This window comes from Rosa chinensis, chromosome 3 (genome assembly GCF_002994745.2).
Source record: "Rosa chinensis cultivar Old Blush chromosome 3, RchiOBHm-V2, whole genome shotgun sequence".
NCBI lineage: Eukaryota > Viridiplantae > Streptophyta > Magnoliopsida > Rosales > Rosaceae > Rosa > Rosa chinensis.
The window spans coordinates 18034274-18106362 of record NC_037090.1 but is presented as its reverse complement, the minus strand read 5'-3'; the positions used below and the strand labels follow the sequence as shown (position 1 = coordinate 18106362).

At 42.4% G+C, this 72089-nt stretch overlaps 1 protein-coding gene across 1 annotated transcript; it reads left to right on the top strand.

Moving 5' to 3' along the window:
• The first annotated feature begins 37446 nt into the window (after nucleotides 1-37446).
• On the top strand, nucleotides 37447-45712 carry LOC112194217 (tryptophan N-monooxygenase CYP79A68). The gene is made up of 3 exons (XM_024334461.1): nucleotides 37447-37810; nucleotides 37914-38503; nucleotides 45080-45712. The coding sequence occupies exons 1-3, from the start codon at nucleotides 37447-37449 to the stop codon at nucleotides 45710-45712; spliced, it is 1587 nt and encodes a 528-aa protein (XP_024190229.1).
• Nucleotides 45713-72089: the final 26377 nt, after the last annotated feature.

Below are 72089 nucleotides of genomic sequence, written 5' to 3'. Positions count from 1 at the left end.
ACTACAATTCAGAAGCACTTCGTATCAAGTCTATGATGGAATTCTGTGGGCAGAACATCACTGATACGATGTTGATCGAGAAGACTCTCTCCACCTTGCCCGTCTCTGCATTGATGATAGCCAAAAACTATCGGATTGATGTCAATGCTAGACGCATCACAAGATTTCATGAGCTAATTGGCGCCATGAACGTAGCTGAAAAGTACGACAACATACTTGTGAAGAACTATAACTCTAGACCCGTGGGAACCAAGTCAATTCCGGAGTCTAATTATAGTCGCGCCCCCAAGGGAGGACGCAAGGAGCGAAACCCTAAGAGTAGGGATAATTCTGGACGTTTTGGTCCATATTCTCGCCCTAAAGAGGAAGGAAATCGCCAAGATAGGCGTACACGGAACCGTGGAGGTAAACGTGTAAAGAGAGAGAGAGGCCAAGCCTCCGGTTATGGTGGTAACGCCACCAAAGGCAATAACCGTCTACAAAAAGCCCCCAGAGCGCCTCGATCAAGGGAATCTGACCATAATGATGCTTGTCTCAGATGTGGATTAAGTGGACATTGGGCAAAGAAGTGTACTGCATCCCAGAATGTTGCAAACGCATACAAGATGTATCGTGAAGCAAGGGAGGCACATTACATGGAACAAGAAGATCAAGATGGAGATCTCGATCTAAGGGTGGAAGACTACAAGGATCAAGACCCAGAAACTGGCGATTTTGATTAAGTCTTTCTATTTCCAAGAGATGTAGGCAATTGCCATATTATTTTTGTAGTAGATGCCAATGCTATTAGTCTTTCTTCAAAGTAGGCGCATGCAATGTGAGTGTGATGTCTAGGAAGGTTTTGAGATCAGTGGTACTTAAGTGAGCCTCGCTCCACCGACATCTCTCTACTCACCTGGTCACATTTACATTGGAATTACCGAAAGGGGTTAGACGACTACCATTGTTTTGCATTAACTAGTTTATTGGATTAGATTTCCTTTGGTTAAAGAAACGATGATGTAATTCCGTTTGGCTTATTAATAAAAGTTGAGTTCTTTTCTTTATGACTCCTTTTTTAATTACGAACTTTTCTTGTAGGAATGGATGAACTTCAATGTCTTACAGATAGTGCGACTACGCACACCATTCTACGACATAGGCAATTATTCTTGGAGATGTTGCCTACATATTCATATGTGACTACGATGGCTGGGCCATCAAGTTTAGTTCAAGGACATGGAATGACCCAATTCCTTTTGCCCAATGGCACCTTGATTAAAGTCACTGAAGCTCTCTACGCTCCTAAGGCGAATCGAACCTTATTGAGCTTTAAAGATATTAGAGCCAACGGATTCCATGCTGAAACGCATAGTGAGAACGGAATAGAATTCCTTTGCATTGCCTCTAATGATTGCAGAAGAAAGCGCATCTTAGAGAAACTTATGTGTCAATCTAGTGGACTTTATGTCACTACAATTCGACCTATTGAATCCAATAATGTCATAAGAGAAGATCTCTTGGGTTCAGACACATATTGGCTTTGGCATGACCGACTAGGACATCCTGGTCGTGATATGATGCTTCGTATACTAAAGACTTCACACGGACATCCATTCTTTAGAGTGAGAAGAAGCAAGAATTGAAAATTGATTCCAGGACTTAGCAAGACCGCAACAATTGCAGCATCTGGAGCTGCAGCCGTCTTGGGGCGCCATAGGGCCGCCCAAGTCCTATGTGGTGACGCCATTAATGGCACCAACCATGAGCATAACGCCATGGTTGTTCCTCCTAGTGGCCATGACACCACACACACCAATTTCCATGGCTCTAACGCCATAATGGGAGATGTAGTCACACACTTTGCTTCTAATAGCGCTACAGAAGCTCAGGCCCAACCAAAATCCTCATTGGTTGCTTCTAAGGCCCCTCGCTCTTTCTGCAAAGCCTGTTCCTTTGGGAAATTAGGACCAAGACCGTCTTACGCAAAGGATCCCAAAATACTCATTCCGTTCTTACAGAGGATCCAAGGGGATATCTGTGGACCAATTCAACCACCATGCGGACCTTTTAAATACTTTATGGTATTGGTTGATGCATCGACACGCTGGTCACATGTCGCGCTACTGTCCACTCGAAATGCTGCTTATGCTAAACTCCTCGCCCAAATTATCCGTCTACGGGCTCACTACCCTGACCATCCTATTAAGTCAATTCGACTTGATAATGCTGGGGAGTTTACATCGAAAACATTCGATGACTATTGCATGTCACTGGGGATTGATGTAGAGCATCCAGTTCCCCATGTTCATACCCAAAATGGTCTCGCAGAAGCCGCTATCAAACGACTACAGATGATAGCACGGACATTGGTTATGCGCACCAATCTCCCTGTTTCTGCTTAGGGATATGCAATATTGCATGCAACGACGCTAATTCGTCTACGACCCACTGCCACCCAATCTTACTCTGCGTTACAGCTAGTGACTGGATACGAGCCTGATATCTCGCACTTACGCATCTTTGGGTGTGCCATTTATGTGCCTATTACGCCGCCACAGTGTACTAAGATGGGTCCACAACGACGAATGGGCATTTATGTTGGATATGAATCTCCAGCGATAGTCCGCTACATTGCTTGACAGGCGATCTCTTTACCGCTAGATTTGCGGATTGTCACTTTGATGAGACAGTCTTCCCATCGTTAGGGGGAGATAAGAACACATATGTTCAACAGGAACGACAGGAATTGTCGTGGTCTGTCCCCACTATGTCTCATCTCGATCCCCGTACCGTATAGTCTGAACTTGAAGTGCGAAGAATAATCGAGCTCCAGAACGTAGCAGACACTCTGCCTGATGCGTTTTCTGATGTTGCCAAAGTGACGAGATCACACATACCTGCTGCAAACATGCCTGCAAGAATCGATGTCCCAAATACTGGACATCACGCCTCTCCTGTGACACCAGGAGATGGCGCCATTGCCCAACATGGCAATGATGTGGCATCTATGGCCGCAGGTCCCGCAAGAAAGCGCGGTAGACCGATTGGTTCGAAGGATACTCGCCCTAGAAAGAGAGCGAACGAGGCACAAACAAATCCTTTGATCATCGATACTCAAAATCCGTCCCATGACAATGTTCCGGATTATGGTTATGTCCAAGAGACATCATTGGGGGACGCCTCATTGTCAGAACCTATCCCTGAGAACGTTGAGATCTCTGTTAATTACACTAGTGTACATGGGACGTGGGAAAGAAACTCCATCATCATTGATGATGTATTCGCGTATTCAGTGGCGCGTGAGATTATTGAGACTGATGACATCGAACCACACTCCGTTGATGAATGTCAACGTAGAGACGATTGGCCAAAGTGGAAAAATGCGATCCAGGCATAACTTGATTCTCTAACGAAAAGAAAGGTATTCGGACCAGTTGTGCCAATACCGCCCAACACCAAACCAGTTGGTCACAAATGGGTATTCGTTAGAAAGCGTAATGAGAAAAACGAGATTGTAAGGTACAAAGCTCGCCTTGTGGCGCAAGGTTTCTCACAACGCCCTGGAATCGACTATGAGGAGACCTATTCTCCCGTAATGGACGTCATAACGTTCTGCTACCTTGTCAGTTTGGTGGTTTCCGAAAAACTGAACATGCAGCTTATGGATGTGGTTACTGCGTATCTATATGGGGATCTAGATACAGAGATATACATGAAGATTCCAGACGGAATTCAGTTACCCAAATCAAGTGGCTCTAAACCACGGAGCGCGTTTGCAATTAGATTGAAACGCTCACTATATGGATTGAAACAATCCGGACGGATGTGGTATAACCGTCTAAGTGACTACTTGATTGGAAAGGGATATGTCAACAATGAACTATGCCCATGTGTGTTCATAAAAGGGACAAGTTCCGGATTTGCAATAGTAGCGGTTTATGTCGATGACATGAACATAATTGGCACCCTTAAAGAGTTAAGGGAAACCGCTGAACACTTGAAATCCGAGTTTGAGATGAAAGATCTTGGGAAAACACGGTTTTGCCTCGGTTTAGAACTTGAGCACCGTAGAGATGGTATCCTGATTCATCAATCAGCTTATACCCAAAAGATGCTTAGGCGTTTCAACACTGATAAGATTAAGCCTTCAAGCACCCCAATGGTCGTCCGTAGTCTTGATCCAAAGAAAGATCAATTTCGTCCAAAAGATGACAATGAAGAAGTGCTAGAGGCAGAAGTGCCCTACCTAAGTGCAATAGGCGCATTATTGTACTTAGCACAATGCACAAGATCAGATATCTCATTCGCTGTGAACTTGCTAGCTAGATATAGCTCTACGCCTACACGACGCCATTGGACTGGTGTTAAAGATATCTTTCGATACCTAAATGGTACGATCGATATGGGCTTGTTCTATCCCTACAGAGAGAAGATGGATTCGGACCCATCAAGTGCCAGGGACGCCACACATGGTGGACTGTGTTCCCTCTCCCCATCCCAAAACGTTATAAGTGTTTTGGAAGGTTTTGCTGATGCTGGGTACTTCTCTGACCCACACAAAGGTCGCTCCCAAACTGGTTATGTTTTCACCATGGGAAAAACTGCGATATCTTGGAGGTCTACAAAGCAGACCTTAGTCGCCACCTCTTCGAATCATGCAGAGATTATTGCTCTTCACGAAGCAGTTCGTGAATGTATATGGCTTCGATCCATAGTTACGCATATTCGTAGTAATTGTGGTTTGAATTCTACCACAGATGAGCCAACGAGCATTTATGAGGATAACGCTGCTTGCATTGAACAAATGAAGCAAGGCTGCATCAAAGGCGACAACACCAAGCATATATCGCCTAAATTCTTCTACAATCAGCAACAACAGAAGCTCCTTAAGATCAAAGTAAACCAGGTTCGATCTGAGGACAATGAGGCAGACTTGTTTACTAAGTCATTGCCCAAATCCACGTTCGAGAAACATGTGGCAAGAATTGGCTTGCAGAAATTATCTGAACTCCCATGATGGTAGTCTTCAGGGGGAGGCGCAGACATCAGGGGGAGATGTCTACATGTTCAGCTCGAAACGTGAAGGGTGTGTTGTGCTCTTTTTCCCCTTCGACCGAGGTTATTTTTGTCCCACTGGGTTTTTGTTACTCGACAAGGTTTTTAACGAGGCAACGAGAGAAGCACCACGTTTGGACAACACAAGGGGGAGTGTTTAAGGATATCTCTATTTGTGTTTGGCCCAAACTCTAGGTTACTTGACCTAGTGGTAATAGGGTTAAATTAGAAGGATCTAGATTCATATTCAATGTACGATTACTTTCCTTGTACGATTGAGATTCTATGTATTGTAATCCTCTATATAAAGAGGCCCCTATTATCAATGAGAATACACAGCAAATTCCTCTCAAATTCAGTTTCTCTAAAACAGAGTGTGAATTTTTTTTTAATTTTTAATTTACGTGTATATAAATGAAGTCTAAAAAAATTAGGGCATCTATGATCAGAGTTCCTAGGCAATAGCTAGCTAAGCCTATAGCCAGGGCAAACCTTAGTTCAGTTAGAACTTAGTATTGTCAAGGAATTGAGTATTCTTTTAGTTAAGGACTTAGAGCAACTCCAACAGCTTCCCCATATTTTGATTTTTCTCTTCTTTAAAGAAAAATGAGTCTCTTTTACTCCAACAGATTCCTTATAACTATCCCTATTTTAGGGAAAGTGAGGAAAGAGAAAACCAAATTCCCTATATTTACAGCAATCTTTAAAAATTTAAGGAAAAATATGGAGATTTTAGATATTGCTGTAAAATAGGGAATCTATTGGAGTTAGAGAAAAAAAAGATGCTAAAAGTTTGAATTTTATTTCCCTATTATACAAAAATTATAGGAAAATTTTTGGAGTTGCTTTTAATGAGTCTATTCATGCCTTGGGTTGATTCTTGAACACTAAAATTCTTTTTCTTGTTCAAAAATCAACCTAAGGCACGAGCAGACGCATTAACTACAAAAAAAAAAAGAGACCCAATTTCTTGAACACTAAAATTCATTGTCAAATATCCCAAAGAAAAAGAGTCAACCAAAAAATCTAAAACCTAGAATGCACCGCACACGCTTGGTTCCTGTGCGTTGTCGGAGGATGGGCTCGTTTCTTCTAGCTTGCTTGTCGACATCGATGGGCAAGTGCGGTGGCTTGATCTGGAGTACATTGGTCTAGGTATGATGGCAAGGGTGTGCACAGAGATTGAAAAGAGATGGAGAAATGTGGGAGGGAGGGTCAGATGGATTGAGCCAGTGGGACTCGCAGTGGTGGGTGGTGGTCGGACCGTGTGGATACTTCGTCTATGGGATTGGCTGCAGCCCGAGCCGCTCTTGGTTTGGTTGTACTGATTTGGTAGAGGAAGGGACAAAATGAGTAGCTTCCAATTATTGGCGGGTGGCTGATGGTGGCTTCAGACTTCAAGATTTGCCTTGCGTATGGATTGTTGGCTGAGAAAAGATGTTCATGGGAGTTTTGGGGATGTATATGTGATTTATACTCGATCTAGCCATGAGCTTATGTAAGTACAATTCTTGTACGTGTCATATTGGCATTCCCATACAAAGTTTAAAGACTCTTTACTAATCTCGGAGAATCAAGTAAATGCATTCGCATAAGCATGGGATTGCAACATGTGTTGCAATCCTCGAGTCTACAGTCAGTTTCATGTGGAGTCTGATTTTGGAAAGTAGGTTTTTAGTTTTATGTATTTACGTTTTTTAACGAGTCTTCTGATTGTGAAAATCTTACTATTGATGTCCTAGGTTTTTAGGACATGTCTATTCCTAATTGATTTCCCTTAAGATTTGTTGGAGTTCATATATGGAAATTTTCTTTCCAATTTAATTGGGAATTAGGGTAGAATCTTTGATTCATTGAGTAGTGGCTGCAAGTCTATTATATTAGCTGAAAACATATCATTCGGTCTGTGGTACACATTCAGAAACGCAAGAATTTGTGATAGGGTCTTGCATGTTTGTTTGAGTTTGTGTCTTCACAAAGAGTCAAAACACTTGGTCCATGTATAAGTGTTTGTGATCATAGTTTCATATGCATAATACTGTCTCGAGATCAGTAGAGAGACTGTGAAGAAAGAAGAACAAGATTTGAAGATCATTCAAGTGAAGGAGTTCTAGAAGGAAGACAAACTTAGAGTTAGCTTTTGTCTAAATCTTATAGCCGAGCAAGTGCTATACAAGTTTGTACAAGAACATATCATTTTGAATAAGATGATTATTATTTTGGGTTCTCAAGAGTAAGAGCCCCGCAGTGTTTTTAATCTCATATTTGAGGTTTTCACTGCTTAACTAAAATCTGGTGTCTAGTTTGTTATTTTGGTTTCTGCTGCCCAGTAAGGATTGATCAGTGCACTGCAATCCCCATTTTCCAGAAAAGCGTATTCTGTCCTTATATTTTCATTTGGCATCAGAGCATGTTCTAAAGCTTTTTAGTTGATCCATGGTCAAGGATGGAACGTGAATATAACAGAGCCTCCAGTTCGATAAATTGCCCTCCTTTGTTTGATGGTGAAGATTACTCACAATGGAAGATCATGATGAGGGCTTTTCTCTACTCTCAAGATGAAAACATGTGGAATATAGTTGAGAGTGGATGGGAACACCCAACTAAGGCAGAAGAATCAAAGAAAGTAGAAGGGTCCTCTGCAAGGGTTCTCAAACCTAGGAAGGAATGGACAGAAGAGGAAGTCCTTGATAGGACTTGTGACTTTAAGGCAAGGAATTCACTATTCACAGCTTTGTCCAAGAATGAGAGGATGAGAATTAGCCACTGTGATACAGCCAAACAAGCTTGGGATCTACTTCAGGTTACTTATGAAGGAAACAAGAAGGTTAGAGGTCAGAAGCTTCAAAGACTCGTATTGGAATTTGAGAACATGACCATGAGGGAAGATGAATCAATTGATGATTTTCACGCTCGACTTCTCAATGTGACAAACCAATGCTGTAGCCTTGATGATCCGTTTGAGGAGCACCGAATAGTCAAGAAATTTCTCAGGGCTCTTCCTTCAAAATTTCAAGCCAAGCAAATTGCCATAGAGGAGACTCAAGACCTGGACACCTATTCTCTTGACGAACTGATAGGTAATCTCAAAACCTTTGAGATGAGGATCAAGCCAGAGAAAAAGGTAAAAAATATTGCTTTCTCTTCTGTTAAAAAGAAAGATGATGTTGATGATGATTATGTGGATTTATCATTGTTGACAAAAGAGTTCAAAAATTTTCTGAAAAACAAAAACTCCTTTGAAAACTCTTCAAAAAAATTTCCTAACAAACCTACATGCTTTGAGTGTGGTGGAATTGGACATCTTGCTGTCGATTGTGGCAACAAGAAGTATAATTCACGTGGTAATAAGGCTTTAAAGACCACATGGAGTGATAGTGATGAAGAGGTAAATCTTGCTCTTACTTCCTCTTTTAATTATAAGTTTTCTGATGTTTCTGATTTAGAATATGACACTTTTGATGAAGAAACAAATGAAAAATGCAAGCAATTGTATAATGTCTCAAGAATTGTTCTTAAGAAAAATAATAAACTTGAAGAGGAAATTGAATTCTTAAGGGGTGAGAAAGACAAGATTGAGAAAAGATTTGAAATATCTTTGAAAGAATGGGAAGATGAGCGTACTGATCTTGTTGCTAAGATAAATGTTTTGCAGGGTAAGGTCAAGTCTCAAAATTGGGACAAAGAGCATGATGAGATTACTAACAAAATCAAAGTTTTGCAGGTTGAAATTAAGGCTCAATCTTCCTTAAATATGTCTCTAACCCTTGAGAATGAGAAATTGCAGGAAGAATTATTGAGGGTCAAGGAAAGCTTTAACAAATTCTCCATTGGATCTGAAAAAGTCTCTAAGATGATGGGAATTGGCAAAGCTCATGACAATAAAGAAGGATTAGGATATAATGGTGAATCCTGCAAACCATTGGCTTTTGTAAAAAGTAAGGGAGGTGAGAGTTCTTCAAGTCAGTCACAAAGTTCTTGTGAAAATGGGTCTGGTTCGAAGTTGCTTGCAAAATCAGAACCACGTGTGGCTCACCAAACACTTCAGAAAAGCTCCTTGGTAAGTCTTGACAAACTTTGTCAGCCTAGGTATATTCACAACCCCAAAAACTTCATTCCTACTTGTCATTATTGTGGAAAATTAGGACACATACGTCCTAGGTGCAATATGCTTCGCAGGGTTACTCAAAATCAGAGGAAAACGTTGAGAATTAACTCACCTGCCTCGTTGCAAGCTGAGTTGAAAGAGGGTCTGAATCTGATCGCCAGGATTGCAAAGTTGGCTTCAATCCCCGTGGATTTGGAAACAAAAACAAAGCAAAAGCAAATCTGGATTAAAAAATGTCCAAATAATCATTTTTCTGCTCATACAGATAATCTTGATAATAAGCTTGAGCTTGCTTTCGTTCCTACTGAACATAAATTGGCTAATTCTTTTTCTAAGCCGTTAGACAGAACTCAATTTGAATCACTTAGAAGCACTATTGGTGGATGCTCTAAGTATTGATACTCTCACTTCATTTGATCCATTTTGCTTGCATTCATGGTGTATGTCTTCATGATAGTATAAGTGCATTTTCTTTACGTTTCTGCATTGTTAGGTTCAGTTTCTGGAAATTCAGGATTGAAAAATAGTGGTTTGTATCCCTGAGTATCTGACAGATTATTTTGAACTTAGATTGACGAGGGCCATACTCTTTTCCTTAAATCTGTGTGCAATGAGGTGCCTAACATGTTTTGAATTTGCTCATGCATCACTCTGTAATTGTGAGCTTGAGCAACATATTCTCTATCACTTTGAATCCTCACATGCACACATACTCTAAGTGGTGGTAAGTCATATTTGTTGGTTGGCTTGTTCTCAATTCTCATGTTCGAAATTATTCCTTATTTTTGCTGCTCCTTTAAAAAAAAAAAAAAGGAGAATGATTTATGGAGCATGGCCAGGCTATTCCCAAAGCAAACAGGCCTCGGTCGTGACGAATGATATGAGGATTGGGAAGAAATGGGAATGGTTTGGTCACCCCGGTGGATTGTGAAACTATTGACTCGAGTAGATGTGCTCTTTGGGATGTCCTTGTTACATCTAGTACCCTAAAGTCATCTGACTTGGGAGTTGCTAGCATAATACTTGTTACATGGGTCGTAGTCTTCTTGAGCAAAAATGTTACTTTGTGTAGGGGCTCCGTGCCGCCCGGTCACTTATGCTTGATGATTTCATGCTTATAACTCCCCAACCAAGAAGCTCCTCTTGCTTGCAGACTTCGGGGACTTGTAGATACCTACTAGCATGACTAGTTTGCTATCTCACCAAGCATAAGTAACACCCTCTTTGGGACACCCACAAGCCATGATGAAGCCCAACCGCTACTTGCATCTTGTAGCCCTATGGTCAAACTACGCTACGGTATCCGGAAGTGGCAAAACCGTCGCCGGGAAGCCACCTTCCCGACCTTGCCAACATGCCCTCACAAATAGGCTTTCTAGAATAGAAATAGTTGTTGCTTGTCCCACATCGAAAACCATGTAAAGGAAAGGGCTTCCTTCACCTATAAAAGGAATGCCTCCTCCCACTCAAACACGATCCCATTACATCTTTTGTAATCCCCTTGGGCCGCAAGGCTCAACACACTAGTGTAACATTCAAGTGGATGTAGTTTCCCGCTAAGGCGGGAGACGAACCACTATACATCTCGTGTCACTCTCTCTTTCTCTCTCTAAAGCTAACTAGAGACCCCCTCGGTCACTAACGTTAACACTTTGTGTGAAAGGCCAAAAGAAAAATTCAAAATCATGCTCACACGGTGTTATAAGGGGGAATAAAGTTTATGTGCTTAAATGTGTTTCGTATGTGAGCCTTGCTTTTCAGGATTCCACAAATATTACACACCCCATCTTGAGATATGTTCACCCTTCACACTAAGAGGTATAGAATACTCGATCACCCTCTATCTTACCTTGTGATTGTTGGAATAAATTCACTCGTGTGAACTTTTTTTGTTGCACTCTTGTTTATGGTTAAGTGGTATTGATCTTGTTGGAAAAGCTATGTGAATTAAATCTGTTCGTAGCATTTGGATACAAACCCACTCATTGTGTGTTTACATTTCATTCTTGCATCTTTCATAACATAATCACACTTAGGGGGAGTATTAATACTTGGACTATCTTTCTCTGATTGATTCAACTTGAGCTAGTGTCCACTGTTCACCATCTATTTGTGATCCTCCTTCTACATCGCTTCCGCTACGTAAGTTACCTTTGTCATTCCTATTCAAAAAGGGGGAGAAATTAGATGGGAAGTGTGACTGAGATAACATTATTCTATCTTATGTATTCTTTACCAATGTGTGATAAAGTGTTTCAGGAATGAATGGATGAAGAGTTGTGATGCTCCTCCTGTACGTGTTGAGGGGGAGAGTTTGTCCTAATTTATGTTTTGTATAGGAATGCCAAAGGGGGAGATTGTAAGTACAATTCTTGTATGTGTCGTATTGGCATTCCCATACAAAGTTCAAAGACTCTTTATTGATCTCGGAGAATCAGGTAAATGCATTCGCATAAGCATGGAATTGCAACATGTGTTGCAATCCTCGAGTCTGCAGTCAGTTTCATGTGGAGTCCGATTTTGGAAAGTAGGTTTTTAGTTTTATGTATTTACGTTTTTTAACGAGTCTTCTGATTGTGAAAATCGTACTATTGATGTCCTAGGGTTTTTAGGACATGTCTATTCCTAATTGATTTCCCTTAAGATTTGTTGGAGTTCATATATGGGAAGTTTCTTTCCAATTTAATTGGGAATTAGGGTAGAATCTTTGATTCATTGAGTAGTGGCTGCAGGTCTATTATATTAGCTGAAAATATATCATTCGGTCTGTGGTACACATTCAGAAACGCAAGAATTTATGATAGGGTCTTGCATGTTTGTTTGAGTTTGTGTCTTCACAAAGACTCAAAACACTTGGTCCATGTATAAGTGTTTGTGATCATAGTTTCATATGCATAATACTCTCTCGAGATCAGTAGAGAGACTGTGAAGAAAGAAGAACAAGATTTGAAGATCATTCAAGTGAAGGAGTTCTAGAAGGAAGACAAACTTAGAGTTAGCTTTTGTCTAAATTTTATAGCCGGGCAAGTGCTATACAAGTTTGTATAAGAACATATCCTTTGAATAAGATGATTATTATTTTGGGTTCTCAAGAGTAAGAGCCCCGCAGTGTTTTTAATCTCATATTTGAGGTTTTCACTGCGTAACCAAAATCTGGTGTCTAGTTTGTTATTTTGGTTTCTGCTGCCCAGTAAGGATTGATCAGTGCACTGCAATCCCCATTTTCCAGAAAAGTGTATTCTGTCCTTATATTTTCAACTTAATTGGATGGTGGCTGTTTGGAGGTGGTGATGCAGCGATGGTGGCGTTGGCGGCAAGACAGTGATGTGATGCAAGGGATGGGTTGGGCTGTGCTAGTGGGCTGGTGCAACAAATTGTTGCCATGGATGGATTTTGGGCCTGAGCTTCGTTACTAAGCTTATTCCATGCTTTGAATTTGGCAGTTTTCAGTTTGAATTTGTTTCTTGCTTTCGATAATTACTTACCATATTTTGGTTAGGTCTATGTGGTCTTGTGCCGGTTTGTGTACTTCTTGTGCCTTGTTTGTCCTAGTGAGATGGCGAGGCTTCATCAAGTGAAAACAACCTCCAAGTGGTAGGATGAAATTAAATGTCGTCAGATTAATATTTGGTCGTCAGCATACTGCGAAAGGTGAATTAACTGTTTTATGGCATTGCATTAGCTTTATGATATGTCACCGTTATTTTCAAGCAAATAGAGTTGTTGATGTTGCACTTTTGCTAGTTAGTGCATGTTTGAATATATAGTTGTAACCAAGGCTTCTGCCATTGTTTAGGAGCGCTCTTGACACTGATTGTAATTTGGAGTTTCAACACTATGCCCCCTCCATGTATTTGACAATTTCATTAATCAAGAGTTGAGGACAAGCGCAACGGCCCTTATTTTAAAATGGTTGTCAAATGGTAGGTAAATTCATTGAATAATCATACCTTACTAGAGCAATGCCAATGCAATACATACACTAGAGTCTTAGCTTACAAACTAAAAATAGAAACAGCTGTTTAAGCAGTATTTGGTCTAACCAGAAGAAATCTCTAGTAAGTAAAACTTATTGAAGTGTACTTGGATTGCACATACACTTTATTTAATTGAATGAAATTTAAAACTTCAAACTAAAAGTCTGATTCCATATCGAGAACATTAACTAAGCACTCAATGTGGTATGCTATTCACAAATAAATAAATAAAATAATAATAATAATTCAAGCTTAACTATCTTTTATCATCAAATCTTCAAGACAAAGAAAGAGAGGACATCACCACCAAGACGTGAGTTAGGGGACCATCTGACACACCACTAAACCAACTCTATCATTTTTCCTCTAGATTATATTTTGATGTTTAATTTGATTATGATGAGTACTAAGTAGTACTTTGTTGGGTCTAGGGTTGAAAGACCCAGCCAAAGTTGTATGAATTGATGTTTTAATTTACATTTGATGCTATTTGTGATTATTATCTTCATATGCTAATTCAAGAAGTGAATGCTTATACTTAAGCCTAACTGACTTTAGTATAATGAGCCTTTGATAGAAGCCCATTACCTTACACCAATAACTCTTTAAACAGACACAGTACATAGCCAGCTGCATTCTTATTGATAGTGTAATTCTTTACTTCTGTGCAGCAGTACTACAGTGTTACTCTGAAGGAGAGCAACATGAATGCAATGGTTGCTCTCCTTTAGCTAGATATAAGGGCATTCCTAGTTACAAGTAATTGAGAGGAGAAAATCATCATATTTCAAATATATTGAAGTGTCAAATCGAGAACAATGTCAGCTTGGTTTATAATTTGGCAAATATTCCTACTTGGTAGTAGTTTTGCAAGTCGATCAGTTTATTTAGGGTTTATGCCCTCTGGCTTATGAAAACATTAATTTAGCTATGTACTTTTCAAAAGTTTAATTTGTATATTGGGTTTTTCTCACTTCTTTTCTTTTGTTACCAAGAAGATGCCAAGCTTACATATGTAGAAACAGAAACACAATGGCGTCTTTTGTGTGTGTGAGAGCAAGACCGTGGCTATCATGGGTTGCAGTGGGTTATAGCTCAACCTAAATTTTGGAAAAAGATTAATTTAAAGTTGTTCAAGTAAATCCAGAATATGTGTCTGGCCCAAACTCTAGGTTACTTGCTCTAGTTGTAATAAAGTTTATGTTAGAGATATTCTCGAAGATATTTGTAGATATTCAATCATTGTACGATTATGTTTCCATGTACAACTCTATCTCTATACTTGTAATCTTTTATATAAAGAGATTCTTATTATCAATGAAAACACAACAAATTCTCTCCCAAATATCGATTCACTAAAACACGTTATCAGTACGAAGCCCTAACCCTGAAACCCTAATTTCGTAGCCCTAAAATCCGATCAACCCCCGCCACACATCTTGAAGCCCCTAATCCCAGGAGCCCAGACATGTGATGGAGTCATCAGAACCGGCTGGAAAAGTACCAAACCGGCTCTCAGAAGAGAAAACGCATTCTTTCCCCGTTCACAGCTTTCCAAATAGCCATTTGTCATCAAATTTGATCACAAACGGCGCCCTAAATCTAGAATCCAGGAATCGGAAAAATAATGCCCAAAATCGGCTGGAAAGTTGCAGGACCGGCTTGCAGAAGCGCTGCATGTCCTTGAACTGCCGGGACCCCCAGATCACTGCACGTCTTCAGTTCCAGCCCAGCCTACCCCCACACTAGTCTAGCCCAGCACAAGGAGAAAGAAAAAAGAAGGAGACGCGGCCCGACCAATTGCCAGAAAAGAAAAGAAGAAAAAAAAGAAAAGGAAGGAGCAGCCCAAAGAAAAAAAATAGCCCTGCTGCCCACGCATCTTCAGTCAAACCCAGAAGGAGAAAAGAAGGCAAAAGGGGCTGAAGCGGCCCAAGTCAGAAGAAAAGAAAAGAAAGGAAAAAGAAGAAGGTCTGCGGCCCACACCCTCAGTTAGGGGTGGGCATAAATGATCGAAAGACAGAAATACCCGAAGGAACCAATCCGGACCGACCAGTTCGGGTCAGGTTTTAGACTGAAATAGATGATTTCAGGCCGGTTCAGTCCTTGTGCTAAGTGATGCCGGTCCAGTCCCGGTTCTTGACTAGTGGTGAATGCGTGGACCGGAAGACCTGACCTTGTGTACGTGTCTTCCATTTATAGGTTATTTTTCTTAGTCGATTGTGTTACTATGGACCTGACCACATGCGATTGGTAAGTAAACCTAAAATCCCAAATCGATATTCCATCTCAGCTCTTCGCCTCTATCTCTCTGTTCTCACTTCTCAGCTCTCACTCTCTCTGTTCGAGAGTTCTAGAGAGGCGGAGACCAGAAATCCAGTCTTCCGGCCACATGCCCATATCCTATATGGCAAATCCAGTCTTCTCAGTTCTCAGCTTCTCATCAGCTCTTAGTAGGCCACAATCCGAAATCCTATATCGCAAATCGATCCCAAATTCAGCCATCCAGGTACTCACCGTACTCTTCCGTCCAGGTCTCATAGTCTCACCGTACTATTCCAAGTTCCGGCCGTAGTCTCGCTCTTGCATAGGTACCCACCACAGTCTGACTCTCTCTATTTTGAGCTTCAAGCTTGAATGCTTGGTTAGTTGATTTCAGTCATTCACTTGATTGATTTTTGATTTTTTCTATATTTCGATTATGTTTTGTTGAAGCTTTTAAATTGGAAACAGCTCAAGAATCAAGATCAGTGTATATTGAGGCTTATTAGATCAATGGATCCTGCTGCCATGGTGAGTTATGAGTGTTTGTTGTGCTTTGCAGAATTACCTAAACAGATGCAGGTCAAGCAGTAAAATGCCAAAATGCACTAGTAGTGCTGCAAAGATTTACAGGACCGGAAAACCGACAAAACCGGCCCGTTTTGGACCGATCCGGTTTAGCCCGGTCCCTGTTATCTGAAACTGCAAGCCCTGCCAAAATTTATACTGTCGGTCCCGGTCCCTGGAAAATCACTGTCGGTCTGGGACCGTGCCCAGCCCTACCCTCAGTCAAAGACAGAAGAAGAAAAAAAAAAAAAAAAAGAGAGAGGAAGGCTCACACTTTTGCTCAAAGTCAAAGAGAGAGAAACAAAAAAAAGGGTATTTTTTCTTTTATTCAACTCTTTTGCTTTCGTAATTTTAATTTCTTTTCTTTTTCTCGGGGATTTGCAACCTCCCTTCTTCTACCCCCTTTCTTCTTCTTCATAGAGGAGACCAATAGCCGAACTGTAAGAGTTCGTGCTCACTCCAAGCTTGGAGCTTGTAGAGTCCTGCAAGCTTAGAGTTTGTTGAAAAGTTATGATCGACCACAAACACATCATTGTTTCGATCTAATTTAATACCTCTTGGAATCATATTTTTTGGAAGCGACTATGCTCAGAAATCCTTAATTTCTTAGAAGCGACTACGCTCAGAAATTTTATTGTTTTCGTGGTAGCCTTTTCGCTCTGAAGCTAACCCTAAATTTTTTTCTTTTCTTTTCAGAATGAGTAACTTGAAGAAATTGAACTTTGCTCCACTAGAGACAACAGGCACAGGATACCACAAATAGGTCCATGATGTGTACCAGCATCTTAAGGCTGAAGGGATCCTGGATACGATCTAAGAGCCAAGTCAGAACGTGCTTACTTGTCAACAAGCTGCAGCTTTGGAAACGAACAGAGCTACTTTTGAGGCAAACCAAGCTAAAGCCATCATTCTCATGACAAGGCACATCAATGACGCGCTCCAGAATGAGTACGTCAATGAAGAGGACCCTAGAAAGCTATGGGCAGAACTCGAGCAGCGATTTGCCAACGTTCGTGACTCCCTGCTTCCTGATTTGGAAGTGGGATGGCATAGCCTCCGCTTCTGTGATTTTAAGTCTATACTTGACTACAACTTGGAAGCCCTTTGTATCAAGTCTTTGATGGAGTTCTGTAGCAAGAACATCACTGATACGATGTTGATCGAGAAGACTCTCTCTACCTTTCCCGTCTCTGCACTGATGATTTCCAAGAATTATCGGATTGATGTAAATGCAGGACGTATCACAAGGTTTCATGAGCTTATTGGTGCCAGGAACGTAGCTGAAAAGCACGACAATATCCTTGTGAAGAACTATAACTCTAGACCTGTGAGAACCAAGTCTATTTCGGAGTCTAACTATAGTCGCGCCCCCAAGGGAGGACGCAAGGAGCGAAACCCTAAAGCTAGGGATGATTCTGGACGTTCTGGTCCATATTCTCGCCCCAAAGAGGAAGGTAACCGCTAAGATAGGCGTGCACGGAACCGGGGAGGTCAACCTGTAAAGAGAGAGAGAGGAAAAGCCTTCGGCTATGGTGGTGGCGTCACCAAGGAGAATAGTCGTCCCCAATGCGCCACTAAAGAACCACGATCGAGGGAGCCTGACCATAATGATGCTTGTCTTTGGTGTGGAGCGTCCGGACATTAGGCCAAAGCATGCAAAGCATCCTAGAATGTTGCAAATGCGTACAAGATGTATCGTGAAGCAAGGGAAGCAAATTACATGGAGCAAGAAGATCAAGAGGACTATCTCGCTCTAAGGATGGAAGACTTCAAAGGCCAAGAGACTAGCAATTTTGATTAAGTCTTTTTATTTTCCAAGAGATGTAGGCAATTGCCATATTATTTTTGTAGTAAATGCCAATAGTTTAGTGTACATACCTCCAACAATATGGAGTATTTACTACATCACCAAGCATAAGTAACACCCTCTTTGGGACACCCACAAGCCATGGTGAGGCCCAACCGAGACATGCATCTTGTAGCCTTATGTTCAAGCTACGCTACGGTATCCGGAAGTCGCAAATCTGTCGCCGGGAACCCACCTTCCCGGCCTTGTCAACATGCCCTCACAAATAGGCTTTCTAGACTAGAAATAGTTGTTGCTTGTCCCACATTGAAAGCCATGTAAAGGAGATGGCTTCCTTCACCTATAAAAGGAATGCCTCCTCCCACTTAAACACAATTCCAATCCAACTCCATTACACACTTTGTAATGCACTTGAGCCGCAAGGCTCAACACACTAGTATAAGCTTTCAAGTGGACGTAGTTTCCCGCTAAGGCGGGAAACGAACCACTATACATCTCGTATCAATCTCTCTCTCTCTCTCTCATTCTTTACGTTAATTAGATCCCCAACGGATCCAGGCATTAACATTGGCGCCGTCTGTGGGAAGCCAACACAAAGGCTTCGTCACTTACCATTGAGTTAAGTCATCTTAACCGAGCTCAAAATAATTTCTTTCCTTGAGTCATATAATTGATATTCTTAGCGGCAACTTGTGCCATCTACCAAGTCAACCCTTGGTCAACGCCGGAGATGGTTGGTCAACGCTGGCAAAGTGTTGGTCACACTTGGTCAACGCTGGAAATGAAAAAGTCAACGCTGAACTATTCAAAAAAAAAAAAAAAAAAAACTTGGCGGCAAATCTTCTCTGGACACCCAGAAAAACTTCTCTGGGCACCCAGGCTTCTTCTCTCGATCGATAGCCAACACCAACGGCCAGCGCCTCCGCTGAGCTCCAAACACCAAGCTTCCTCCTCCAGCGAGCCCTTCCGCTGGACAACCCACTAGCTCCATCAACGAGCTCCGCCGAACTTCTCCTCCGCTGAGCAGTTCCGCCGTTCATGCTCCGTTGATGATCCAAAGCTCCATCATCACCGCTCCACCGCTAGGACATCACCACCTAACTGCCTCCGCTAGCAGAATACCGCCAGCAACAGCTACTCCATCGGACAACCCATTAACCGGCTCCGCTGAGCTCCGAGTCTTCCGCCGAACTTCGATCCGCCCCTGAGCTAGCATCGAATCTCCGTCGAGCTACAGGTGAGCATAGAGCTCCGCTCCGCCACACTTCTTCAGCGGGTACAACTCCGCTAGGCACCGCCAAAGCTTTACTGGCAAGTCCAGCAAGTTTCACCGCCGGCCACAAAACAAACTAAAATTGACCCACGATCAACAATCATCCTCTTCGTCAAGCACCAGCACCACCGGCAAAATAGCTCCGCTCCGCTGAAGAGTGCTCCGCTAACCAATCCTGCCTCCGCCAGCCAGGCCTCGCCGCCAACCACAACCAGCGGCTAAATCACCGCTAAACACCACCGGCGGCTCTGCAGGCCTAACGACCATTCTCCGCCAGCCTAGCTCCGGCTATGACTTCCGCCAGCTACCTGCCACCGGCGGCACTGTTAGCTCCCATCACCAGCAAAGGAAACCTCCGCCGAAAAATCTTCCGCCACACTGTACACCGCCACTTTCAACCGCTAGCATAGCTCCGCTCCGCCGAGCTTCATCTCCGCTGAACAGTTCTGCCAAATCCTCTAGACGCACCAGGGAGTCCAGCGGCGACGTGGACCGCTAGCAATACCCAGCGGTTGTCTTCCACCAGCGACCCCTAGCATTCAAAATGCCGACAACTAAGTTCCGCCAGAGCTCCACCAGCGGGCAGCTTCTTCCGCTGAGCAGCAGACTCCGCCGAACTCAAACTCCGCTGAAAGTGTCCATCAACGAGATCGGCTCCGCCAGCCAGCATCACCGCTGGGACACCTCCGCCACCATCGGCCAGGGCTCTGCTGCCCAAACCTCCGCTACTCACAATAAGCGCAAACAGATGCGGATGCAGGTCCCAGAAACCAGCTAAGGCAAAGCTTGACGGGAAAAGCTCCCTCGTTAACTTGTCGAAGCTGGACGTTTCACTCTTGACAGTCCACTACCTTTCAACTGATTCAAATCCATGAAAACGCACCAACCAGCCAGATAAGTCTATTTCTTTAATCATTATCTTTGGTTGTACCGACAGCGACGTGTGCATGTTTCCTTTATGACCAACTTGTGCCTCTGTCGGCCACATGCCTTTCATCCTTAAATGCATGTTGATAATTATGCTATATACATGTGTCACGTGTTGAATTCAAGACCATGCATGCTTGTCTATGTATGAACATGCTGGTGCTTAATTAAGGTCCTTGTCTCCATGCCTATTTACATCTTTTTGCACATAGCATCATCGATAGACAACATCAGTTTGCCTATATGTCCAAGTGAAAATTATATTGAGTTTGCATGCTCCATCTTCACATTATTTCATGAGACCATGACAGGTGCACATCCAACAAAGCCACTGTGCTGCACATGTGCTACGCACCACCACATCACTATTCATTTAGTTTTTGGTAGTTAAAAAGCCAACAAAAGGGTGATGTTTCGGACATATGGTTTGTGGATAAGAACATGTACACGTACACATGGGATATTTATATCAAATTCATTATCTCACTACTGCCACATGACTAGTGCATTTACACATAATTGATGCTGTCATTAATATGTTCCGATTATCATGGCACCGAATGCGTTCGGTTAAACACAAATTTGACATTCAAAATGGATATGTATGCAGGTTATTTGTCATCAATTATGAATTTGTGTATACACTTTACTTACAACTTTATCAAAGTACATACACAAATTATCTATATTGATTTTACAAATCCACATATTAATCATCTATTTTGGCTTAAGGAAATTCAATTATTTCTATCAAGCATTCGACTGCAACTACGAGTTGACGGACATTATCGGAGTACTTTATCCACCACAAGCAATGAACCTCAAATCGACATAAGATAAGTGCCTTCCTCTTATCTTTTACGCTCCTTCAAATTGAGCTAGTGCCATGCACATGCCATGCTTTTACTACTTTTAAGCATGACTACAGAATATCACACTTGATATATCTTTACATGCTTCCATAACTTTTAAGCATGCCTACAACATCTCGTAGATTTGGCAACACTTTCTAGATCTCACATACTAGATATGCCATGCTTCACATACCGATCTTAATGATCCTTTAACATATCTACAAAAAATGCAAAAAATGATATTAGCATCCACATTACAAGTACATGCTATACACATATTCCATGCTTCTATTTTTTAATTGCAACTCAATTAAATAAACATGGGACACTCGAACAAAATATTATTACTTGCTCTATGTGTTTATCATTTTTCATTCAACCGCCAAGCGGTAAGGCAACGCCTCATAATGACAATGACCGCTACGCGGCATTGCAGTCAAGCTTTTCTCCTTCGAGAAAACAGCTACGGACTAGTTAACACAGCCCACGGCAGCCATTGATCCGGCAGTTAACCTCGACGCTTGGGTACCTAAGATTGGGCTCGCTACCCAACACCCTCTGCTCCGCGCAGCTCCCCTCATCAAACAATTTTCCGACCATCCGAAGGTCTATAGTCAGGAGTGGGGGACTCCTCGCAGGGCCTAGCAGGGGCCCACCCGAAAGGGCAAAAGCGTTCGCTCCAACCAATTCTAGATGGACGACGCACTCGCACTAATTATGCTTGATATACGGCACAAAGCTACGCTTTGGTATCAACCCGCGAGCACACCCTCCTTGACTGGGGACTTCGGGGACTTGTACATACAGCCCAGCATAATTAGCAACGGTCACGCTCATGCCTCAGGGCATCACCTTCGAGCTACCCGTTAAAGCCTCAGCGGCATCCTCGAGCTCTCACGCTCGTGCCTCAGCGGCACCCCCGAGCTTCCGCTCATGAGTTTCCCGCTCATGCCTTCTCGGCACCCCGAGCTTCCGTTCATGCCTTCCCTGTAACCCACGAGCTTCCGCTCATGCCTTCCCGGCACCCACGAGCTTCCGTTCACGAGCTTCCCGCTCATGCCTTCCCTGCACCCCGAGCTTTCCGCTCATGCCTTCCCGGCACCCTGAGCTTCCGCTCATGCCTTCCCGGCACCCCGAGCTTTCAACTCATGCCTTCCCGGCACCCCGAGCTTCCGCTCATGCCTTCCCGGCACCCACGAGCTTCCGCTCACGAGCTTCCCGCTCATGCCTTCCCGGCACCCCGAGCTTTCCGCTCATGCCTTCCCGGCACCCCGAGCTTTCCGCTCATGCCTTCCCGGCACCCCGAGCTTCCGCTCATGCCTTCCCGGCACCCACGAGCTTCCGCTCACGAGCTGCCCGCTCATGCCTTCCCGGCACCCCGAGCTTCTGCTCATGCCTTCCCGGCACCCCGAGCTTTCGCTCATGCCTTCCCGGCACCCACGAGCTTCCGCTCATGAGCTGCCCACTCATGCCTTCCCGGCACCCCGAGCTTCCGCTCATGCCTCCCCGGCAACCCACGAGCTTCCGCTCATGCCTTCCTGGCACCCACGAGCTTCCGCTCACGAGCTTCCCGCTCATGCCTTCCCGGCACCCCGAGCTTCCGCTCATGCCTTCCCGGCACCCCGAGCTTCCGCTCATGCCTTCCCGGCACCCACGAGCTTCCGCTCACGAGCTGCCCGCTCATGCCTTCCCGGCACCCCGAGCTTCCGCTCATGCCTTCTCGGCACCCACGAGCTTCCGCTCACGAGCTGCCCGCTCATGCCTTCCCGACACCCACTAGCTTCGGCTCACGAGCTGCCCGCTCATGCCTTCCCGGCACCCCGAGCTTCCGCTCATGCCTCCCCGGCAACCCACGAGCTTCCGCTCATGCCTTCCCGGCAATCCTCGAGCTTTACGCTCATGTCTACTCGACACACCACACGTTAATGGAACATTGAATCCTTCTACCATTTGTCACTTACGACAAATTGAATTCTTTTCGCGTTCCATTAATACGAGCGACAACCAAGCAAACACAAGCGTTCATGTATTCATCATTCACGAATTACAAACGCTTACCTTCGCAGCGCTCATACAACTTACATTTATCATATGCAATCCATATGCTCACACGACCATACGCGCTCTCGAGTTTGTACGTCATAAGCGATCGTACTCGGCGCCATTCGCATGTATACATCGACATGTATCATGCACCCCATACGTTCATATATGCCAACGCATATCATTGCAACTCACATTTGTTGCCCAATGCAACGAGCATTCTACATATGCCTGTTTTTTGTCTTTGTTGTGCAGGTTAACGAGTCCCTTCTTGCTTACGGAGTTCGGGGACTTGTAGGGGCTCCGTGCCGCCCGGTTACTTATGCTTGATGACTTCGTGGTTATAACTCCCCAACCAAGAAGCTCCTCTTACTTGGGGACTTCGGGGACTTGTACATACCTCCAACAATATGGAGTATTTACTACATCACCAAGCATAAGTAACACCCTCTTTGGGACACCCACAAGCCATGGTGAGGCCCAACCGAGACATGCATCTTGTAGCCTTATGTTCAAGCTACGCTACGGTATCCAGAAGTCGCAAATCTGTCGCCGGGAACCCACCTTCCCGGCCTTGTCAACATGCCCTCACAAATAGGCTTTCTAGACTAGAAATAGTTGTTGCTTGTCCCACATTGAAAGCCATGTAAAGGAGATGGCTTCCTTCACCTATAAAAGGAATGCCTCCTCCCACTTAAACACAATTCCAATCCAACTCCATTACACACTTTGTAATGCACTTGAGCCGCAAGGCTCAACACACTAGTATAAGCTTTCAAGTGGACGTAGTTTCCCGCTAAGGCGGGAAACGAACCACTATACATCTCGTGTCAATCTCTCTCTCTCTCTCATTCTTTACGTTAATTAGATCCCCAACGGATCCAGGCATTAACATTTAGTCTTTCTTCAAACTAGGCTCATCTAAAATAAGTGTGATGTTTAGGAAGGTTTTGAGATTAATGGTACTTAAGCGAGTCTTGCTCCACCGATATCTCTCTACTCACCTGGTCACATTTGCTTTGGAGTTACCGAAAGAAGTTAGACGATTGCCATTGTTTTGCATTAGCTAATTCATTGGATTAGATTTTCTTTGGTTAAAGAAACAATTATGTAATTTCGTTTGACTTATTAATAAAAATTGAGTTCCTTTAATTATGACTCATTTTTAATTACGAATGAATAATTTCATTGGACATGAAACAAAGAATAACATAAAAATAAATCCTCATTTTTAAAAAAAAATGACTGGGGGCCACTGCCCCCAGCAGTCCCAACGTGGGTCCACTAGTGGCTAAGCCCATCATCGTCATTTATCAAAATAAAAAACTATTGGGATAACATCACCGTTTATATGTACTTACATAGGCATTTGCAAACATAATTAGCTATAATGAGCCACGCTGATGCTACCCCCCAGCGGTACCGACTCCCTCCAAAAGAGTGACCTACGTGAACACAGCCAAGTAGGCTATTGCCTGAGCCCCGGCTTGCCCCCAGATCACCGCTGACTCGCCGCCACTCGCCACGCTAAGATAACACCAGAAGCTCCAGAAGCTGGGACTGAAACATATCAGTCCCACATCGAAAACATGGAGAAGATCAGCTCTCTCCTCACCTATAAAAGGTTCTCTCCTCTCTCCTCATTAATTACACATTTAATACTTACCTACTGTTACTTTGTCAATACAAATACATTGACTAACTTAGACATCGGAGAAGAGAAGACCGCCCAGCGCGATTTCCCTTTGACGCCCTCTGTATTTCACTTGACAGGTAGCGGGAGCTCTAAGAGTATCATAGGCAGTGGTCCGTCCATCGGACCAGCGTTAGTAAAGGTTTAGCTACCGCTGAACTTTAAATATTAACATTGGCGCCGTCTGTGGGAACCCTTGAACAAAAGGCCATCCCACCACATCCATCATGACTAATGGTAGCAGGGGAAACGCGGAGGAGCAGGCGGATCAATCCACCAACCTCCATCCCACCAACCCAACGATCAACGTCAATCTAGCGGTTAACGTTAACCGAGCACTATTCAACACACTGGTCAACCCCAGCGGGGAACCCCAGGCTACTTGCCAGATCCTGCCAACCCAAACTACAGCGGAGGCTCAGCCGAACGGCAGCCGCCCACCGGTGCAGGACCTTGCCACTATGTATGGGCTCGCACTAGCAGACCTTCATAAAGCAAATCGAGAGCTCGAGCAGGAGCGCAGAGAAAAGGCCGAGGCCTAAATGCAGGTGGCCACGCTGATGTCAAGATTTGATGAGCTGAAGAAGGCGCTGGAAGCAAACGCCAACCCAGTGCAAAGCGAGCAATTGTGGAGCACCAGGAGCAGTCAGCCCAACACCGGCGGGGTTGATGCCAGGACCAATCATACAAATGTAGGTACCGTTGAATCCACTGGAGCTACGAGGAATGCGACCACCACCTCCACCCCGTCTAATGTTGGAGCAGGAGGCGGAGTCACAACCGCACACCAGCTGTTCGACAATCAAGGCTAGAACCGAGGGTAATATACCTACCCCCAGGCGAGAGCTGGTGTAGCAGAGCACCCAGGCAGGACCCGATGGAGACACAACAGCCTTATTCTGGAGTGGATACAACAACTAGAGCAAAGGCTAATCCGAGCCGAGGTAGGCGCCCCAGTGCCAATACCAAATCCACTCTTTGCGTCTAGACCAGGACCGTTCACCGCCAGGATCCTGCATGTCGTCTGCCCGGCGCACTCAAAGACACTAAAGATGTCACAGTACAGTGGCATGACTGACCCCTTTGTCCATATGGACACCTTCAAAAAAGTCACCAATAACAAGGGGTTCGATGACGCCACCCTCTGCCACTTGTTCAGCGAAACGCTGGATAGTGAGGCAATGAGTTGGATTTTTTAGTGTCCACCAGGGTCCATTGACTCATTCCATGCACTATCAAATGCTTTCATCTCTCGGTTCATCCTGTTGGCGGCCGGACACCACAGTACAACTCAGCTATTCAACCTCAAGCAGGGGGCGGAGGAAACATTGAAGGCGGTCGTCACCAGGTGGCGAGCAGCAACGTCCCAATGCAGCGATCTTGATAAGACAATGGTGCTGGCAGCTTTCAAACAGGGACTCCTCAAGGGGCCATTTCTCTATCACCTCAATTACAATAATCCAAACGCCGCTTACGACCATGTCACGAGTAAGGCTGTCATCTATGCACAGGTAGAATTCATCACATATGGAGAAACCCCCCACCACCACCAACGCCTGTAAAGTCCACCCAACCCTCCTCCATCCATTAGGAAACAGTTAGCAAAACCTCAGCTACACCGTCAACTGATAAAAAGAGAGAATGGCAACATGGTAACCACCAGAGCAAGCGGCAGAAGGACCAACATTACAATAAGGGCAGTCGCTCATCTCATGGGGATAACCGTGATAAACAGACGGAGTCATCCCAGCGGTACGCAGTGTTTACAGTCCTCACGGCCTCATGCGAGGAAATATACAACCAGTGCAAGGACCAGATCCTGCCACCACCCCCAAGAAAATACCCAAGGGTAGGAAAGCCCAGAAACACTGGCAAGTGGTGCAAATATCACAAGGACAGTGGCCACAACACCAACAATTGCAACGCCCTCAAAACAGCCATTGAGACCTTATACCGAGACGGTAAGATTGAACAATTCAAGGTACACCAACCACCACCCGTGATAGCCAACATTGAGCCATTGGGCCGCATCAACACCATCGACGGTGGGGCTCCAATCACCAACATGTCTCACAGAGCAAAAAAGCGCTATGCGCGCGCTAACCACCCTAAGGAGGTGTGCAATATCCGCTATGAGAGGTCCGCTAAACTCCCAAAATCTAGTTGGGAGCCCATTACCTTATCAGAGGAGGAGGAGCGCCGAGTACATCTGCCTCACGACGATCCATTCTTGATCGACGCCATACTTGATAATTGGTCAGTGGGGAGGATCCTTGTCGACACCGGGTCCACTGTAAATGTCATCTTCAACAGGTGCTACGACAAACTTCAGCGGAACAAAAAGCTACTGCAGGATCATGAGCCATTGCTTAGCTTCTCCAGTGACGTCACACAACCATTGGGTTTTGACTACATGTGACTAGTTATTGGCGCCATCCCACGAACGGCTGAAATCCATACAGAGTTCATCATTGTGGACTGCTTCAGTTCATATAATGCCATCATTGGTCGACCGGCACTTAACAAACTCATCTGCATCATCGCCAGGTACATGCTCCTCATGAAGTTCCCTACTCCCAACGGAACAGGCTGTGTGAAGGGAAGTCAACAACTGGCATGAGAGTGCTATTCCACAACCGTGGCACGATCAGCGCGCTGCCATGAAATCCTAACAGTGGGAAATCATGCAGCGGCACCAGATATCTTTGAGGACCCTAGGGATGACTAGAAGAAGTATGTCAAAAAAGAGCCCGGCCGTCAACCCAGAAACATCCTTAAGGGTTATCAGCATTTCCAACGAGCACCCTAAGCGGACAGTCAGCATCGGCGCTCAGCTAGACCCAGAGGTAGCGGCTGAGCTCACTCAGTTTCTACGTGACAACGCCACTGTCTTTGTATGGTCCTACGCTGACATGCCAGACATCTCCACTGAGATCATCATACACAAATTGAGTATCAAGCCATCCGCCTACCTGTCAAGCAGCGGCGAAGGGCGTTTGATGAGGAGAGATACCGTGCAATAGGGGAAGAGGTCGCCAAGCTCCAGAGCATTGGGTTCCTCTGCCAAGTAAATTACCCTCAGTGGATTTCCAACCTGGCCATGGTCAAAAAACCAAGCGGAAAGTGGCGAATGTGTGTCGATTTCAAGGGCCTCAACAAGGCATGCCCCAAGGACAGTTTCCCGCTACATTGTATAGACCACCTGGTCAATGCAACCGTTGGCCACGAGCTACTCAGCATGATGGATGCCTTATTTGGCTACAATCAGATCAAGATGCACCCTGGTGACCAAGAGTGCACCTCCTTCACCACCGACAAGGGCCTATACTGGTACAATGTTATGCCTTTCGGTTTGAAGAACACCGGTGCAACTTACCAGCGGCTGATGAATGCTGATGAATTCTATGTTCGTTGAGCATCTGGGAAAATTCATCGAAGTCTACGCGGAAGATATGTTGGTAAAGAGCATAAAGGCCAGCGGACATGTGGCAAACCTCAGAATCATATTCACCATTCTCTTGACCTACGGTAGCGCCTTAACCCAGAAAAATGCTTCTTCAGCGTCACCGCCAGCAAATTCCTAGGTTACATAGTCAATGAGCGGGGCATAGAGGCCAACCCCGACAAGGTACAAGCCATCCTCAACATGAAGGCTCCATAATGGAAGAAGCACGTTTAGAGCCTCCAGGGAAAACTAACCGCCCTTTCTCAGTTTATATCCAGACTCACTGACAGATGTCTCCCATTTTTCAAAGTCCTGAAGACAACCCATAAGAAGGTTATCGATTGGAACCCAGACTGTGAGGCAGCGTTCCAAAGCTTGAAGGAGTACTTGGGGGCAGTTCCGCTCCTCTTTATCCCTGTGCAGGGAGAGACATTGTACATATACCTAGCGGTATCACAGTCAGCGGTCAGCTGCGCCATTGTCCTGCGGAACGGCCAGGATGTGCTCCCCGTTTTCTACGCCGGCAGAGGCATGAACGGGGTTGAAATAAGATATCCCCCCTTGGAGCATCTTGCTCTCGCACTCATCGTCACCGCTAGACGCCTCCGCCAGTATTTTCAGGCCCACACAATTCATGTCTTAACAAATCAACCGCTGAGGCAGGTAATGCAGAACCCTGAGCACTCAGGATGCCTCAGTAAGTGGCCCATCGAGCTCAGCGAGTTTGACATTGATTACAAACCAAGAACCGCCATGAAAGGCCAGGCGGTGGTAAACTTCATTGCTGAGCTCACCGAGCAACAGGCTGAACCCAGCACGGAAATGGTAACCGCTGAGGAACCAGCTCCCCAACAGTCAGACTGGAACCTACACCTGGACGGCTCCGCTTGCGCCAAGGCCAGCGGCGCATGAGTCATCTTAACGGGGCCAGGGGGATTAAACGTGGAATACGCATTAAAATTCAACTTCAAAGCCTCAAACAACATGGCGGAGTACGAAGCGCTCATCGTTGGCCTACTCCTCGCCATCGACTTAGTGGCCGACAGTGTCAACATATTTAGTGACTCCCAGTTAGTCGTCAACTAGGTCAACGACAGTTTCTAGGCCAAGGATCAACAGTTGGCGGCATACTTGGGTTACGTCAAGATGCTCCTCAAAAAATTCAAATTCCACACCATCACGCAGATCCCCATGGAAAAGAAAGCCAAAGTTGATTCACTGGCTAGACTAGCAACCGCTCAGCCACACCAAAGTCCAGCAGACACAAGGGTGGAGTGTCTTGACAAGCCAAGCATCACAAAAACCCTAGTGGAGATCTTCAACATTGAGGTCAATCCCAGTTGGATGGATGAGATCATCGAATACAAGCGCAATGGGACATTGCCAGAGGACAAGGTTGGAGCACGGCAGCTCAAGAGAAGAGCAACCAGTTACAACATCCAGAATGGCAAGCTCTACCACTAGGGGTTCACCCACCCCAACCTCCGGTGTCTAACCCCAGAGGAGGGGAAGGTCGTCCTGGCAGCGATACACGGCAGGGAATGTGGAAACCACTCGGGCGCCCGATCTTTGGCCAATCGCACAATGCGACAAGGCTACTTTTGGCCTACGCTCGGCGACCACGCTAGGTGGATATCAAGATCTTGCCACAAATGTCAACAATATGCTGATCTCCCACACGTCCCGGTAGAACCACTGTCGATCATCATGGGTCCATGGATTCACTCCACGTGGGGCCTGGACTTGTTGGGAAAATTCCAAACAGCCAAAGGCCAGTTCAAGTACATCATTGTCGCCATCGACTACAACAGCAAGTGGATAGAAGCAGAGCCACTGAGAGCAATAACTACCGCCAAGGTAACTCACTTCCACTGGAAGAACATTTATTGCCGCTATGGTGTCCCCCACACAATCATCACAGACAACGGCACACAGTTCAACAATAAGGAACTCATTTCTTTCACCGCTAACCTAGGCACCAAGATGAGTTTTGCATCTGTCGCTCACCCCCAAACCAACGGCCAGGTCGAAGCAGCAAAGAAGATAATCAAGAAGCTGCTAAAAAAGAAACTCGACGACTCCAAGGGTTTGTGGGCGGAGAAGCTTCTGGAAGTTCTGTGGGCCATCAGGACTACTCCAACTTCCTCCACTGGTGAAACGCCATTTTGTATGATGTTCGGAACTGAAGCCGTTCTACCTATTGAGATAACTCAACCTACCGCTAGGATCGAAGGCTACGGCCCCAAGACCAACGGCGAAGGCTTCAACCTCAACAGGGACCTCCTAGAGGAAAAACGACACAGGGCCCATCTGCACAATTTGCAAAATAAGCAGCGGGTATCGCGTTTCTACAACGCCAGGGTCAAAGCCTGGAACCTCCAACTGGGGGAATGGGTAATGAAGGAAGTCATTCCACCACTAACGACACTCTGCCCAACTTGGGAAGGTCCATAAAAAATTGTGGAAGTTGCTAGCCCCGACACCTTCTACTTAATGGACAAGGATGGCATCACAACGACACACCCTTGGAATACCGAACACCTTCGGTATTACTACAAATAGTCATACCACTACCCAAGAGCATCTTGACTTAGCTAAATTTTTGTTCAATATTTAGCTAAGGGAAGCTACCCAACGGGTACAACCCTGCTTTGTAAAATGCTAATCTGATAGCTATCAATGAAACGAGGAATTATTCAAACCATTGTTGTCCAGTCCAAGCACAAGAATTAACTGGCAACGCCAACAATATTCGGTGGACTACGTCTGCTACATCGTGCACTTGGGAACAATTTAATTCCTTTAATGTTTCATTGATTAACAGAAGCACAAGTCAAAACTAGCGGTATAGCAACATGCAAACAACACAGAATCCAACACTTAGAAAGTTAGAAAAAAAGGGACATTGCATATATTAAGGGTCGGGACCACCTGCCCAAAAACAGTCAATTACAAAAAAAAAAAAGAGTACATATGCAGGCTTCGGCAGCAATACAATACAAAGGTATCGACGGCAGCGTCTTCAACGATTTTCAGTACCGCCCTGCTCATCCTCGACTGGCGGTTGCTCCTCACCCTCGGCAAGGGGCTGCCGGGCGCCCATAAGACTTGTTTGGTCGGAGCCATGCGCAGTCGGGCTAGGGGTCATGATGGTCCATTCCGGCCGGGTTCGATCCGCCACAACATTGGCCCTGGAGACCTCGGACTAGGTGGGACCGGAGTCTGCTGGAGGCTTCCCCGGGTCATCATCACTCTCCCCACTGCCGGAACGCAACCCAGGCTGAACCGCCAAGGGCCCGCCCCCTGGGCCTGACAGCTTGCTAGGTCCCGGACGCCTTCGCCCAATCAATGGCGCCCTTCTTATTCAGAAGCTCAACGTTGGCAACGGCATCGGCCTTCGCCGCATCCATCAAAGCTTTCTTGTACGCCGCAGACTACTTAAAGGCGTCCACAGCGGTGACCTCAGCACCGCTCCTCTCCTTCTCCAGCTGGGCAGCCACACCCTCTAATCTTTTTACTTCGGCTGATTTGGCGGCAGAATCTTTATGCAGAATGTCAATCCTCTTAACCTTGGTCGCCATCTGCTCTTTCAGCTGAACTATGTCCTGCTGAAGCCGGTTGATGTGATCATTCCGCTCAAGGTTTTGCTCGATGGCAATCTTCAGCTTGCCGCGAGCATCCGAGGCATCGAATTCCGCCTTGGCCAGCTGCCACTCCTTAGGCCTGAGAATCCGCCAGTTCCCCCTGCAGGACTTCGAGCTCCTCCCACAACTGCCGCTCGACCTGGGGCTGCTTCGAGGTCGCCAGGAAGAATTCATGCAACCCGATGGACAAGTGGCCAAAGGCCAAGCTAAACGGTGACTGCTGCAGCACTGTTGGACGGACGGTCCCATCCAGTCAGCCGAATCTCAACCTCTCGCAGAGGTGGAACAAAAACTCCTGCTCCGGTGCAGCCAGGAATTCGGCGTATGCGGCGAACGAGTGCAGGTCACTCGCCTGCACCTCCTCACTGGCGGGCGCGGTCACCTTGGGTGGAGCCTGTCTGGCCCTCTTCTACTGATGGGCACCGATGGTCTCAAAGTCGTCTCCTTCCTCTTCTTCATCAGTGTCATTTTGGCGACGGTTCCTCTGTAGAACTGCCCGTGTGGATCCAACGGCGGCGGTCATCGACCTCTTCTGTGGCCCCAAACCCGCAATGGTCACTGCTTCAACCGGCGACACCACTTTAGCCTTCTACGGCCCACGCCAGCTAGCAGGCATTCTCTCTTTTTGCTGCACAGTTACAGGGTTCTCGCCAGCTGCCCCACTACCCACGTCAGTGCCCGCATGAACAACGGGCGAACCATCGGCACCAAGGTGAGAGTGATGCGGCATTGGTAGCACCGCTGAAGCCTTAGATTGACACAGTGCCAGTGTCTCGGGAACAACAACGGTCTTCTGGGTCGCCAACCCAGAGACGTACATACTCTCCAAGAAATTGTTGATCTCAGCGCGGTCCATGGCTTTCTCAAACGCCTCACGGCTCGCTCTGTTTCCCAGTGGAGAATCTATACAAAAGAAAGAGTTAGCCTGACAACAACGAACTAAAACACTCATCTGCGGATGATACTTATCAAGGGCTCGTGTCAGTTGTTGATCGACCAACAACTCTCACTCGGTGAGTAGGCGAAGATCTAGCAGGTTACGGTTCCGCCAGAAGCCTCGAATCCTCGCCACACAGCACTCTTCTACAGGCGTCAGGTTATAGCGTAGACCCACTGCAAAAAAAAAAAAAAAAAAAAGTCACTACAATAGGAATTATTGTGCAACCAAAACCAACCTTGAGCAGCGGAAGCCAGCGACAACCTCGAATAGGTTGGAATTCCGACTTAATCCTGAATGTCGGCTCCCCCGCATTCGACCCCGCTTGATACTCCCATCTATCGGTGGCAACGCAGAAGGTCCCTCGCCACGGTGAAATGGAATCCTTCAAATTCTCGACCAATTTGGGTGCCCCCTGATGACGACTCAGGTTCACCTGCCCACTGCAACCTTGGCACCGCACATATACTAATTCGTAGAAGTGTAACACCTCCGCCACGATTGGACCCTCACAGCCGGACAAACGCCATAGTGAGTTGAGCGCCATCAGCAACCGCCACATGTTAGGGAAAATCTGCCCAAAAGCGAGGCCAAATTCACAAACCAAAATCTGGAGATGGTTTTCAATACACATACATGTATATTAAGAAATAAATATAAAAATTTTCATAATAGTATAAACATTACTCAATATACTACATAATTAATAGTATATGTATTTTGAGTAACCTAGTCCAAGATGGTTAAATAACCTAGTTTTATTGAAAATAGATAAAATTTGATGTCATATATACAAAAGAAAGCTATGATTAGTAGATGAATACGAAGTTTGCGGTTATAAAATTGGAAAACCTAATTTTGTTCATTCTAATTTATATTACAAAGAATTAGTTGTTCTAAAGTTGATAATACCGAAAATCGAAATACCGAATTTGGTAGATATGATTAAAAACCAAGGTTCGAAAAATCGCTAGGCCCTAGTCGGGCAATGGCCAAGGGACTAGCGCCCAGGAGCCTAGGCGGTTTTGTATTTTTTTAATTTTTATTTTATTTTTATATCTTTTGTTTATATAATTAAAAATAGGGAAAAATTCACCAACGGTGTCTGGACACTTAAGGGACTTTCAGAATGATACCTGAACTTACAAAGTTATCAATGTGATACCTGGACTCATTTTTTCGTATCAATGTCGTACCTATGACCAATTTCCGTAATGGCTCCGTGACGGAAATTGGCCGTAGGTATCACATTGATACGAAAAAATGAGTCCAGGTATCACATTGATAACTTTGTAAGTTCAGGTATCATTCTGAAAGTCCCTTAAGTGTCCAGACACCGTTGGTGAATTTTTCCTAATTTTGCACGTGAGTCACTTAATGAAGACAAAATGACCGATTCACCCTCAAATTCTTTCTTTCTTTTCTTTTCTTTTTTTCTTTATTCTTCTTTCTTTCTTCTTCTTCTTTTCTGGTTTCTTCTTCCCCTGATTTGAATCTCAAGATTCAAATCATCTTGCTCGTCCGATTCCCACCGCCGCTGCATCTCAATCCACCTTCATGCACCACAGATGTTTCTGGTTCCCCCAACTTCAAATCTTATAGCAAATTGAAATTGTGCATTAAGGCTTCACCGCACACTCCGAGTTCATCCCCGCCGCCGTCGCCAATGACTTGACCACAACAACCTCCACCACCGCACAACAACGTCATTCTCCGCTGCTTCTCGATTGGGTTTGGGGATAAGGACTGCTTCTTCCTCCACCGCTAGCGAAATCGTGGAGGGTCAAGGCCACATTCTAAGGGCCACCGGCCGGAAGGACAGCCACAGCAAGGTTTGCACCACCAAAGGCCCCAGGGATCGCAGTATCAGGCTCGTCGCCCACACCGCCATTCAATTCTACAACATGCAGGACCGGCTTGGATACGACCAGCCTAGCAAGGTCGTCGATTGGCCGCGCAGGACACGCAGAACGTGAGCCTCAATTTCTCAATGGTGGAGGCTCCGAGTCCTTTGTTTACTAATCGGCGAGGCACAATGGTGGGTAGCAGCGGAGTGGCGAAGCTGGTGAATAAGAACAGCTCGAATTTTCTGCAGGTGAGGATGGTGTTGAGGCCGAAGTTGTTAATCTTTGTCTACCTAAAATTGCCTTTGATCGAAGTTGGGCTAGAGGCCGAAGTTGTCGGCTAAACCGATGAAGTTGCAGGTGAGGATGGTGTGGAGGTGGTGTTGCATGTCGGGAAGAAGGAGAGGATGGAGAGGTGTGATTGGAGCTGTGATTTGAGAGTGCAGGGCTGGCGGGGTCTGAGTTTCTGATCAATGGTGTATAAAAGGGGGTCGGAGGAGAGAACGAGAGTGGTGGTGGTCAAGTCATTGGCGGCGGCGGCGGGGATGAACTCGGAGTGAATGGTGAAGCCTCAATCCACAATTTCAATTTGCTATAGGATTTGAAGTTGGGGGAACCAGAAACATCTGTGGTGCATAAAGGTGGATTGAGACGCAGCGGCGGTGTTTGATCGGCGATCGGCGGTGGGAATCGGACGAGCAAGATGATTTGAATCTTGATGATTCAAATCAGGGGAAGAAGAAACCAGAAAAGAAGAAGAAGAAGAAAGAAAGAAAGAAAGAAGAATAAAGAAAAAAAGAAAAGAAAAGAAAGAAAGAATTTGAGGGTAAATCGGTCATTTTGTCTTCATTAAGTGACTCACGTGCAAAATTGGGAAAAATTCTCCAACGGTGTCTGGACACTTAGGGACTTTCAGAATGATACCTGAACTTACAAAGTTATCAATGTGATACCTGGACTCATTTTTTTGTATCAATGTGATACCTACGGCCAATTTCCGTCACGGACGGCCAATTTCCGTCACGGAGCCGTTACGGAAATTGGTCATAAGTACGATGTTGATACGAAAAAATGAGTCTAGGTATTACATTGATAACTTTGTAAGTTCAGGTATCATTCTGAAAGTCCCCTAAGTGTCCAGACACCGTTGGTGAATTTTTCCCTTAAAAATATATAAGGCTTAAAGAGTAATAAAATTGCATCTAGAATATTCAAATTTCAAAAGAGTCCTCAAGAATCAAAAAAGGGAGAGAATGCGCCCATGCGCAGTGCCTACCGCCTAGGCGCCTAATCAGCCTAGGCAGTCTAGGTGCCCGCCTAATCCGCCTGGGAGCCCGCCTAGCGCCTAGCCGCCTAATCAGCATGGACTCCCGCCTAGGCGGCTTGGGCGGCAAAGTTTTAGAACAGAGTTAAAAACTGAAAATTTTGGTTGGTAATTGGTAGCTCAATTTTGAAACCGAAAGCTTTGGTTTTGAAGTTTGTAATACCTATAACCGATTCGAACCGACCGAGTGACAACCCTATTCTATACCTTTGATGCCTACACTAGTCACTATATATAGTAGGTATGACTTTCAGGTTAACCCTGTTAACCTAGTATATATGTAGTAGGTATGACTTTCAAGTTCTATACCTTTGATGCCTACTATTTTTTTTTTTTTGGTATGAATTTCATTGCTTACCTATTCCAAAGGTATGACATTAGTGAGGAGCATGACTATAAGGTAGGTAGGTTGTTTTATGCTATGAGTTTTTGTTTTCAATACATTGACAAAAGGTATAGAGTTTTAGATACCTCATAACTATGTGATTAATTAGTTATCTATTCTAGAAGTATGTTATTCAATGTTATAAACCCAATTGTCTAAAGAGGTATTGGGAAAAACCCATACATATAGGTAAACCCAATCTACACCCAATCCATATAGGTAACCTTCCTTGTAGAGTGTTAATGTATAATAAATATTTTTTGTGTTTATTAATATGCCAAATTTACCCTTGGGATAGTGAAAAGTAATATGAAATGATAACTAATCCTTAATTTTCCCTAAAAAAAAAAAACTAATCCTTAATTTTAGTATCTTTAATTGTAGCTACTCATTAAATTTTGAATTAACTTCTTTTTTGTTCAGAAATATAATCATTTAAAAGAATTCTTATTTTTACAATTTATTACAATTAATTATATCCTTAATTGTTTTCTTATTTCAAAAACTTTGCCGAGGTATGTATGTAAGTGTAACCATTTCATTTTACTAGGGCTGCCACTTGGTTTGATAATTACCAAACCGACTGAATACCAACCGATGTTTTACGTTTGGTAAACCAACTTTTTGGTAACCGAGACCGATAAAACCGAAATCGAAAATTACACAAAAAAGTTAATTTGGTTTTGGTAAATACCGACTCTACCGATTATCTAAATATTAGATTTATATACTACAATTTTCAATACACATAATGTATATTAAGAAATAAACATAAAACTTTTATAATAGTATGAACATTACTACATATACTACATTAATAGTACATGTATTTTAAGTAACCTAGTCAAAGATGGTTAAATAACCTAGTTTTATTGAAAATTGCTAGAACTTGATGTCATATATACAAAAGAAAGCTATAATTAGTAGATGAATACAACGTTTATGACTATAAAATTCAAAAACCTAGTTTTGTTCATTATAATTTATATTATAAAGAATTTGTTATTCTAAAGTTGGTAATACCGAAAACAGAAATACCGAATTTGGTAGATATAATTAAAAACTGAAAATTTTGGTTGGTAATTGGTAGCTCAGTTTTGAAACCGAAAGCTTTGGTTTTGAAGTTGGTAATACCTATAACCAATTCGAACCGACCGAGTGACAGCCCTACATTTTATTGATGTCTGCAATTCAGATTTCTTTTTACATATAATTTCAGTTTCTTTTCCTTATTGTGATGAGTTCTTCTCTAATACAAGCCTCTCATTCTTCTTCTTCATGCCTCTCTACAAATCATAGCACTAGTCACTATTAAACTCATCATGATTCCTGTTATTGCAGTACTACTTTTCCTTGCCTCATCCCTCTTCTTTAGTTTTCTTATCCAAAAAAAGAAGAGAGTAGTACTCCCAGCAATGCCCCCTCTCCCTCCAGGACCAAGCCCATGGCCGATCATTGGGTGTCTGCCAGAGATGTGGAGGAACAGACCAGCATATAAATGGATACATGACCTTCTGAAACAGCTCAACACTGATATTGCCTGTGTACGATTGGGAAATGTTCATGTGATCGTAGTCAGATCACCTGAAATTGCAAGAGAATTTTTGAAGAAACACGACGCAGTTTTCGCATCACGACCCATTACTATGGCTACTAACATCTTAAGTAGTGGGTACTTGGCAACAGGTATATATGGATTGAAGTACTTTCAACATAAAATATGCTCCATCTTATATATATACGTACGTTTAATACCAATATTCACTACTCGTGACTCCTTACCTTACAGCCGTTGTACCTTTGGGAGAGCAGTGGAAGAAAATGAGAAGAGCTTTGGTTGCCAACGTGTTTAATCAGTCCAGACTCCGGTGGCTACTCAATAAGAGAAACGATGAAGCAGACAATCTTGTGAAGTTCCTTTACAGTCAGTGCTCAACCAGTGAGAATGGTTCGGTGGTGAATGTGAGAAATGCAGCCCAACATTACCCAGCAAATGTGATGAGAAGGATGATCTTCAACATGAGGTATTTTGGCAAAGGAAGAGAGGATGGAGGGCCAGGACTTGAAGAAGAAAGACACATCTCTGCGCTTTTCACAATACTCTTGCATTCGTATGCATTCTGTGTATCCGATTACCTTCCATGGCTAAGACCATTTGACATAGGTGGGCATGAGAAGAAAGTGAGGGATGCTTTGAAAATTATCAAGCAGTATCAGGACCCTATTATAGATGAGAGAGTACGGAAGTGGAGGTGCTCTAATCAGGAAAATAGGATCAAGGAGCCTGTAGAGGAGGACCTGCTTGATGTTTTCATCTCACTCAAAGGTGCAGATGGGCAGCGTTTATTGTCAGTTGAAGAAATCAAAGCACAAATCACTGTAAGATATTCTTATATAGATCCACAACTGTTAAGCTCAACTACCTTGAAAGTGATAATTAACTGCATTTGCATGTAAGTCATATAGTAAATAGATTAGGAATCACTCTATCAAAAATTCGGTAGCATCACTCCTAAAAATGAACTACCTAAAACCTGTAGAAAACACATTTACACTTCTAAACAAACCATCCCTATTCTCCTAGAGTCACCCTGCTCCCCAAATCAAAATATCTCCATTTCACAAGTACAAGTTTCAACTTAATAACATCAATCCTACAGGTTATCAGAGCAATTCTAATACAAAAGGTATATAAGAAATTAAAAGTAAGATAAAGATACGTAAGCTGCGATATTGACTATGCCTCGACTCCAGGTAAGTCCAACCTCAACTAATCTAGCCTATAAACTGGGTATTTAAAACCGCAATTTGAATTATTTACAAAATCTCGATGCATGCAACGTTTATAAGACATATTTCTTTAAGCTCGAAATCTCATGAAAACATACCAGCCCCGTTGGTTAAGAGAAATCTGACTAGCCCCGCTAGTCAAGAAAACAGTAAAGTATGGGGAAGAAGGAATCACCATACAACAAAGGAGCCTTCCAGGCTCAGGTCAGAGCCTCCCAGGCTCTATCCTCGACTTTGACAAACAAACACAAAGTAAGTGAGAAGAAGCCTCGACTGCAACTCACGTGAGGAGGAGAACTAAAAATAAAGCAACCCAAGTATGGTGAAAGAAAACATTGCGAAAACTGAAAGCGAAATCCATAAAGCTTCCCCAAAATCTCGCAAATAAAAGCACGAGTATGGTTGGGAACCGTACTCGAAATATCTCAAGAATAAATCAAATAAATTCAACTACGTGTCTTACACGCCAAAATATTCTCAAATCAATCAATGAGTAAATAAGTGAGATTAAAAATAAGTTCATGATTCCAAATGATAACCATTTCTCGGAGATAAATCATCAAAATCTCAAAGTCAAACGAATGGTAAGGCAAAATCTTTCCCAAATGTCAACATCAAAATAAATCACAATTAAATCTCTGAAATCATCATTAAAAGCAAATCCACGAGATAAATCGAAATCGAATCATATGCTTGAAATTAAATCCAAAACCAAATAATAAACTTGATAAATGAAACGTTAGACAAATAATCATTGAGTCATAAATATTAGTGCATGCATCATTTAAAATCAAAGTCCACTCACAGTACGATTTAGGCGACCACGCATACAGGTTTTATCGTCAAGCAGTAGCTCAGTACATCGCCCTGTACAACGATTCGAAAAATAAATACTATCCTAAAACAAAACCTGAAAACCCCTCAATAAATAATTCGTCAAATATCCGAAACTTCCAAAATTCCAAACGATCCCAAACCTTCTCTGATTTCCACCAAATTCCTACCACAAGTTCTACATGCTACAAGGAACCCAACCAACCAAAACAGGAGCCCAGGAACTGCTTGACGCGCCCTCACAGGCCACCACAGGTTGCTGTGTGTGGGCCCCACGTGCCGCTGGTTCCAATCCAGAATTGGGTCACCAAATTACATCAACATGATCCTCTCAACATCCCCAACATCTTTCATAACTGCAACAAAGCTCAATTTCAAGTCTATAGATCGGAATTTACCTCAAAACCCTGAAAAACCCAAGATTTCTTCTCTCTTTCGGTTCTCCTTCCTCCGGCAAACTTGGAGCTACCCACTGGTTGGGTTTGAACTAGGGAGGAGAGGGCTTCAAGACGTGGGTGGTGGGGCGGCCTGAAATGATCAAAAAACTAAGAATTGGTCTGAAAAACTGAAAACTAGCTCATCGGAATTCGTGCTTGCTACACCTTCCACAGCCGCAAACGTCGAACACCACCACCACAAGGATGAAGAGGAAGACAAGGCGGTCCAGATGGGACCGGTTTCGTCAGAATCGTCGCCGGGGAGACTAAAAAGCTTGGCGCCGATCTACTCTTTCTCTCTCTCTCTGATTTCTAGAAATGGAAATCCCTTAAAAAAGACAAGTTTCCCCTTTGGGAACATTTAATTATGTCTATTTGAGCCCCAAAATTACAAAATTGCCACTATGTTTCAACCCTTATAACTTTTTCGTACGAACTCCAATTTTAACACGCCACATGTCCACGAACTCGGTTTAACATTCTTTACAATTTCCGTGATGAAACTTTTCTTGAAAATAGAGTCGAGCAAAAAGTCAACTTTTGAAACCCCTAAAAAGTCTTAAACGAAGGTAGAAGTAAAAATAATTGTCGTTTTCCGTCCAAATGACCAGTAAACAGGTAACTTGTGATCCGGGACGTATCAGTTTAACCCTTGAAAATTCGAACATATCACTTTATATTGCTGTCCCAAGTAGTCTCAACTGTGTTTTCGAGTTCCACCAAGTCATCTTGGCTCCTTGAAACTCTAGGTCAATCAAATCATTGTAGCTTGTTAGATAACAGCGAAAGCATAAATATTAAAAACTAATTTGGGTAGGAGATATGATGCATAAATGATACACAATATGGGAGATGTACAGTCCAGGGCATGTATATAGCTCCTAGAGAGAGATATGGAAGAGACTCTCAAAATACCTGATAAAGAAACTCACTCTTACGATACTTCTACATAGCCAAGGGTATCCCTGAATCCCATCATCTACCTTTCAGGATGCAGAGGCCATTAGTTTTCTCGCTGAAGTAACCTATTATGACCCAAAACAGCAAGTCCATGTCACAAAGATCCCTGATCAATTTCCATGATTGATCACGCTTGCTAATACGAGCATACCCGTAAATCTTGTTAACTTCCACAGGGTTCTCCTGGTCCAAACCTAATCTATATATCAATTGATGAGTCGATGACGTGCGTACCTGCACCTCAATGTTCTTCATCTAGAAAATTCACAGGACACTAGATTGTCCAATGCTAAGTATCTCCATCAAATGAAAAAACCCTAATTCACACTACAACGTCTGAAATTATTCAACTCGCTGAATTTTGTTATAATCGAAAACAAGATTTGGGGTTGATTTTGAACCACCAAATCCCTTATTATCGTTGCATTGCCAATCCCCCTACAATTCCAACTCAAAATATCCAAGTTCATGGATGCAAAATATCTCTCTTTAGGAAGAAAGTAAACCCTAGTTGCACGCTGCTAGGTTAGGAAAAAAAGGATCTTGACATTTCAAAAACATTCTTAGAATGGTTCAAAATTTCAGCATCAAATGTTTCAAATGTTTTTAGATAATTAAGTGATGACATTGATGATTGTATATTCTCAATTCAATGTATCATTCAATATATAAATTTAAGGTAGGTGTATATAGAATGTCAAGAATAGCTATGCAAATTATTAACACAATTTCATTTTCTAATTTTTTTTCCTTGAATAGTTAAAGTTAATTTATTAGGATTTAGGTTCAGGTATGTTGACATTTTTCATACATGTCATATTTCATGTAATATTTATCACTTTGAGGAGTCGTGTTACCAATTTGACAACTGGTATGGTAACTAAGAAATTGTTTTTCCATAAAGCTAAATAAGTTCTTCATTAGAGTAAAATAGGTTTTTATTTGAATAAATAAGTCTTAAAAGTGGTAACAGATGACATACATGTACTAGTGGTGTTCACATGGTTAGTATTTGACTAAGAAAATTATACTTAATCAACCTTTTGAATGTAAATCCAACGGTGAAAAATAAAACAACGCAATTTAGAAATAATATTTTCTAACCTTAAGTTTATATCCAATGGTGGTTGAGCATAATATTCTTGGTTGATCGGTTACTAAGGTGAACATTACTGGACACGTAGGAGTCATCATTAAGCATGGCCGGCCATGCCTTGCCCAAAATCAATGGGCTTGGCCTGGCGGGGCTGATCTTTTTCTTAAAAATCAAAGCCCATAAGCCCAGGGCCTTACAAGTTTTTTCGAGCCAGGTAGGATCGGGATATTTGGCTAGGCAGAGCCAGACTCATTACAGCTATATATACATATACATATACATATTTCTTTTAGTCAAACAAATATAAAAAGCTATGAGATATATCTTTTGTGGTTAATGATAGACAAGATATAATACAAACTTAAAGAAAAGGGTTATTATCACAAATGGTACTTGAACTATACCTCAATCTTATTGATGGTACCTGAACTTCAATTTTGATCACAACCAGTACCCGAACTTTTCGATTTCATTTTAAATGGTACCTAGAGCCACCTCCTATCACTATTCTGACTAAAAACGGAATGGGAGGCGATCATAGTGATGATTTTTGATGATTTCAAGGGTTGCGATCATATATAGTGATGATTTTTTTTGTAATAGACTTGCCTTGAACTTGTTTTTTTGTTTTTTATTTTTTAGATTTGGGTTTTTTGGCCGGAATAGTGATCGAAGGTGGCCTTAGGTACTATTTAAAATGAAATCGAAAAGTTCAGGTACTGGTTGTGATCAAAACTGAAGTTCAGGTACCATCGATAAAATAGAGGATAAGTTCAGGTACCATTTGTGATAATAACCCTAAAGAAAATATAGTGTAATGCAATAATTGATCCAAATTTTCAACTAATAACTATATAAAAAATGTTGATACTAACATTGAATAGGTTTTTGGGCTGAGCTTATAAGGCAGGGCTGGGCAGGGCTTTAATGGGAATATATTGGGCCGGGCCTAGACTTTGAACCCTCCGTCCAAGCCTGCCGTATGCCCAATGGGTTAGGTCAATTCGGGCCACAACTTGGGCTGGGTCGGGCGAGCACCCATGGGCCAAATGATAAACCATATTGTACATATACAGTATTGTTCACCTAATCAGTAACTAAACAAGAAAATTATACTCAATCACTTTTGGATGTAAATCCTAAGGTGAAAAACAAAACAACTCAATATAAAAATAATTTTTTTACCTAGTAATAAATTACCAATTTCAATATTTAATTACTCAAACAAAAACCTATAAATAAGGGATTTATTTACCTTTAGCGAGAACTTTTTTGTCGTTATCACATGAGTTGTCAAAATGGTAAAATTTTGGGTCCTTGACCCAACGCACCAAAATAAGAAAAAATTATCCCACTTACCCCAACAACATATTTTTATTCCCACATACACAATTTAACAGCAAATGACCATTTTACCCTCAAACCAATTAAAGAATTACAATCACTGCCATCAACATCAATCTCTCTCATCCCAATCTCTCTCTCTCTCTCTCTCTCTCTCTCTCTCTCTCTCTCTCTCTCTCTCTCTCTCTCTCTCTCTCTCTCTCTCTCTCTCTCTCTCTCTCTCTCTCTCTCTGCCCTGCAAAGCCCCGACGCCAACTCCGCCCACCACAGCGTCGTCACCAGTGCCTGGCTCACCTAGGCCCAAGCCGCCATCGGAGGTTGGAGCTTCCTTACTCCAACGAAAATATCCACAGGTGAGATCGAAGCTTTCTTCGCAGCTAACGTCATAGGCGGTGGAGCTTTTCTCTGACGATGAAGAGACTCAACGGAGACTACACAGCGTGAGATCGGAGCTTTGCCCTGCGTCTCCATATTCGGATCCATTTCTCCTCGTCTCTTTGATCCGAGTTCAAGATGTAGACCTTCGAAGCTCTACGTGCCAGTAAGAGTGTTCAGTCTGGGCTTTGCTTCGAGTCGGCTCGGACGCAGTCATTCAGGCTTTTTTTGTTTTTTTTGGGTAAAATGGTTTTTCTGGGTGACCAACTCTTTCTTTTTTTTTTTTCATAAAATGGGGGCAGAAAGGCTCAGAAGGGGGGAAAAAAAGGGTCCCATTAGAGGGTAATAAAAGCCTATTGGGGGTAATACAGGTTTATTAAAGGTCCATTGGGGGCAATAGACGTTTTGAATTGATGTAATCTCCTCTCTTTTTTCTTTGATTAAAGTTTTATTTGTCTAATTTTAGGAAAATTAGTTTCCATTCCGGCGACCGAAAGTTCTATTGATGGGCAATAAAGGTCTATTGAGGGGCAATAGAAGTGTATTGGGGGGGCAATAAAGGTCTATTTGGGGGCAATAAACCTTTCTGGGGACCTATGAGATCTCCGATGACCTCTTTGGGGACCTCCAATGAGGTTTTCAGAAAAGTCCGGTGGGGGGTGGCCAGTGACAGGATTCCAGCGGTCGGTGACAGGAATCCGGTGGTGGATGATAGGATTCCAACGACTTTGGCCTGAATCCGGCGACCCGTGACAGGAATCCAGTGGCCGGTCACCGGATTCCGGCAAAGTCTCCTATGGTTTCTCTCTCTTCCTCTCTTCCTTCTCTCTCTCTCTCTCTCTCTCTCTCTCTCTATATGTAACAAAGGGGTGAGGCTAAAAATGTCTCAAAAATAAACAAAACAAAATAAAAAATAATTAATTGAGTATTAGGGAAGATCTCCTTAGAGTGTTTTGGGTGAGAGGGAATTAAAAAAATTTATTGGGGTAAGTGGGAAAAAATTCCCTAGAATTGGGGTAAACGGACAAAAACTCTAAAAATTTTGTAAAATGATAAAATATTATATGAAATAGAAATAATTCATATGAACATATATAATTATTTATATTTTGTGATCAGGACCTACAACTTGCCACAGTGGATAATCCTTTCAATTCAGCAGAATGGGCTCTTTCAGAAATGCTGAACCAACCTGATATGCTTACAAAAGCACAAGAGGAACTAAATAGGGTAGTGGGAATCCACATGCTTGTTCAAGAATCTCATATCCCTCATCTCCCTTACATAAAGGCTTGTGTAAGAGAATCGCTCAGGCTGCATCCAGCTGCACCATTTAATCTGCCCCATGTCTCATGTGCTGATGCCATAGTAGCAGGCTACTTCATCCCAGAGGGTAGTAGTGTTCTTTTGAGTCGTTTAGACCTTGGTCGTAACCCCAAAGTCTGGGAAAACCCCTTTAGATTTGACCCCAAGCGTCATCTAAATGGACCTGCCAATGAACACGTGGATCTAGGTGAACATGAGCTAAGGTTCATTTCATTTTCTACTGGAAGGAGAGGTTGCCCGGGTGGTACGCTTGGAACAAACATAACTGTGATGCTCCTTGCTAGGCTTCTTCAAGGGTTTACATGGAGCATGCCACCCAAGGTGGATGAGATTGACCTCACTGAGCAGGCTCAATCCCTCTTCAAGCTCAATGCATTGTATGCGCATGCTAAACCTCGCTTGCCTGCTGCTGTGTACCTAATTTAGAGGTTCCTAGAGTAAATTGCATATAAAACCCTTGGCTAGTTCATAATTAAAGCCCTATATTTTAACAGTATAATTACTTACAAACATCTATCTGTAAAATTAAAATTCCACCAAAGATTAAATATTTTGCATAGATACTAATATAAAATAAATTGTCTACTACTAGTTGATTAAGGAGATTTTCTAATATATTACGAATCTATGTCCTGTTTGTAAAACTCATTGTGAAACAATCGATCATCTCTTTCTTCAATGTTCATACTCTGTTGAAGTTTGGAATGCTCTTTCTTCTTATATTACAGTTTATCCCACTACTCAGGATTCTTTCTTCGCTTGGTTAAGTAAAAATTGGAATAACTCTCATTATCATCTTATAGAAAAAATCATTATTGTCTGTTGAGTATAATTTCAAAAAACAATTTTCTCATGTCCAAAATGCAAGTATTTCATGTGAAAACAATTCTTACTGAATACTAATTATTGAGATGCAAATCGAATAGAATTTAATAAGTTAAGGAAAAAAAAAAGAATTGGGTTTTTTTTGGCCCAAATCGTTCTCGTCTATTTTTCTCTAGTGCCCTCAAAGATTTTGCTAGCTTGGCCTTCAGACATGAAAGCCCAACTGCTAACAACCGTCGTATTTTCAAGCTCCTAGGCTTATGACGTTGAGAGCTTAGGCCTCTAGATTTATATTTGTCGCTTGGAAGCCTCATGACCCTATGGGTGAAGGCTAATACGGATGTAGGGGTCATCATTTGGCCCGCGGGCCCAAAAGCCCATGGGAGCTCGCCCGGCCCATTGGGCAAAAGTCCGAGCTGGCCCATAGCAAAACTCATCTTAGCCTTGCCCGTTGGGCATGTATGAGGTAGGGATAGGGCGGAGGGTTCAAACCCCAGACGTGGCCCGACCTACTATATGCCCATTAAAGCTCATCCGGCCTAGCCTTATAAGCCCTTTCCAAAAGCTCATTCAATAAAGGTATTAATATTTCTTTTTTGTAGTTTGTTTTTTTTTAAAGAAAAGTTCATTGAATGGGGCATCCCAATTGGGAGCATACAAAGGCTAGAAATGCCTTGGTCATAGAGCTAAGATAGAACAAACTAGAAGATGTACTACATCAACCAATTGTCCTTGTACAATAAAACTCTGCTATGAAACTTTTCTATAAAAACTAACAAATTCTAAAGGTAAATCCTCATTGTCCTCAAGATAATTACCAACAACACAACCATTGTCATGACCTTGAGATTTGTAGACCTAACAATCAGAATTTGTGATTCGAGCATGCAAAAGATCAGCTGACCAATCAAAACTAAATTCGACCCAGCATAAGGGACACTGCTCGCCAAAGCACTCAATTGTGGTACTCACAGCGTGACTATACCGAGCCTTTTTATAGAATCTAGAAGGGCTCAATCCACCTGAAAATAAACTTGTCACACCCAAAGGCATCATCCAAGGTAACAAAGAAGTAGCCAAAGATCCACCCGGGTCCCAGATCCAGACCTATGGAAAAGTCTGGCCCAGCATATGTGTGGCATCGGCCCAGCCCCAGCCTATCTGGATAACCCAGATTACTCTGGGCACCTAACGCAGAGAACCCAAGCTCCACCACCAGCCATCACCTGAAGTGATCTCTAACCATCCCCACCACCAGAACAAGATCAGCCACCAAGTAAGAACCCAGCCACCACCGTGCAAGAAAGCAGAAACCAGCCTAGCCTGATATCGACATCGTCGCATCACCCATAGCAGCCTGCTTGTTGACCGATCTCGCCTCCACCACTCGCCAGCTAGGAGCGGCTGCACACCGATCAGGGTATCGCCAGGATCCCACAACATCAAGAAGCCCCAGACCCGAAGGCATAGAGCACAAGACACCCAACCAATCAGATCCCTTGCCGTCGTTGGAAGATTGTTCCATCGAAGGATGAAAGCCTTGCAGCCATAGCAAGGAGAACTCTTACACTTGAGCGGACGCTGGAAAGAAGGCGAAGGAGGCCTCCAAAAGGGACGCCCATCGACGACGGCGCTAGGGTTTACAGAGCTCTCACTCTCTCCCATCTTTTCTGGAACCATTACTGTTATTTTTCTGGAACCATTACGGTTATTATTTCTTTTATGTAGTTATTAGTTGAATATGTGAACTAATTATTGTATTATTAGATCATATTCTCTGTTAATTTTGTATTTTCTCTTGTTCAATCATTAACATATCATAATTTTTATATAGCTTTTTGTTTTTTTTTTTTTAATAAAAGAACATACATATAAATATAATGGGCTCAGCCTGGCCTGAAAAAGCCCTTAAGGCCTTGGGCCTATAATGGGCATAGGCCTTGATTTTTAAGAAAAAGCTCGGCCTACCCATTGATAACCCCTATAGAGATGGGTCAATTCGGAACTTAAATCAAGCAGGTTCAAGAGGAGTATTCTGTAATCATTCTATGGTTTTTCTGGCTGCCTTCTCTATAAAAGTTGAAGCTCATAGCGTCATTGATGCTGAAGTCCTCGCATTCTTATAGGCCTTGAAAATTGCACAGAACAAAGGGTGGAATTACCTATGGCTAGAAACTAATTCTATGTTGGTTGTTCAATATTTTAAAAACCCAAATTGGTACCCTAGAGGTTACAGACTCATTGGCGAAATGGGTTGCACCTTGCTAGTTAATTGAACGTTCTAGTGTCTCAAATTTACCGTGAGGGGAGTACTATTGCAGATGCTCTTACTAATTATGAGAAAGATCATGGTGGTGATTTTTGCTGGGATGATGCCCTTCACTTCATAATGCAGTCTCTTAGCTTTGATGCATCATCAATGATTTCTTACCGAGGACCATGAACTTCCTTCTTGTCGGTCTTTATCCTGTGGATTTGGCTTAGTTCGTTTCTTAGCGAGAGTTTCTTTTCAAGTTGCTTTTTCACAGGGCTTCTTCTCGTTATATACTGTTTCATTATCTAATAATATGCCCAACTAAATTGGGTTTCAAATTCCTTTAAAGCAAAAAAAAAAAAAAAATCATTTTATGCATATGTTGCTACTGTAAGTATCGCGACCAGGGATACATGGTAGTCTCAACCACACAATAATTATTTGTTGAGTTCAAACTAACTTTATTAAGATAAGTGTTAACCATATTGAAGAGGTCAAATTTTTGTTAAGGATAAGTCAATTTGTTGAACTCAATATAATGGAAATTGAAACTGCCCTAAACCGATATAAAGTTGTCGGCTTGGTCAAATTCAGTTTTGGAAAGTTAGATAATTGACGACAACATGGTAGGTTTTGTTCATGCCAAAAAAGATGAATCAATGACAATGAGTCCACTTAAAACTTAAACTTTATTTTGTGGCCTAATAGAAGTGGTGAGTCTATGTATAATATTGCTCACCTTGAGTGGTAAGTATATACTCTTAGGAAAAATGCATCTCAAAACCAAGAATTAGGGGCCATGCTTATGGTTTCCCGTTGATTTTAAAGGAGAACTGGGTATAGTGCGTGGGATTTTTTTTACTCTTTGAATTGACAACGCGTGTTGTCGTAATCGAATCCTCGATTTGGTTGGATAATTAGGTATGTATGATTGAATTGCAGTTCTTTTGGGAGAAGCAGAGCAATGGATATATCTAGTTCTTCTTTTTTATTTCAAATGTTAGATTCGTTTGCGTAGGGTCTTTTATTTCACCACGGAGGTGGAGGCTGCTATGGATATGAGAATTGCCTGGGGTTTTATCTCGCAACCTTAGACATGTTTCAAGTTGGAAAGCATGGTGGAGATTCTTCCTACCAACCCTCTTTATTCAAGTGACACAAGGACAAATCTTAAGGATCATGTTATTATCATGTTGAGGCTCCAAAGGATGATGGGGCTCACCTTAGGCCTCGTTTGTTTCGCGGATTTGAGGACTTGGGAAAGAAAAGTTATTCATTTCCTTTGTTTGGTAACCACAAAATCCGGAAATGTTTTCCTGATATAGGGGAAAGTTGGGGGTACGTAAACTCATTCCACTTAAACTTCATGGGATTGAGTTTCCTATCTTATTTCCCAGCATTAATTGCAATAATTTTGGACAATAATACCCTAGCATTAATTGCTTGAGTACCCTTGGTAGTGTTGAAAATTCATTCCAGGTTATTTTTATTTTAAAATAGAAGGGTATTATTGAAACATTGATATATTTTTAATTTCCTTTCCTGCACCAACCAAACATCGGAAGGGAAATCAAATGATCTTTCCTCGATGCTTTCCCTGCTTTACCAAACACAGGAAAGGAAATCTGACAAGAACTTTAGTTTCCCTTCCCCACGGGAAAGACAAGGGAATCGATTTCCCTTCCGTGAACCAAACGAGGCTTTAATGTAAAGGGGAGCAACATGACGTTGGTTAATATGAATGAGGTGTATGCGGCCTCTTTTGATTAAGGACGATGTCACAAAACTTCAACTGAGTTTCGTATTTTGATTTCTTTTACGGTGCGTTTGGATGAGAAAATTATAAAATCTATAGGAATTTATAAATGATTGAATCTTTAACTCCATCAATCTAAAATTCCATTAATTGCAATTTCTATTGTTTGGTTGCATCTATTTAGGATTTAAAATGTGTAATAAATTAAGAAAGTTTAAAACAATAAAAACATAAAATAGAAAAAAGTCTTGTTTTGGAATAAAAATTGAATACTGCAAAGGAATTAGTAAATGACACATATTTTGGTGGAAATTGAAGTTAGGAATTTAAATAACGAATTCTTTCGTTTTTTTTCCATAGAGAAATTTAAAATTTCCAATCTGATAAAGTCAAACAAGGGAATTGGCTTTTAGAAATTATGAAATTCTCACTTCCAATTAAATTCCATCATTTTTTCCTTCGTCCAAACACACTCTTAGCATTCCCTTGAATTCTTATTTAAGGGCTTAATTGGAGCAACTAGTTTTTTTTTAGGGAAAAATTCGCCAACGGTGTCTGGACACTTAGGGGACTTTCAGAATGATACCTGAATTTACAAAGTTATCAATGTGATACCTGGACTCATTTTTTCATATCAACGTCGTACCTACAACCAATTTTCATCACGGAGCCGTTAAATTTTGCACGTACAATGCACGTGAGTCACTTAATGAAGACAAAAAGACCGATTTACCCTCGAGAAAAATTCACCAACGGTGTCTGAACACTTAGAGGACATTCAGAATGATACCTGAACTTACAAAATTATCAATGTGATACCTGGACTCATTTTTTCATATCAACGTCGTACCTACGACCAATTTCCGTCACTGAGCAGTTAAATTTTGCACGTGCGATGCACGTGAGTCACATAATAAAGATTGATTTACCCTCAAAAGTTTTTTCTTTCCTTTCTTTTCTTTCTTTCTTTATTTATTCTTCTTCTTCTTCTTTTTCAATTTCTTTATTTTCTCCTTCTCTCCTTGCCAACACCACCGCTTTCGGAGAACCCACCATGGAATATGCAGGAAGAAAAATGGGGGAGAGCCACAACAACCTCCACCACTGCGCAATGACGTCATCCTCCGCTGCTTCTCGATTGGGTTTGGGTATAAGGACTGCTTCTTCCTCCACCGCCAGCGAAATCGTGGAGGCTCAAGGCCACATTCTAAGGGCCACCGACGGAAGGATCGCCACAGCAAGGTCTACACCGCCAAAGGCCCCAGGGACCACCGCGTCCGGCTCGCCGCCCACACCGCCATTCAATTCTATGACGTGCAAGACCGGCTCGGATAAGACCGGCCCAGCAAGGCCGTCGATTGGGTCATCAAGAAAGCCAAGGCTGCAATCGACGAGCTTGACGAGCTGCCGCCGTGGAACCCGAACTCAATTTCTGTTCAGACAACATCTTATCCGACAGTGCCGATATCCGCCGCGCAGGACACACAGAACGCGAGCCTCCATTTCTCAATGGTGGAGGCTCCGAGTTCTTTGTCTGCTAATCGGCGAGGCGCAATGGTGGGTAGCAGCGGAGTGGCGGAGCTGGTGAATCAGAACAGCTCGAATTTTCTGCAGGTGAGGATGGTGTGGAGGCCTAAGTTGTTAATCTTTGGCTGCCTACAATTGCTTCTGATCGAAGTTTGGCTAGAGGCCGAAATTGTTTGCTAGACCGATGAAGTTGTAGGTGAGGATGGTGTGGAGGTGGTGTTGCATGTCGGGAACGACGGAGAGGATGACAGGGTGGGATTGGAGCTGTGATTTGAGAGTGAAGGGTTGGCATGGTCTGAGTTTCTGATCAATGGTGTATAAAAGGGGGTCGGAGGAGAGAACGAGAGTGGTGGTGGCTAAGTCGGCGTCGGCGGCGAAGCCTCAGTGCAATTTCAATTTGCTGTAGGATTTGAAGTAGGGGGAACCATAAACATCTGCGGTGCATGAAGGTGGATTGAGACACAGCGGCGGTGTTTGATCGGCAATCGACGGTGGGAATTGGACAAGCAAGATGATTTGAATCTTGATGATTCAAATCAGGGGAAGAAGAAACCAAAAAAAAGAAGAAGAAAGAAAGAAAGAAGAATAAAGAAAGAAAGAGAGAAAGAAATAAAAGAAAGAAAAAAAAACTTTTGAGGGTAAATCGGTCTTTTTGTCTTCATTAAGTTACTCACGTGCAAAATTTAACGGCTCTATGACGGAAATTGGTCGTAGGTACGACGTTGATACGAAAAAATGAGTCCAGGTATCACATTGATAGCTTTGTAAGTTCAGGTATCATTCTGAAAGTCCCCTAAGTGTCCAGACACCGTTGGTGAATTTTTTCCTAAAACAAACTGAGAGCAGAATGTCTTTTTTGCCCTCATTTTTAGGCTCACGTGCTCACAGTTGACGGAGACGTGACGGAAGTTCGTCAGAGGTACGACGATAATACGAAAAGTAAAGTCTAGGTATCACATTGATAACATTCAGAGTTCAGGTATCATTCTGAAAGTCACCAAAGTGTCCAGACACCGTTGGTGAATTTTTTCCTTTTTTTTATTATTTGTTTTCATAGAGGTGCGTGCTTAGGTAATGACTTTTGGTGACAACTCTACAGGAGCAAGTCCTTATGTGTACTCTCGTTGCAGTATCAATGAATGACATTCTTCGTTAAGTAAAAAAAAAAAATGGTTTGCAAGGGAAAAGCATCTGACGTGAGGGAAACATTTTCTACCTTTTGCATTTATTGGTAAAAAGCTCTGATTGTTTTAGGAAATCAGAAATTGAGAGAAAATTGTTGTATATTCTCATTGATAATAGGGGCCTCTTTATATAGAGGATTACAAGGCATAGAATCCGAACCATACAAGGAAAGGTAATCATACATTGAATAGGAATATCTAGATCCTTCTAAACCCTATTACCACTAAGTCAAGTAACCTAGAGTTTGGGCCAAACACAAAATAGAGATTTACTTAAACACTCCCCCTTGTGTTGTCCAAACGCGGTGCTTCTCTCATTGCCTAGCTAAAAACCTTGCCGAATAACAAAAACCCAGTGGGACAAAAATAACCTCGGTCGAAGGGGAAAAAGAGCACAACACACCCTTCACGCTTCGAGACGAACATGTAACCATCTCACCCTGATGTCTGCGCCTCCCCTTGATGACTATGATCATGGGAGTTCAGATAATTTTGGCAAGCCAATTCTTGCCACATGTTTCTCGAACGTGGATTTAGGCAATGACTTAGTAAACAAGTCTGCCACATTGTCCTCAGATTGAACTTGATTGACCATGATCTTGAGGAGCTTCTGTTGTTGCTGATTATAGAAGAATTTGGGAGATATATGCTTTGGTGTTGTTGCCTTTGATGTAGTCTTGCTTCATTTGTTCAATGCAAGCAGCATTATCCTCATAAATGTTAGTAGGCTCATCTGTGGTAAACTTCAAACCACAATTGCTTCGAACATGCGTAACTATGGATCGAAGCCATAAACATTCATAAACTGCTTCGTGAAGAGCAATAATCTTTGCATGATTCGAAGAGGTAGCAACTAAGGTATGCATTGTAGACCTCCAAGATATCGTGGTCTTTCCCATGGTGAATACATAGCCAGTTTTGGAGCGACCTTTGTGTGGGTCAGAGAGGTACCCAGCATCAACAAAACCTTCCAAAACACTTATATCGTTTTGGGATGGGGAGAGGGGACGCAGTCCACCATTTATGGCGTCCCTATCACTTGATGGGTCCGAATCCATCTTCTCTCTGTAGGGATAGAACAAGCCCATATCAATCGTACCACTTAGGTATCGAAAGATATCCTGAACATCAGTCCAATGGCGTGGTGTTGACGCAAAGCTATATCTAGCTAACAAGTTCACAGCGAATGAGATATCCGGTCTTGTGCATTATGTTAAGTACAATAATGCGGCTATTGCACTTAGGTATGACACTTCTGCCTCTAGCACTTCTTCGTTGTCATCTTTTGGATGGAATGGATCCTTTTTTGGATCAAGACTATGGACGACCATTGGGGTGCTTGAAGGCTTAATCTTGTCAGTGTTGAAACGCCTAAGCATCTTTTGGGTATAAGCTGATTAATGAATCAGGATACCATCTTTAAGGTGCTCAAGTTCCAAACCGAGGTAAAACCATGTCTTCCCAAGATCTTTCATCTCAAACTTGGATTTCAAGTGTTCACCAGTTTCCCTCAACTCTTCAAGGGTGCCAATTATGTTCATGTCATCGACATAATCGCTACTATTGCAAATACGGAACTTGTCCTTTTTATGAACACACATAGGCATAGTTCATTGTTGACATATTCCTTACCAATCAAGTAGTCACTTAGATGGTTACACCACATCCGTCCGGATTGTTTCAATCCATATTGTGAGCGTTTCAATCTAATTGCAAACGCACTCCGTGGTTTAGAGCCACTTGATTTGGGTAACTTAAGTCCATCTGGGACCTTCATGTATATTTCTATATCTAGATCCCCATATAGATACGCAGTAACCACATCCATAAGCTGCATGTTCAGTTTTCAGAAACTACCAAACTGACAAGGTAGCGGAACGTTATGACGTCCATTACGGGAGAATAGGTCTCCTCGTAGTCAATTCTAGGGCGTTGTGAGAAGCCTTGCGCCACAAGGTGAGCTTTGTACCTTACAATCCCGTTTTTCTCATTATGCTTTCTAACGAATACCCATTTGTGACCAACTGGTTTGGTGTTGGGCGGTATTGGCAAAACTGGTCCAAATACCTTTCTTTTCGCTAGAGAATTAAGTTCTGCATGGATCGCATCTTTCCATTTAGGTCAATCTGCTATGTGTTGGCATTCATCAACGAAGCATGGTTCAATGTCATCGGTCTCAAAAATCTCACTCGCCACTGAATACGCGAATATATCATCAATGATGGTGAAGCTTCTTTCCCACTTCCCATGTACACTAGTGTAATTTATAGAAATCTCTACGTTCTCGGGAATATGTTCTAACATTGAGGCGTCCCCCAACGATGTCTCTTGGACATAACCATAATCCGGAACATTCTCATGGGACGGATTTTGAGTATCAATGATCAAAAGATTTGTTTGTGCCTCATTCGCTCTCTTTCTAGGGCGAGAATCCTTCAAACCAATCAGTCTACCGCACTTCCTTGCGGGACCTGTGGCCATAGATGCCACATCATTACCATTCTGGGCAATGGCGCCATCTCCTGGTGTCATAGGAGTGGCGTTATGTCCAGTATTCGGGACATCAATCCTTGTAGGCACGTTTGCAGCAGGTATGTGTGATCTCGTCACTTTTGCAACATCAGAAAACGCATTAGGTAGAGTGTCTGCTACGTTCTGAAGCTCAATTATTCTTCGCACTTCAAGTTCGGACTGTGCGGTAAGGGGATCGAGATGAGACATAGTGGGGACAAACCACGACAATTCCTGTCGTTCCTGTTGAACATATGTGTTCTTATCTCCCCCTAACGATGGGAAAACTGTCTCATCAAAGTGATAATCCGCAAATCTAGCGGTAAAGAGATCACCTGTCAAGGGATAGCAGACGATAGTCAAAGATTCATAACCAACATAAATGCCCATCCGTCGTTGTAGACCCATCTTAGTATGCTGTGGCGGCGTAATAGACACATAAATGGCACACCCAAAGATGCGTAAGTGCGAGACATCAGGCTCGTACCTAGTCACTAGCTGTAATGTAGAGTAAGATTGGGCTGCAATAGGTCGTACACGAATTAGCGTCGCTGCATGCAATATTGCATATCCCCAAGCAGAAACAGGAAGATTGGTGCGCATAACCAATGTTCGTGCTATCATTTATAGTCAATTGATAGTGGCTTCTGCGAAACCATTTTGGGTATGAACATAGGGAACTGGATGTCCCATATCAATCCCCCAGTGACATGCAATAGTCATCGAATGTTTTCAATGTAAACTCCCCAGCATTATCAAGTCAAATTGACTTACTATGATGGTCAGGGTAGTGAGCCCGTAGACGGATAATCTGGGCGAGGAGTTTAGCATAAGCAGCATTTCGAGTGGACAACAGTGCAACATGTGACCAACGTGTCAACACATCAACCAATACCATAAATTATTTAAAAGGTCCACATGATGGTTGAATTGGTCCACAGATATCCCCTTGGATTCTCTGTAAGAACGGAATGAGTATTTTGGGATCCTTTGCATAGGATGGTCTCGGTCCTAATTTCCCGAATGAACAGGCTTAGCAGAATGAGCGAGGGGCCTTAGAAGCAACCAATGAGGATTTTGGTTGGGCCTGAGCGTTTGTAGCGCTCGTAGAAGCAAAATGTCTTACTACATCACCCATCATGGTGTTGGAACCATGGAAAGTGGCATCCATGTCGCCTTGGACATGGGGAGAGGCATCCATGGCGTCATGGCCATGGGTAGCGCCATTTATGGCGTTGTCACAAGAGACTTGGGAGGCCCTATGGCGCCCCAAGACAGCTGCAGCGCCAGATCCTCCAATTGTTACAGTCTTGCTAAGTCCAAGAATCAATTTTTGATTCTTGCTTCTTCTCACTCTGAAGAATGGATGTTCGTGTGAAATCTTTAGTATACGGAGCATCATATCACGACCAGGATGTCCTAGTTGGTCATGCCAAAGCCAGCATGTGTCAGAATCCAAGAGATCTTCTCTTATGACATTATTGATTCAATTGGTCAAATTGTAGTGACATAAAGTCCACTAGATTGACACATAAGCTTCTCTAAGATGCACTTTCATCCGCAATCATTAGAGGTAATGAAAAAGAACTCTTTTCCTTTCTCAGTATGCCTTTCTGCATGGAATCCATTAGCTCTAATATCTTTGAAGTTCAATAAGATTCGATTTGCCTTAGGAGCATAGAGAGCTTCTGCGACTTTAATCAAGGTGCCATTTGGCAATAGGAATTGGGCTATTCCATGTCCTTGAACTAAACCTGATGGCCCAGCCATCGTAGTCACACAGGAATGTGTAGGCAACATCTCTAAGAATAATTGCCTATGGCGTAGAATGGTGTGCGTAGTCGCACTATCCGCAAAACATTGTAGTTCTCTTGAATCTATTCCTAAAAGAAAAACTCGTAATTAAAAAGGAGTCATAAAGAAAAGAACTCAACTTTTATTAATTAGCCAACGGGATTACATCATTGTCTCTTTCACCAAAGAAAATCTAATCCAAAAACTAGCTAATGCAAAACAATAGTAGTCGTCTAACTTCTTTCTGTAATTTCAACGCAAATGTGACCAAGTGAGTAGAGAGATGTTGGTGGAGCAAGGCTCTCTTAAGTACCACTAATCTCAAAACCTTCCTAGACATCACACTTACATTGAGTATACCTACTTTAAAGAGAAACTAATACCATTGGCATCTACTACAAAAAATAATATGGCAATTGCCTATATCTCTTGGAAAATAAAAAGACTTAATCAAAATTGCCAGTTTCTGGGTCTTGATCCTTGAAGTCTTCCACCTTTAGATCGAGATCACCATCTTGATATTCTTGTTCCATGTAATTTGCCTCCCTTGCTTCACGATACATCTTGTATGCGTTTGCAACATTCTAGGATGCTTTACACGCCCTTGCCCAATGTCCAGGTAGTTCACATCTAAGACAAGCATCTTTATGGTCAAGTTCCCTTTATCGAGGAGCTTTAGAAGCGTTTTGGGGATGGTTTCTTTCCTTGGTGGCGTCACCACCATAATCGGAGGCTTGGCCTCTCTCTCTCTTCACACGTTTACCAGCACGGTTCCATGCACGCCTATCTTGGTGGTTTCCTTCCTCTTTAGGGAGAGAATTATCCATATCCTTAGGGTTTTGCTCCTTCCGACCTCTCTTAGAGGTGCAACTATAATTAGACTCCGGAATTGACTTGGCTCCCACGGGTCTAGAGTTATAGTTCTTCACAAGTATGTTATCATGCTTTTCAGCTACGTTCATGGCACCAATGAGCTCATGAAATCTTGTGATGCGTCTAGCATTGACATCAATCCAATAGTTCTTGGCTACCATCAATGCAGAGACGGGGAAGGTAGAAAGAGTCTTCTCGATCAACATCGTATCAGTGATTTTCTGTCTACAGAATTCCATCAAAGACTTGATACGAAGTGCTTCCGAATTGTAGTCAAGTACAGACTTGAAATCACAAAAGCGAAGACTATGTCATCTCACTTTTAAGTCTGGAAGCAGGGAGTCACGGACGTTGCCAAAACGATGCTCGAGTTCTACCCACAGTTTTCTTGGGTCTTCCTCATTGAGGTACTCATTCTGGAGAGCGTCATTCATGTACCTTGTCATGAGAATGATGGATTTAGCTTCATTCGCCTCGCTCGTAGCTCTATTTGCTTCAAAAGCAGCAGCTTGTTGAGGAGTAAGCACGTCCTGACTAGGCTCTTGGATCGTACTCAGGATCCCATCAGCCTTAAGTTGCTGGCGCACATCACGGACCCACTTGTGGTATCCTGCGCCTATTGTCTCTAGTGGAGTGAAGCTCAACTTGTTCAGGTTACTCATCCTGAAAAACAACAAGAAAGTAGGGTTAGTTTCGGAGCGAAATAGGCTACCATGAAAAACAATAAAAATTTCTGAGCATAGTCGCTTCCAAGAAATTCTATTCCAAGAGTAGATCGAAACAATGATGTATGTGGTCGATCGTTTTATCTCAACAAACTCTAAGTTTGGAGGACTCTACAAGCTCCAAACTTGGAGTGAGCCCGAACCCCCACAGTTCGGCTATTTGGTTTCCCTTATGAAGAAGAAAGGGGGGTAGAAGAAGGGAGATTGCAAGTTCCCGAGAAAAGAAGAAAAGAATGAAAAACTTCAAAAACGGGAACTTTTAGAAAAGTTTACCTTGAAGGATAGCCGGAAATCTTGACTGGAAAAGTCGTCGGAGGTGGCCTGAGGTCGCCGAAAAAGTGGCCGAAAACTGGTGGTCGGAGCTAGGCAGGGGCTGTGCAGGGACGTGCGGAGGCTGTGCGAGGCTGGCAGGCAGATGCTCGGCAGGTACTGTGCAGGTGACGGCAGATGCTCGACAGGGGCTAGGCAGCTATCAACATGTCTCGGCAGGGCTATGCAGGGGTCTCGGCTGGTGTTCGGCAGGTGTCGGCAGGGGCTATGCAGGGCTTTCGGCAGATGTTGATAGGAGCAGGCACAGGGGTGCGCAGGTCTCGGCAGATGCGTGCAGGGCTGTCGGCAGGTCTCGGCAAGGGCCTAGGCAAGGCTATAGGCATGGAGCGTGCAGGGGCTGTCGGCAGATCTCGGCAGCAACTCGGCAGATGCGCGGAGGGCAGGGGTAGGTCTAATTTTTCCGACGGCCGGTTCATGGGTTTTCTGGCCCGTTCCGATGGTTTCGCAGCCAGTTCTGGGCTTCTTGGGACTAGGGCTTCGATATGTGGGACGGTGGTTGCAAGATTTTGAAGGTTACGAAATTAAGGTTTTCAGGGTTAGGCTTCGTGCTGATAACGTGTTTTAAGGAATCAGAAATTGAGAGAAAATTGTTGCGTATTCTCATTTATAATAAGGGCCTATTTATATAGAGGATTACAAGGCATAGAATCTGAACCATACAAGAAAAGGTAATTATACATTGAATAGGAATATCTAGATCCTTCTAAACCCTATTACCACTAAATCAAGTAACCTAGAGTTTGGGTCAAACACAAAATAGAGATTTACTTAAACAATGATTAAATTTTGGTTGAATTTGTACTTACATGAGCATTTGCCTAAACATAATTAGCTACAATGAGCCACGCTCACACTGTCACCAATGGTACCAAAAATCATCGAGGGTGTTACCTACGGAAACACAGCCAGGCAAGCTATCGTTGCAGCCGCAGCTCATCTCTAGATCGCCGCTGACCCGCAGCCACGCGCCGCACCAAGGTCACCTTGCTAAAGCATCAGAAGCTGGGAACTTAAGCATATCAGTCCCACATCGAAAACAAGGAAGAGATCAGTCTCTTCCCCACCTATAAAGGTCCACTCCTCTCTTCTCATTAATTACACATTTATTACTTACCTGACATTATTCTGTCAACACAAATACATTGACTAACTTAGGCATCGGAGAAGAGAAAACCGCCAACTGCGGTCTCCCTTAGACGCCCCTTTGTATTTTATTTGACAAGTAGCAAAAGCAACAAGAATATCACAAGTAGCGGTTCGCTCCTCGAACTAGCGTTAACCGGGATTTAGCTACCACTGAATCCTAGACATTAACAAAATTAAAGTAATTTCTTGCTAGGGAAAAAAATGCGGACCATATCCGACCTTCTTTTCATTAGTAACTTTGGTACCTTAACTTAAAAAAATGTAAGATTGGTACATGACGTTCACTCCCCGATCCAACATAAGTACCTAAAACCGTTAACTCAGTTTAACTCTGTTATGGAGACTACCAGTTGTCATATTTCAAAAAGTATTTTCGTCTCTTTGTATCTTAATCGATTATTTTTTTTGTTTAATTATTTTTTCCTCTCTCTCTGTTCTTTCTTATCTTCTTCTTCCCTCTCTCCAGATCAACCTATAGATTCCAGGACTATAATCCTTCCTTCAAGCTTCTAGGACTATAATCCAGGTCCTGCTTGGACTGATCAGAGGAAGCTTCCATCCCATCAAAACCAACCCAAAAATACTCAAACCAAGATGCAACCTTTGTATCAAAAAGCTTCAAACTTTCATGCCCAACAACCAAATCCAAAAAGCATGAATAAGAGAAACATAGTAGCCAATTTATTCTTCCTTTGGGTTTGCATTGACAATTTATAGAAAAGTGGTTGTAGCCCATAGAAAATTAAGCACCAAGAGCCATGGGTTTTGCTTTGAGAATGAGTTGATCGTGAGGCACTGCCTGAGATAGGTAGAGAGAAACACACCAACAAATTCAGCGACACAATGGCAGACGAACCCACCCCAGAACCTGGAACCAGCACCTCCTCCTCTGCCTTCAACGGAGGCAAGACTGTCAACAAATGCCAAGACATGATTCAAAGAAGCCTCTGAACTCCAATGGTGAACTTTCTGCTGGAGCATCTGGAGAAATATGTTGGAGCATCAAATAGAACTGTTGTTACCTTGAATATCAGCGAGCTATTCTGAGGAACCATACCTATTAGAACTGGATTGGATTTGGTCTCGCTGCCACAACAACCAATTTCCAAATTAAGATTAATGGAGGACACCTAGCTTGGGATATCAAACAAAATTCTAATGCAACAAATCAGTCAACTCATTTGCATATCTCTCTCTGACTTATCGCTCAACTGCGGCGTCTGTGACGGCGATAGCGACATGGGGGTTGCGCCGCCCAACGGTTCTTCTTTATAATCAATGGAGGTTCTTCTTCTTGTTGTTATTCTTCTAATTCAATTCAAGGATTGGTTTTTTCTCTACCAAAGAATAAATTTAAGGAAGAAATAAGAAACACCAAGACACTAAGTACAAGTCTTTATGAACAAGAAACTCTTCTCTGTTGCGATTGTACCGAATCCATACCTCCCGGAATCCCAAACCTCTGATGGGTTCACAGCCTCGCCGCCTAACGATTGCAAACTCTCCGACCAGGTATCCGGTTCCTGCACCACAACGGCACAGTGGAAATGTCGAACTGGATATGGGGATGGAGAGGTGGTGGAGCTTGTTGGAGAGTCCAAGGGATTTGTTGGGTATATCTGAGGAGACCATCTTTGCTTTCCAATCCAAATCAACCATAATTAGCAGAGAGATAGAGAGGAGGAGGAAGAATAGAGTGCGTGGAAATAAATTTATAAAAATAAAATTAAAAAAATTGAAATTACTTATATGTCCTTCAAGTTATGTTAGTTGACTAACGCCGTAAGGGAGTTAACAGCCCCAGCTACTAATGTTGGGTCGGGGTTCGAACTTCAGGTACCAAAGTGATATTTTTTGAAGTTCAGGTACGAAAGTTACTAATGGGCCAAAGGTTAAGTATTGTTTGCATTTTTCTCCTTCTTGCTATCAATCCATCTTCACCTGCGTTGTTCACACAATAGTCGGAAATATAATTTTGTTCTTTCCAAACATGGATTTGGATACATGTATGCAACTTAATTTTTCTAGTATCCGGCCTTTAAATTTATGTGAAAGGCAGCAGAGTAAGGAATAGCAAATATTGAAATTTGCAATATGGATCTGAAGGAACGCAACACACCAAAATTTCGACCAACTGAAACTGGGACGACTTCTAAGCTTATAGATGGTGTACTGTATGATTTGCCGAAAGGGTGGGTGGTCAAAGAGAGGAAACGACCCTAAAAAGGCAAAATTGATAAGGTTTAATTAATTCTTTTTTTTTTTTTTCTATTTGGCTTGGTTATTATCTTTTCTGCATCAAAATGTATATAAATCTCTAGTAGTTTTCTCTTGCATAGTAATCAACATGGTGCCAGAAAAACCTTGGATCTAGATCTAAAGATAGAACCTAAACCAACTTAGGTTTCATAATATTTATTTTTACCCTTAGATCTAAATCCCAAGGTGAGGACCAATGTTTTTTTTTTGGGTTTATTACATATAAGTGCATCTTTGAATATGTTTTTAGCCATAAGGCCACCAACTAGTTTTTTTCCCTCATAAGGCCACTAGATTAAAAAGGGTGTTATATTTTGGATATTAAAAATTAATATATTTACATAAATGCCACTAGAGTACAAAATCAACAGTCATTCTCTCTCCTCTCCGACGAGGTCTCCGGTCAACTCCGGTGAGTTTCCGTCCAACTTTCGGTCAACTCAGGCCACCACAAAAGCTACTATCACCAGTAATAAAAGCTACTCGGGTGAGATTTCCGGCAACTTCCGGCGAGGTCACCTAAGCTACTGTCACCAGTAACAAAAACCACTATCACCAGCAATAAAGGCTACTTTGGTGAGATTTTCGGCGACTTTCTGCGAGGTCACAAAAACTATTGTCACCAGCAACAAAAGCTACGCTCCCCACCACTAATAAAAGCTACGCTCCCCAAAACCAAAAGCTACCATTCCCACCACCAAAAGCTACTATCCCCACCACCAAAAGCTATTCTCACCCGCAACAAAAGCAACTCCAGTGAGATTTCCGGCGAGACACGAAAAATTACTATCACCAACACTAAAAGCTACTGTCACCAACAACAAAAACTACTTTCACCAAAAATAAAAGCTACACCAGTGAAATTTCCCGCAAGGTAAAAGAAAATTACTGTCACAAATACTAAAAACTATTGTCATTAACAACAAAAAGTACTCTCACCACCAACAAAAGCTACTACTAAGTAGAACAAAAGCTATCCCCTAAAGTTGAGACTAATAAAGCTACTCCTATCGACTATAAAAGCTAGCGCCAAGCAATACAACAGCTACTCCAAAAAATCAAAACAACTGTAAATTGAAAATCTCAAATACTTGAATCAAATTTTTCCTATTTCAACTTCAACCAAACACAACTCAAGAACTTAATAAAACTACAATCCTTCTTAACAGAAACTTTAGCAATTCTCAAGTATAATGTAATCCAATTAGAAAACCACAATGGGTCTACAACGATACATAGGCAACAAGTGATAATCATTTGATCGAATATAGATCAAACTGAAACAATTTCAATCAAAGGAACTAATCTGATGATTTGTTAACACGAGATTAAGGATGATAATGTGAGAATTCACCGAGTCAAATTACAAGCAGAGTAAGAGAATGAAATGGATCACAATTCTGAAACGTTTGATTAGAAGTTGAAAAGGTCAGAGACGAAAATACTCGCCAAGATCGGAGGTTTTAGGAGTCGAACATCATCGTTCGGATCCGCGACCTCAGCTTGCTGAGGCTTCTCAGCTGCGGCGACGCTATGCTTTGGACTCTCTGGCGTTCGATTGTGCTTGCCTTGGAGGAAGGAACCGTGGATGGAGGGATTCGTCGAGGAGCCTGAGACGGAGATGTGGTCAATGGAATTGAGAGGAAGAGGAGAGAGTTGGAGATCCAGTATCAAGCAGCCAGAAGAGGTTGGACTTGCCTTCAAAGCCGGAGACGAAGTCGTAACTGTCGATTTGTGGGAGAAGTCTGCGAGAGATAGGAGTCGGCGGAGAGAGACAACGGCACAGTCAAAAGAATCTGGGAGATCCAGTTGATTATGTGAGATTTGAAGCTGCCGATTTGGAGTTTTGGATTTGGGCTAGGGCTCCGGTATTAGGTACTTGAGGAACAGCTTGGACCAGTGGGTGATTCGTGCACAGTGGCCATGGCTGAGACGGAGGGAGAGAATCAGAGTTGGAGATGGTCATGGCTGAGACGGAGGGAGAGAATGGGAGTTGGAGGCCGTCAGGAGCTGAGAGAGAGAGAGAGAGAGAGAGAGAGAGAGGGGTTTTGATTTTAGAGGCTATTTGTTTTGTGTATAGAGGGAAAAATCGTCAAGAAAATAATAAATGGAAGATGGAAGTGGTCTTATATGTACAATAAAAATTAAGTGGCCTTATGGCCAATTAAAGTTTTAAAATGACACTTGTGTGTAATTTTTTTTTTTTTTTGTTTGGTTTGGTTTTATATTGAAAGTCTATTTTTTTATGGTTTGGTTTTTTAAGTCCATCAACGAAATTGAACTAATTTGTTTTTTTTTTTCTTAAAGAACTATATGAAGTTAATTACTAGGTTCTTCACATACACTTAGGTTCGGTGTTTGTTGGATTTTTTTTTGTCTCAAACTGCAAGAATATAATCTTGTTCTAATCATGCTCAATTTTACACGGTGCCATAATGTAACATTTTGTTTGTTTTAAATGTAATATTTGAGTTCTCGGATCGAGATGGAGAGAAACATGGAAGTATACGATTATTTTAAGTTTATTTTTCTTATTTTTCATTTTTTACTTATATTTTGATTTTATTTTTTCTTTTGAAATAAGTTGCTTATTTTTTTTAATATAAAAGAATGAGAAGTGCTCTAGAGTTGACCGGTTAGTTTAGTATTAAGAAGCTAAACATTTTTTAGACCAACTTTCGATCACATATCGGCATCTCCACCTTTCAGCTTTTAGGTCCGTATGAGTAAATCACTTATGCAAATTTTCATCCAAGTTGATGATCGTTTCGGTATCGAACTAGATCAAATCAATAGACGAACCAAATCTGTCCAACCTGAACCGTTCGTGTTTATAATTAGTAAATCACGATTATGAATACCCAAACGATCATCAATCTAGCTGAGAATTTGCATAAGTGATCTACTTATAGTAACCTAAAAACTAAACAGTGGAGATGCCGATATGTGATCAAAAAGTTGTTCTAAAAGATGGTTTGTTTCTTAATATGAAGTTTAACTGGTTAGCTCTAAAGCGCTCCTCTAAAAAGGAAATACAGGATAGTTAATCAAGACATTTTCTTTTAAATACAACAAACTTATTGACAAAAAAAAAATTATAAAATAGAAAAATATAATTTTAAATAGATAATTTGTTCAATTAATGCACTAGGAGCGCTGGGAGTCATTTTCTCACTTCTCAGATTTAATTAGGAGCTCCTAATAATTTTCCTACGTTACCATTTAAAAATAAAATAAAAAATTCCTATGTTGGAACTTGGAAGTGTACGTTAGAGAGCATGATTGGAACTCTTTTTTTTTTCCCTTCAGTTATTTATTAACTTCTCCTTAATTTTTGTTAAATGAATTCAAATAGGGAGCTAATTGAAGAAACTCTTAGAAAAACAATGCTTTTACATTAAATGATTCATACTACATATACATTTTGTTGTGAAAAGAATTAAAATACATCAACTTAACAAGCTGTCATACAATAATTAGGGTATATCTGTTTATTTCAATTGCAGTGCAAAGTTTGTAAATCAATAGGAATTAAGAAACAAAAACCATTTTGTTTCCAATAATATCTTCTTTTAATGAAAATACTAGTTCCCTTAAAAAAAAAAAAAAAAATACAAGTTTCAAGATTTTTTTTTTGAAAGAAATGTGGATTTCATTAACGCATACCAAGATGGTCATTACATATCCTTCTGCTGCCTTCGACTAGACAGATCAAGAAAGTGTAGTAAGAGATCTATTGTGACACATAGAAATAGACCACCTATATTCGAACTAATCGCTCACTTATTTAAAAGTGAGCCTATAAACTATGGAGAATTGTAAGACATAGTATAGCCCCTTCAAGCGAGGGCTAGGAGGGCTACCTGAGTACAGTACACTCAGGACCTCTTCAGCAGACACCTTCTTGGCTAAAATCTGCAAATTGTTGGTGCCTGAAAAGAGAAGGCACCCTAGCACTTCATCATGAAATGGGCCTATAGATCCAATGTTTCCAATTTGGGGTCCAAAAACCCAAAGCCCAATACTGGTCCAAACTTTGCCAAACCCCAAAAACCATTGACTCCATTTTGTTGTGGACGTACACCCTGAAAAGAGATGCCCACTCCTTGAAAACAGAGGTCGGACCTACGACAGTCAACTGCACCACCGCCATCGCTACTGTCATAAGCTTGGTGACAACTGCAAACGGAAGCAATAGTGTCCAAATTTGTTTCAAGTGTGACTCATTGATACGCGCATCGCCATAGGCAACTACAGTCCCGATCGGTAATAGCATCGTCCTAGCTGTCCACGGTACCGGTCCCGATTTCCACCTCTTGAACGGCGCCCAATAGTTCCTGAAGGTCCATACCGGTGTCGACGACAGTGTTGAGGATAAGCCCTCAATGTCGACTCGGTTGTCGCCTTGTGGTGGAATGACCACCATTCCTACCTTCTCTTGTGAAGACTTATGGATCTTTGCAATCTGAGATCTTCCACCATGATTATCGATCCTGGGTTCACCAGATCTGTTATGGATGAACCAGAGAGAGTCACCCACAAGTAGGCTTGCGAAGAACAAAATTCTGACACAGAGCAATAGATTCGTCGACAAACATCGACGTTGGAGTTCGGCCAGAGAACTCACGGCTATGACCTTAGAGCGACTTAGATTCCCAAAGCCTAGGCGGCTAGGGTTTAGGGGATGCAGAGCCATCCTTAGACAAGTAGTAGTATTATTACTTTTTTAGTGTTACGTATTCTAGTGATATACAAGTTTCAAGATTGAAATTGCTATATTGAGACTATTATCCATTATTCTTCTAACCTATTTTTGAAATTAACAACGGGGAGTGAAATTTACACTCTATTTTACAATCCACACTCTATGTTTTTTTTTTTTTTTTTTTTAAATATTAAGTTACCCATTAAGTTTTGTCTTTTTATTGTGTGGATTGTAAAATATGTGATGTTAAGATACGTACTAAAAGAAAATATAAAGTGTTGGATTTCATTTCCCTTAATAATTATGTTGTTATATCTATATTATTATTAAGAGAAGAGATTTTGTTAGCCAAAATCTAAAATTTTGACAGAATTGACCCTAAAAGATTAATAAACTTTGAGAATTAATTAAATCACAAGGATAATTAAGACATTTACAAAATATATTTTTATTAAAAAAATTATATAAAAAAAGTACCCACAACCCACTTTTCGCTCTCCCATTTTCTTTTCTCTATAATAACCAACTTTTTTTCTTTTTTATTTTTTGAAAAATAATAATAATAACTTGCACATGCAAAGCATGTGTGGAGAAATACTAGTATTATTATATGTCATCTCATGCATAATCCACATAATTTTTATCCAATTTTGTACTTTTTCCTTTGTGGTATATTTATGTAACCTACCAAAATCAAAATTACTTTTTTTTTTTAATAATAATCAACAACTGAACATATATTTCCCAACGTTCCATCTGGATAAGCTAAGAGGGAGTGTTTCTAGAGGAGTTTTGTTGTAGTTGTGTTTCTATTTTTCTTCAGTTATAAAAAATAAAAAAATAACTCAACACTAAAATTGCAGTATTACTATGAACCACATACCAAAAAGCGATTTCGATCGTATAAAGCAATGAAAGAAGTCCTCAACATGGCAACACTTGAACAAAAACAAGAACAGGTGAGCTCGTTCATGACCGAATTTACTTGTTCAATATGGTGTTTGTGGCAAAAGTAACTCTTTTAGAGGTGAACATATGGCAATTGAATTCATGATGAAAATATGCTTTTTGAAATGTTGTTTACCTAAATGGATTATTTTTTTGAAATAATATCATGTTGATAAATTAATACTCAGGCCAGAAAGAACCATTACATATCCTCCCTCTACCATCTATTGGTAGATAAAGAGTTTGTCATAAACCACAGCAATACATAGGTTAGGTCCGATCACTTGACGGTACACATGCTCATTTATTCAAGAAAGCCTATAAACTATGTTACTAAAGACAAGTAAATAAACATAGTTCAAAAGAAAATAAAAACTAAATTTTCTCCTTACCCTTAACACTAGGCTAGGAGGTTTTCCAGGGCATAGCACACTAAGCACCTCTTCAGCTACAATCTTCTTCCTCTTGGAAGAGTTCTTGTTTTTTTACCCTAATGGCCTGCCTCTTTTCTTCTTCTGTTCCACTTTGACCACTTGCATAGCTTCCTTAGGGAACAATCCTTCCTTCAGAACTAAGACACCTCCCGGAGCTTCAATGAGACCCAAAGATTTAGCAGAGAATTTGGTGTGGAATTTCGGGACTTTCAGCTTCTTTGGCTGTATAGATGAGCTAGCAGCAGCCTCACCTTCACTAAAGAGAATTTTCAGTTTCTTTGGGGATGTATATGGCCATATAGGCCTGCTTCTTTTCATAGCTGATGACTCAGCTTCCACAAGAACTAAGGCTATGGCATTTGCTTCTTCAGTAGACCTTAGATCAACATTACGCACCACAATAGGCCAGCGGTGCTTGAGCATAGCAGGATTGCCAAATAGATTGCGTGCAATTGGTGGCAATAGAGGTGTTTGCAGCCCCTGAAACCGGAACGCTCCATTCTGAAAACGAAGATAAAAAAAAACCTGAAAATTGGGATGTTAGGGATGAACCTGGTGCCTCCAGTCCTGTGATTTTGACCCAAAAAAAAAAAGATCAAATTCATGGAGATGGCGAGTGGATCTTCCAGGCCATCATACTGCTGTAGCAGAATAGGAGCTCTGTTAAAGTACCACGACCCTCACCTTAAAACCTTGTTTCGATCACGTTTCAGATCAAAGGAGAAGACAAAGCGACCTTGGGTACTGTCTTAGACCTTGAAGGCTCCACTGAGGACCCAAATGCGTCGGAAATGACGCTGCAAATCCTGAGTGCCAAACTGTTTCTTTGCCATAGGTTTGGCCATAAGAAAAGCCTGAGAGTTTGGCCATTCTTTTGAGCAGTTCAAGTGCAAGATGTTAAGGATATCAGAGCCCGCTAGGGCGAGAGATGCAGCTAAGCTCGCTGTAACGTCGTCAATGGACATCATTTTGCAGTAAAATAAAGGTTGTAGAGGGTGCACCACCATGAGGAAGAAGACTAGGGTTTGGGAGCGGTTTCAGAGTCGCTTAGAATAAATAGATCAACAGCCATAAAAAGGCCAGAGACTAACAACACTTAAGGGTAAAGATATTGGAGGGGAAACAACCAAAACTTCACCCAAGTATCGCAGATCATTACAAATTACCGCTTGCTTAAAGCAAGCCTAGTACATGCTATAATAACTTTAGCTCCTAAGGAAAGATCAATCATCTATGCCTCGCTCTCCAGGCACGCAATTGTGGTACAAATGACACATAGAAACATCTCAGAAAGCTCCTAGAAGCTACCATCACATACACTAGACTTGAAAAAATTGTAAATAACCTTAAAATAGAGCCAACTCCTTCCCTTTAGGGTTGGAGTCACCAGCATTAACCAAGTCCTCATTCAAATTCTTCCGGGCCTTGGAGGCCTTCTTCTTCCCATTACTTGCATCTTTGTTTTTATTTCCCTTACCAGCAGTACCATAGGGCATCTTGTTTAGACTACCAGTAGGTCGACCATGCTTCTTCTTATTTGACTTGCTCATAGCAGGTTCAATTAAACTCATACTGCGCTTACCAATAGCCAAACTCAGTCTTGGCTTCTTCAGGGACACCGAAACATCACCCATTCATTTCCTCTTCCCTGTAATTGGAGATGTATGATTAGTGTTTTCTTCAATCTCTCAGATGGTGACTTGACGCTGAGTCTTCTGAGGAAGGAATGAGCCTGCAGACATGGAAGGCAAAGGTTCAACTATCCCAGAAGGAACCTGTGCCTTGAAGACCAAAGTAGGGCAACTGTTATTTGACCTAGCCTTCCCTGCTCTGACCGCCAATGTTGCCTCACCATCACCGCTATTCTGCCCACCTGAACGAGGCCTGACATGTCCAACACCATCCTCCAGTACCGGTCCAAAGCATGGTAACCCCATAGGGGTTACAAATCCGCACCTGTTACACCTGCCGAACAGTTTGTCGAAACGGAACCGAACCAGCACCTCTACTCGATCTTCCAACAGAAAAAGGAGTTGAGAAAGTATGGGCTGGGAAGACTCGATCTCCACCCTGACCCAAAACACCTCTTGCCAGAAAGCTGGCATTTTCCACTCCTTCATATCACCAATGGTGCTGCCAATCATTCGCATCACTCTTTGAGATCTGAACACCAGCAGCACATCCAACAGTGTAACCCAATAGGAAGAACATTGCAATAGCACCTGTTCAACTAGTTCAATACCATCATATTTTGCCATTGCTACATGGGCTCAGTTGAAACCCCAAGGCTGCCATACCAAAAAAAAGCGCGATCCACCAGATCCAAGAATGTGAACAGAACCTGGTCCCTTGCTGCCGACTCCACCCTAAGATCCCCATCGACATCCATACAGATTGAAAGATCCCCAAAAAAGATCGTTTCCTATACTCCCAAGTTGTGAGCAACTTGCCAACCATATATACCTCCGGTTGACATAGACCCTTGCCTTTGGATGGCCTTAGATCCATTGCTTTCTTCCCCTCTGCCAACACCAAAGACGACGCTAATCGTGCTACCATTGCGTCAATGTCCTCCATGGTACGAAGAAACTTGAAATCTCGCTGAAACTCTCTCACATAAAGAAACCCTAACCCTAAAGCGTTGAAACCCTAGAGAGAAGTAAGACAGAAGTGGCTCTTGATACTCCCATACCTAAATGGATTATTGTTAACTATTATAAGTGAACAATTAGTATATTATTGACGAGATAATTCTAGGTTGACGATCCATGGTCAGCTAACGCTGCTCATAAAGATTGGATATGTATTCATTTAGAATTAGTACTTCTAAAAAAAAAAAAAGCTAAATACTGATTACTACCCTGTAGTTTGGGTCCCAAATCAATTCAGTCCCTAAACTTTTAATTTCATCAAAAACACCCCTGCACTTTCAATTTTGATATAATAGGTCCAATTTGTTATTTTCCAATAATTGAAGTTATTTAACTTGTTAATGTGGCTCATATATGGCCTATGTTTTATGATGTGGTGTCGAGGTAGCCTGCATAGTCAATTTAGGAGTGAGTCCTACTATAAAATAAATAGTTTTTTAACAAATAATCCAACTATAACTTGAACTCATAACAGAATATTAACGAATTGGACCTATTAGATCAAAATTGAAAGTGCAGGGGTGTTTTTGATGAAATTAGAAGTCTAGGGACTGAATTGATTTTGGACCTAAACCACAGGATAGTAACTAGTATTTAGCCCCAAAAAAAAACTAAATGATTTTGTAACAGGTAACATATAAAGAAAGTAAAAAATCTAAAGATGTTGCAGTTGGACACTCACAAAGTAGACACTTCATGCCACATGCTGATGAGGCCAAAAAACTTGAAGGTCTCAAAGCCCATGGAGGGAAGAAGGAGGAAGATATAAATTTGGATTTGACTTTGTGATTGAGATGAACAACCAAATAATTTCCTTTACAATATATTGAACTTTTAGCTCATAAGCTTCGAGCCATTTATGTTTCATGCATTTCAAACGT

Coding starts and splice junctions, on each gene's coding strand:
- LOC112194217 (XM_024334461.1), top strand. CDS start 37,447: ATGATTCCTGTTATTGCAGTACTACTTTTCCTTGCCTCATCCCTCTTC. Junction 37,811..37,913: donor TAGTGGGTACTTGGCAACAG/GTATATATGGAT, acceptor CTTACCTTACAG/CCGTTGTACCTTTGGGAGAG. Junction 38,504..45,079: donor AAATCAAAGCACAAATCACT/GTAAGATATTCT, acceptor TTTTGTGATCAG/GACCTACAACTTGCCACAGT.